Source organism: Macrosteles quadrilineatus, unplaced genomic scaffold (assembly GCF_028750875.1).
Source record: "Macrosteles quadrilineatus isolate MER2022 unplaced genomic scaffold, UCM_ALF_1.0 Scaffold_8__2_contigs__length_117827958, whole genome shotgun sequence".
NCBI classification, from domain to species: Eukaryota; Metazoa; Arthropoda; class Insecta; order Hemiptera; family Cicadellidae; genus Macrosteles; species Macrosteles quadrilineatus.
The window spans coordinates 56,375,471-56,447,559 of NW_026542601.1; the positions used below are offsets into that span (position 1 = coordinate 56,375,471).

The window sequence follows — 72,089 nt, forward strand, 5'->3', positions numbered from 1 at the left end:
GGCAACAATACAGCTTTTAACATTTTGGTGTCAAACTAAGAAATGAATGAGATGGCACAAAAACTTTATGACACATCACTCAAAGGTAGCGAGCGGCATGTCATGTCCCAAAGAATTGAGACGGCGCCTCGCGCCCAAAACCGTCAGGTGACGGACTACTTAAACATCTGCCTATTTAGTCCCCTAGTGCAAATCTGTGGTTTTGACTCATTACAGCTATTTCTCAAGTTCCTCACATAAAAATAAGTAGCATACTTTATTGGTATTTGGTACTTTATTAATAATCGGTCAAAATGGCCGATTTTTGTCAAATTTTACACCAAATTTATTGAAATTTCAAGGTGAATATTAATAAAACAATTATTACCAAATATTTGTATTCATTTAACAGATTGATTTGTGGTATTGGGTTCCCCACTGAGTGCAGCCGAGCGGCACTAATGAGGGTCGGACCTTCTTGGGGGTGAACAATAGACGGCTTATCAGACCCTCCCCTCCCCCGTGGTCTGGAGAAAGCTTGTAAACAAACTATTGCACTTGACATTGGGCTGCTTCAACTATAATTTTCTCAAATGAATTGTGATGTTTCAAAATCAAAAACAATAATTTGGACCATACTGCTTAACAATAATGGACTGCAATTATTGTTGAACATACAATCCATTTTTAACAAACTAAGATTATACGATTCAAATACAATTATAAAAATTATCTTGGTATTTTACTTGGGGTAATGAAGTTATGTAGGCTAGTGTAATTCTCGGTTCATCAAGGTTCTACTGAATTATGTTTGGCAGTGAATAAGTGTAGAATGCAATTTATAAATTCAGGGATACACACCTTTTACAAAGTTATAAAGTCTAATTTAATTGCCCAACATCAAATCGTGAGCTAGAACCCATCTTAGTGCATTAGTGATGTTTTCTAAACTTGGCAAACCCGCAAAATGCCACTTAAGGCCAATAATCCGTTCCAAAAACGTAAGGACATACAATGTGAAAATAAACTTGAGATCGAACTCCTTGGCTTGTGAGAACCAGGAAACAAGATAAAACATAACCTCAAGTAAACAAGCCCAAACGTTTGACATCAGTCCTGCTGAGCTAAGGTGTTGTGTGAAGATTTCGGCTGCTAGTGTACTTTTTAATATAATATAATACATATAATTTATATAATTCAAGCAACCAACTTTTAAAAATAAATGTTGTGAATTGTGAAGAGAGAGAAAACTGTGGAATTCTATAGTTCAAAATCGTCATTTAAGTTTATTTACACAGCTTTACATTGTTTTATAGGTTAAAAATACATATGCAACTTATTATTAACCGCGCCGAACTATCCGAATCCGAAAATATCCGAATCCGAACCTCCCAATATCCGATCCGATCCGAACCGAGCCTCAACTATCCGATCCGAAATGAAATTTCACTATCCGCACGTTTATCCAATTTTAGCAGTTTATATTATTGCAACATATTAGGATATTGTGAGAAATACTATTCAATAGTGTACAGCAGGCTCTGTTTTATAAACTAGATTTATTTATGTTAATTTTTGCCATTTAATATTATATAGTTCATTTAATGAAAGGCTTATTTCAAAATGTGTATCCGGTGTTGAAATAATAAATTATTAATGGTGAGGCGTTCCCGACCCGTGTCATGTTGAAAACATCATGGAAGTTGATACTTTTGTCCAATCGTTTAATGTTTCATTAATCAAAAGTTGCATAGTAGAGCTGACTATGGTTACATGAACACGGTATCAGCAGTGCCAGAGGCCAGATCTATGTCACTCGACGTCGAGCCCGGTGTGGGTGAGATATTGATGTGATGGTTTTAGTTTTATTTACATCACTTCCGCTGTCATCGGGCCCGGGCGACTGCCTAGCTGAGTGCCGAGGCCGAGCCGACTAGTCTCGTCTCTCATTGTAGTGTGCTAGTGCTAGTAGCTTTCACATTCTCCGCGCGGGGGCAGCACCAGACAGAACACATGTTTCCGTTATATGACGATAGGTTGCGTTGCTACCGCACCACTATCTGGTTATCAACTAAATGCATTACATGTTCAATCTAGTAGAGGTGTATAGTCAATGCCGATAGCAGCTTATAACTATGCTCTAATGTTTCAGCCTCATTACAGTCATCAGAGCAGTTCATTCAGTAAGTATCAGGCTCTGATGATCACTGACTGCAACGAAACCAAATTTCCCTCAGTGCCGCAGCCGGACCGAGAAGACCTAATTTATTGTTAGAGTGAAGCCTTACTTCTTGAATTAGAAGATACATTAGTATTCAAAACTAACAGGGGCGGCTCCAGGAATAATTTTTTTTGTAGGCCTGACAAGGATTAAATAAGAGTTTGATCGGGGGATGAGAGGTTTGAAGGGATGAACAACAAAAAGGGGTGTTTAGGGGTTTGTGGGCAAAAAGGGGGAATTTTAAAATTTTAATGCAAAATAATTGGTTTAAATGCTTTCCCTTTATTTATATAACCTAACTAGCTGGCCCGACAGACGTCGGCCCTCTGAAGCCACCCCTGAAAACTAAGCTGAATACAAACAATGTAACGTCATGTGCTCCAACAATCACATCACTAACACGCTTTAGGTTTAGCTCAGATCAAAGAAACGTGTGTTATGTGTACAGGATGATTGCCGAGGCAGTATCAGTGGCCAAAAGCATTGCAGAGAAGAGCCCTGTGGCTGTGCAAGGGACTAAACGGAGCCTCTTGTACTCTCGGGAGCATACTGTACAGGAGGGGCTGGATCATGTGGTACGTAAAGGCAATGCTAGTTGGTGGTGCTCCTTGCGGACTTATTAACACTGATGCTTAGTCATTTTCCAATCACTAATCTTAGTGGTTATTATCATAAGCAGGAATTTACACCATTTTCAATTGTCGGTAATCCAGATTCCGGAGGCTATAATACCATCATCAAGTTAGTAGTTTGGATTGAAGTTGTGTTAGTTGGTGTCCTAACCAAATGTATTCTTGTTTCAGGCTGATTGGAACCAGATTATGCTGCAAAGTGAGGATTTTATGAATGCGAGTGTTGCTCTGGCCACTAAAAGTCCTCCTCCCATCTTCTCCAAACTTTAATATCTTGCTTGATACCAAGTGGCTTAATGTATTCATATTAGGAGTATAAGATGCTAATTACAGGGCTTTTCAAACACCAATCATAAATTTGTATAGAATTTTGTTTTTATGAAGACTGAATAGCTATTGTATTGTCTGTTACTACTTTTTGTATAATATTTATCTTCTGAGCTCAATAAGATACAGTCCTGAGCTCAATAAGCTACAGTCCAGTAATCATTTTGATTTCTCTTTGGAAATCCATCTGCTTTTGCATTCATATTCAACTCGAAGCATGTCTTGTAATGTGTCATATTTTGTCAAGAGATATTGCTTTCATTATTGATTTTATACCTTTAGAAGTGGAGTGTACTATAAAAGGATGGAAATGTATTAAAATATACTATAACGTGCGTATACAGTAGATATTTTACTATTATATTATCAACATATTTTGATTGTAGATTTATATTTTTATATGAATGTTGAATTAAAAGAGTAATTATTGTAAATCTGCTTTATTTTTACCCTATTTGGATGTAGTGTTCTGAAGGTCTACAAAACCAAATTGGTGATTTCTTTTAAATAGCACTAATAAAAGGATGAAATACCACAATCCATGTAGCCTTGAGACCCGAAGAAAACCCCCCACTTCCTTAGTTGAAAATGCTCAGTGACAGTGAAATATTCCCATTTTTTGTTTCTAGTGCCATAATTCAGATTGCTATATTCACAAAAAATCCTAAAAACATAGGCCATTGTGCTCTATGTTACATCACACATTAACTACTGGTCGGATTGGGCTCAAATTTGGCATGATGTTAGTTTAAATTGCCCATTCTTATCTCAAAACCCTTTTGGGCTCCGCCCCAGTGGCTCTGGGGGTTGCCCATCTTTACCCTATGGGTATTCATATCTAAAAAGAATCAATGAATCTAGATCTAGATACTGACAACACAGAACAAAAGCAAGAAAGCAGTTTTAATGAAACTCCTGGAATGGTAGCACAATACCAACATTACATTGTTACATATGATTTCACAACAACAAAAACAAAACAAACAATTTTTACGTGTTTGTGAAGTGGCAGAGCGACTATAATAGTCACAGTCGTAAAACAAGTTTTATTCACTAAAATAATTAATCTTCTTGCAAAATTAATGTCGATCATTATATTAATAGAATAATGTAGTTGCTGTGACTGGGATACACATGATAAACTGTTGGGATGATTTACGTTTCGTTTGGAAATATCTGAAGACCCAGACCCACCTTTTAAGGGTTTCAAGCTAGGGGTCAGAATTATATACTCTCGAGATGACAAGATAAACCTTTATACTTTTAATACTTTTCAATGAAATTATAGCCTAGCGTTTTGAGCTTTGACCCATTTAAATTATAATTAACTGCTAAATTGTATTGCTAATAATTCACTTATGGATTCTGATAAGTTTACCAGGTACCAAATAGTAAAACATTATACGATAGGCCGAGGTAGCAAGATTCGAGTTTGGTTTATAAAACACAGTAGCCTAAATACTGAATCTCTTCTAATAAATCAGACAATGACATAGGTAATACTAAATTAATTAATTTGATCTTAAATGAACATTCTTTCGTAAGTAATACAACTTTGTCCCTAATTGACAACATGCCAGTTTGTTTGTTTTGATTTAACCTCAAAGATTGAAATGTGAACTTTTAACACATGATCACACTGACTACAGCCAAAAAGGTTCATCCTCAAAGATATTCCAACATACCTCAACCGCTTATAGCTAAAAAATCCAACTGTAGGCCTACATATTTTTGGTCGAGTTTCGACCACTGGACGACCTCTAGTTTTATATAAAACACTATAAAATATTATTTTTTTTATATTTACCTCTATAACTATATATATTCATGTAGGAAAATAAATTTACTCTCATTTTATATAGTTGGTCTGTTGGTTTTATGTGTTTGAAAAATAATATACATGTAGAAATAACAAAATGTTTTCTAGAAAAATACAAACATTTATAAAAGTCATAAATATTTATTGTAATGATAATTTTCCATGAACAACTCTTACTTCATTTGATCTCCCATGCCTTTACAAAAATGTCTACTTTTACTACATGTCTTGATAACACATTTATTTTGTTTGCAAAATTGTGAAACTTACCATTTTATTGGTTTTGGGTTATAACTTTGGAAAAAAAAATGGTAATTGCATTTTTTTACATTTCCATGTAGGGAAATAAATTGCAAACATTTTGTATATCTTGAATTTTACATGAAAAATTTTTGGTTTATGCATCAAAGTTTACTTTCAAAAATTAAAAAAAAAACAATTTTTTATACCTAATGTCAATATTTACTGTTCTAAATATTTATTCTTTTGCCATTTTAAAATTCTTCATTTCATTGCGATCAATTATAGTGTACGGTTTAATAGGTTTGCTCTGTTGGTTTAGTTTATATGACTTTTCAAAATATGACTGCAAAATTGCCAAAAATGCATTGCCACTACAGAGTTTGTCCATTGCCAGTTGGAGGGTTAAGATGGGAGTTACAAGCAGAGAATAAATAATTGTAAAGTAGTTTAAAGAGTGGTTAATTTACCAAACAACCGTCAAGATTCAATTAATATTTTACTCCAATACAAAAAGATGAAGAAAACTATAAAAAACAAGAAAGATAGTTTTTATTGTATATACAAATTTTACAAATAAATTTACTACTAAACTAGATTAAACCTTTTCAAGAAAAAGGTTAGGGTAGAAGTGAAGGCCTTCTATGGTATCGTCTCTGCAGGCTTTGCCAGCTTTCTCAGTAGCCAGAAGTCTTTCTTTGGCCAAAACAACAGAGATTCCGAGTTCTTGAGCAAGTTGTTCAGCACTGATGGAGCCCAAGTCTCGGATCTGAGCAAAACATTAATTAAAAAAAATAAAACTTGCAATAAAATACACAGTAAGAAATACTACAGAGGTAAAATAATTTATATGGGGAATTGTGATTTTAAATACTCAATGAAAAAGTAGTCTTATGGAAAAGTTAAACCAAAAGAGAAACAGTCTATACTCTATAGTTAGGTAGGTATTATAAAATCATACCACATTCAAGACTTTAAACTTTCCACTCAATCTCTGGAAAATGATCAATAGATATTTGAGATGATATGGAGACAAAGCCAGAAAGACTGCATACTTTTGAAACTGTTGAAGCAATATTATGAGTACATCCAGACAATAGTAATATTGTAGACTTCCAGTGCTATTGTCGATAATGCCGCCTTAAGTTTACTAATCTAGAATAGTAGATATGTTCTACAAGACAAGATTCTATTTTGGTTGAGATTTTTTTTCGAGACAAGATTTAAACATTTTTAAAAAAAGGTTAAATTATTTTTTTTATTTTAAATTTAAAAATTAAAAAAAACTTTTCAAAGGCGTTTTCATTTAATTATTAATTTTTTACATGGAAGTGTTGCTTCAATTGTTTTATAAATTTTTTTTACATAGCAAATGATGAGAAGTTTTGTTAGTTTAGGCAGTGTGAGACATGTTTTACTAACTACAGTTGAACCTCGTTTGTACGAACCTCGATAAAACGAATTCCTCGATAAGACGAATTTTTTTAAATCCCCTTGACACTTTCATATAGGTCAATGCTAAAAACACCTCTATACAACGTAGTAATTAAGTTAAAAACCTCCATAAGACGAATTTGTTTGTGACATGGGCTAGGATTGATTAACCTCTATACAACGAATATTCTTAGCACAAAACCTCTACAAGACGAACGTGACCTCTATAAGACGAATTTATCATAATCTTAACCTCCATAGTACGTAGTTTTCAAAACAAACAGAAGCTTGTCTCAACATGAAACCCCCACCCATCCCTCCTCCTTCCTCAGTAATTGTTTGGAGAAACCTTGGAGCGAGGAGAAACCTCTATAAGAAGAATAACAGCACTATTAAACCTCGATAAAACGACCCTCTTTATTAAGAATACCTCTATAGTACGAATTTTTCCCGTACCCCTTGAAATTTGTCTTATAGAGGTTCAACTGTCCTGTAAACATAGACAAAATAAGTCACTCCAAAATCATTCTAAAAATAACACAAGACTTAAAAATTGTTACTGGATACTTAACTAGTAATACTGTTGTTTTAGACTTATCAATTTGATATTTTTCAAAGTTGAACTATATACAAAGTTGATATCTCCATGTTTCCTATGCCGAAGAGTTATTTTGAATAAGTCAGGACTTATTAATATCTTATACTGATGTTTTTATTAATGTTTTTAATAAAATATTTTAAATATTTTTGTCTATTATTATTATTTTTGTATTAACCAGCCTGTCATAAATCATTACCATAGATATTTAAAAATTTAAAAAAATCAGGTTAAAATGTGGAACGAGCATTTCCCATTATGTATGATAAGGGAAATCCCGTCTAGATCTTGTCTAGAAATTTTATGAGAAATAAAAAATCCCGCCTCGTCTCGTCTCGAACTAAAAATCTCATCCATCCCTACACTGTACCTGGTTGGAAACGTCTGCATACAACAAGTTAATGAAGCTATCTAACAAAAGGTCAGCAATAGATCGTATTCCCTTAAAAAAAACATTAACAATGTAAATGGCGTTAGTTTTTATTTACAATTTACATGCAAAATACAAAAGTAAAAACCAGTGTACAAGATTCAGTTTATAATACAAAACAAAATGCACTTATGGATTCATACAAATCATAAAGGACTCACTGACTGCTCGGTGGCCGCTACGACAGCCTCACTGTTTTGAGAGGACAGCTGCAACACCATGACTCCGCTGTCAAACTTGTGTAGCCGCAGTGGCAGTCCGAGCCCAGCCATGGTGTGACACGCGGTCAGTAGATCTTCTGGTGACAATAGCTCCAGACCTCGCGCTCTGTTGACCCGACAATACACGTCTGCCAGTGACATCATGCCTCCCACCTCCTGTACAGTGGTGTGGATTTATGTAGAATTTTTTTTAAATTTGAGCACTAAAAATTGGAAATAACAATCCATTTTATAACCCTTGGAACCATTTTAAAATATCAATTTACAACATCCCAAAAGTGCATACCTTATTTAACATTAAATGGCTTCTGGGTACTCCAAATACAAAAAAATACATTGGTCAATGACTATGGTGAAATGCACTACCCTATGGGAAAATTTGCTGTAAATATTTTGAAGTTGTCCAAGGTGTGTAAACTTACCTCAACAGGTTGTTTTAGAAAGTCTGCAAGCTGCTTGGCTAAACTCTTGTGGAACTGTGTCTCACTGCGGAAACTGTCCCTTGTAACTGGATCATCAATTCCAAGACTCAACAAATATGACTTGAATCTGACAGTCTCATCCTCGGTGATCCCACCCTGCTTCTCCTGGCAAAAATCTAATATTTTTAAAAGTACCCCTACACCCTTTTATCACTGCCAAAATTTAAAATACAATACAATACTTACTAAAAATAGTGGAGGATGCATGTTTGTTACATTTTTATGTAGATTCATAAAACAGTACCTCAACTAATATACGTTTTAATTAAATATTTGGAAATAAATTGATTGACCCACAAGGAGTTTGAGAATAAGTTAAAAAAAGAAACTATATTCAGGTGACAATGTTTAAAAATCAGAGAGAGGTAGAACACAACCTATAGTATTTGTCTTTACCAGGGCCTATAATACGACAGAACCCAGTCAACCAACCTTCTTCATAAAGCCTTTATGTCCAAAAATAATTTTAGAATTTTTATAAGAACAATTTCTTATATAAATAATAATGCTGAACTGTTTAGCAGCATTTTTTGGGTTTGTTTTAAGCAATTTCAATTTAAAAAAAACTTCTAAATTTGTATCAACCTGATTCTTTATACCTCCCTTATTTTTGTTAGGCCTACTTCTTTATCCCCAGATAAAATCCTTAGTTTCAAAGTTCTTCAATAATTAATATGGGTTTCTTTACACTTAACACAAAGAAAGACTGTCTCTAAGAGCATGAAAAAGAAAAGTATTAAAGGGGGAAATGAGATTATGGGTACCATAACCTTCTCTTTAAGAAATCAAGCATTTACCTTTCTAAATTATTACATGCAACTGCTTAAACGTAGACACTCCTTGAAAACAAATAGCAGGCCAACAAATAGCAAATAAGTGTTATCTTACCCTGATTTTATCAGAAATGTTTTTGGCTACATTCACCATGTCCTTTGCCATTGTCATCAGTTTGCTGAGGTCTTGAAATGCTGCAGAAATATTTTGGTCTGTTTGTTTGTGTTTTTCTTGTATACTCCTCTCGATACCCACAATTCCAGTTCGTGGTTTTATAACCTATAAACATACAAAATGAATACCTGGATGAATTAGGCCTACTGAAGTTTTCAACAATTCAGCTAAAGAGAATTACCTCCAAGCTTACAAGGGTTGTCTGTAAATTGATGTCTAAACTTTGCTTTTAGTTTAAATCTACCAACCGCTCTGTGTTTTGTACGTTTCCCACCACTATTCTAGTATAAGTACTTCACTATCAACAGATTGTTATATTAACAAAACCACGCTCTGCTACCATGTTGAAATTAAAGAAAATAACTACTGTTGATACAGGAAAGAATAATTGTATTTAGGCATTTTGCTATGTTCACATCTTACAAACTCATTTTATTTGTTTATATGACGAAGCTGCATTAATAATAATAGCACAGCTGAAAAAAAAACATAGAGGAAAATTATTGAAATGACAGATAATTACATATCTTAACAAGTCTTGTTGTAGTAGTTGTAATCAATAAGGGAAAATTGGGGTTTACCCTTGTCCAAGGTAGCCTTGGAGTAGTCTTTTGTCAGTTTGTCAATATCTCGCAAAGTTACAAATAAAAAAATGTTATCACTGCTTCATCCAGATTTGAAGGACCCTTGTTGCTGGCTCTGTCCTATACATGCGCACAACTTTCTGTGAACTACTTACAAGCACATTTCTTATATTAAAACACTTTTGTGCGGTGCCCGATTGCTCATCTTCTAAAACAGCGGTTTTTTCCACCTTCACATCCTAAAACATAGACTAGCATTGAGTATACACATACTAAAGTATACACTCAATGGGTGCTACTGTTACCTGAACAACGCTGTTGCAGAGTAGCATCAGCGGCTTGAACTACCTCGAGCATGTCGGTAAGTCAATTTCGTTGTTTTTTAATACTGTTTTTATTGTAGGTTATGAAATATAGTCTTTGTTGATGAAATAATTTGTTTGTTTGTTCGTAGTTCTATTGCTTTACAACGCATTTTGAATACTAAATGATTTAAAGGTTCACAGAGGCACTACCACGATCCAAGCATCAGCAACCCAAACTACGTCACCAAATCAGTAACAACTATTAGCATTATCTGTCTCCTCTTGTATTCTCAATGGCTACAACCCAATGGCCAAGACCCGTTTGCTACACATAGTTCAGGCTAGGCCCAGAGGGTTGCAGCATTTTCACTTAGATAAAATCCATTGATGATTGGTGGGATTTGTAAACGAGACCTTGGAGACCCAAGTCCCGTCCTTCACCACTAAGCCAGCTGGCTCTTTAAATACCAGTGAGACTAGCAAAAATACCACAAATTTTAGAACATCAAAAGAAAATTGTCAACCGGCACAATTATTAGCAACTTGTATGTAATTGTACTTTTTTAATTTATTGATTGCAACCAATGTCTACCAACCCCTGACTCTGCCAATCCCCAACCCTCACACTAACAGCTGAAGTTTTAAGAAGGAAAACACAAAACCCGCAAAGGACCTTAATGATATCAAATATATTTCTAATAATTTATAAGGTAAAGTGTTAAGGTTGTGTGCCACTGTTTTTAATAATAATATTATGATTATTAAAATTTTATACACATGGTTGTTTAATGGTTTCATTATAAATTGATGAAACTACAAAAAACTAAAAACTAAGTACTACTTGTTTCAAAAACACACAAATTGATATATTTATCATTTGTTTTTAGAGAACAATTTTGTCAAACCTCACAAACCACTAAAAGTTTTTACGTTTAAAATCACATCCCTAACTTACTACCCAAGTAGTATCCAAACTACTCTTGATATCCAGGAAAATTAAATTGAACTAGAGGACCAATGCTGCTCCGCAGCGTTAAAATAAATATAATATCCGAGAAAAAAATCAAATTTATGATTTTTGATTGAGTAATACAGTATCTTAAGCTTAACTGATTTAAACGATCAATAGCTCAAATTAAAGCCTATAATTGAATGGTTATTTCGAGATAAAAAAAAAAAAAATACGTAGCTTAAATGAAAGCCGGTATTTCACTGAAGGTTCTTAGACCAAAATATGTAGGATTATATAATTATAACTGGTGAAATACATTTTAATATAAAGTAAGAATTCAAAAATAAATCATATTATGTTTTTTGGTCGAGTAATACCTGATTTACTGTTTCACTTTGATGTCCCCAGAGGCCAAAAACACCATTCGTTCAAATTTATATACATATTTGTCCAATAAATTGGGAATTGGAAAAACAGTTAATGTGTTCATCAGATGTAATCAAGCAATGTGTTCCCCAATTTATTGAGTTGCACATTGTATATGGTTGTTAGGTTGTTATAATTATAATTGTATATTAAATTAAATTGTATGCTTATTTTACCAAGTTATTGTTATGTGTAGTGAAGTGTGAAGAACTTTTATTTTGATGAAGCAGCCAGTAAGGACCCTATCACGCACAGGTTATTGTGACCCATGTGATATTTTTATTTTTTAATGTATTGCTGCAAAATAATGTGTATAAATAAAGAATTTCTCTCTCTCTCTCTCTCTCTCTCTCTCTCTCTCTCTCTCTCTCTCTCCAATACTTATAATCAGCCCCACGCCCCCACATTATTTATTTTAAAAACTCTTTGATTTAATATGTTCATATTAATTTTACTAGCTGATGTTTAATTATTCATTGATACTGTTTATATCTCAGTGTTAAAAAATGTTTCTTTCTTAAAAAAATACAGTTTAACTTATTTTTCAATGTATTATTTCTTTTATTCTCATCTAAAATACAGTCCTTATTAATTATCACACATATTTTTTGGTCCTTCGAGCCGGATTATTTACTTGAACCTTTTATTTCAATTAACTAAATTTTCTAAATTCTTTGATGTTTTAAACTTGTCTACCTATGTCTAGGAAGAAAGAAGATCAGATTACTCAAGAGATAACTGTTTTAGAGTTTCAAATTAAGAGACACTTTTGCCAAGAAGATAAAAACTCTCCATTCAATCAGTGTTGACTTACTTAATGATCCAACACAGTGTACACTTGTACAAAGTTTTCAGCTTTGTCAATCGGGGAGCGTAGAGATGCTGCTCAATCAAAACGAGCCTGTTTCAATTGTCTCAGCATTGGGCATATTTTGGACAATTGTACTTCAACGTCTACTTACCGAAGCTGTGGTAAACAACACCATACACTTCTCCACGACGAGTCTCGTTCACATCAAAGAAAGTCAGATCAGGTATGTCATGAGTCACATTTTTACAAAAGCCAAACAAACACTTCCGAAGGTGACAAGCCAGTAACATCAGGATTTGGATCTCAAATACTTCAGTGTTACTTGGTACAGCAGCTATTCAAGTGAGTGATTCATTTGGTAAATATAGGACATTTCAAGCTCTTATTGATCCAGGATCTCAAGCTTAATTTATTAGTGAACGATGTGTTCAACAGCTTGGTCTTCAAAGACAAAAGTTTAATGCTCCAGTACAAGGACTATCTCAAACATCAGTTAAGGAAAAGGGGTGTGTCAATTTCACTATCAAACCTCGCTTCCAACATGGGCCCATCCTAAACACTAACGCTATTGTTCTCTCTCAAATTACATCTTCTTTACCTTCTACTTCTCTTGACCCTGAAATAAGAAAATACTTCCAACGCTTTGAACTCTCAGATCCACATTTTGATGTTCCTGGAGATATTGATGTTTTGCTCGGAGCTGATTTGTACCCAGACATTTTTGATGGTGGGCGGAGATCTACCCCTCGCGGTATGCTTACTCTCTACCACAGCATTTTTGGTTGGGTTCTAATTGGACCTACTAAAGTTCACCACCCAAGAAAATCCTTTCTTACTAAAGGACCATCAAACTATTATGAAAGAAAAGACAACTCCAGAGACAAGAAGATGCCAACCTACTCTGCTGGATCTAAAGGAATCAGCAATTTTTCAAGATCCTACAGAATCCAAACTAGACCAGAATTTCACGTTGCCAAGGATATGTCAAATAAGAAAAACCACTAAAGTTGTTTTTGGTAGGCGGTTATGTTCAGTACTTATAATCAGCCCCACATTATTTATTTTAAAACTATTTGATTTAATATGTTAATATTCATTTTACCAGCTGATGTTTAATTATTGATTGATACTGTTTGTATCTCAGTGTTAAAAAATGTTTCTTTCTTAAAATACAGTTTTCTTTTATTCTCATCTAAAATACAGTCCACTTATTAATTATCACACATAATTATATATATATATATATGTATATGTGTCCGTCCAGACGATAACTTGGGTAATTTTTGTCCGATTTTGATAAAATTTGGTTTGAAGGTGTAAGGTGCGATAAACTTGAATGAGTTCGCGAACCAGCATGATCGGACCATGGGAACGGGTTTTATGGGGTAAAAAGACTTTTTCTCATTTTTTACCCTTAAAACACAACATTTATAAATTTTTCTCCAGACCTTTTTAAAGAGCTTAAAAAAAATAATTTAGTATTTCAAGTGTTTTTGTACAGTGATTGGTTACAGAGAAAATTCAAAAAAATTTTAATTTAAAATTACCATGTTACAGTGGAACCTCGATAAGAAGACCCTCGATAACAAGTCACTCTCGATAACAAGTGTCATTTTGAAATCCCCTTGAATTTATTTTACCCCAAATCACATGTTATTGCAAACCTTAATAAGGAGTCAACCTTGATAACGAGTCTCATTTAATAATCCCCTTGAGAGTCTTGTTATCAAGGTTCTACTGTATTATTACCTATGGAGAATATTGTATAATGTAGTTGGCTTGTTTATGGATATATTTTGATCAAACTTGGCGGATTTATTTATTTCATACTAAGCTATTGATATTTTAATAAAAAACACACTTTATTAGTTTCCCTGTAGCAGCTAACCTAGGTACTTGTTAAACATAAATGTTAATTTAACCCTTCCCGGATGGGTGACGGATGTATCCGCCTAAGTCTTTGGCGATAAAGGACGGATAAAGGTGGCGGATATATCCGCTTATGGTTTTGATGATCCGGACAGGAAGCGGATATATCCGCCTTCTCTTCAGACAGACTGGCAGGTGCTTGAGCAGTAACCAGATGTTTCGCGGTACCAAGGCGCCACTCTCCTGCTCTCTCCATGGCTCTCTCCTGCACTCCCCCCTCTCCCCCGCGCACCCACCGCTTCTCCTACGCTCCCCCCTCGACGTTTTGTGCTCAACACTATGTTGTCATTATTTATTGTTAACATATTGTTCTTTATTTATTGCCTAACGTTGTCATGGACATATCTTCAAAGACGGGTGGCGGATATACCCGCTGCTTTTCTACTCTTCTGCGGACAGGTAGCGGATATATCCGCATGGTTAAAAATGAGTAAAAAATCATTTTGACAGTATGAAGTGTTCCATTGTGTTTATTTTATGTATACTTGTATAACAAAACACTTACTTACTTACTTACTCCCAGGGCCATTTATATCGGAGGTGATATTTGGCCGCACCAACAAATCTTCGCCAAGTTAACCGGTCTTTCGCATCATCCTCCGTTGCCCCAATTCTCTCCAAATCTTCTTGCACTTGCTTCCACCACCTCTGCTTAGGTCTTCCCCGGGGTCGTCTTCCTGTAGTGTTTCCCTTTAAAACTCTTCCCAGTCTACAATCTTCATCTCTTCTTAATATATGACCAGCCCATCTGATTCTTCGGCACTTGATTTCTCCAATTACATCTGTGCTATTATACAGTTGCCTTAATTCCCTATTGTGTCTTATTCTCCATTCTCCTAGCTTGAATATTGGTCCAAAAATCTTCCTTAAAATTTTATTTTCGAATACTATTAGTTTCTTTTCATCTCTTTTATTTAATTTCCAGGTTTCTGATCCATATAGGAGAACTGGGCAAATTATTGTTTTGTACAGTCTGATTTTTGTTTTCCGGGACAAAGATTTTGATGAAAGTAATTTATTGCAAGCATGAAAACATTTATTTGCTGAATTTATTCGGCTTTGGATTTCTAGTTCATCAGTATAACAAAACACAAATAAGGAAAATTAATTTTTAATTTTTCCTATAATTTTTTCCTGTTCTATCCCACGATTTCGCCCGTCTGGGAAGGGTTAATAGATTAATTGAAAATCAATCCAGGCAAATGGAAATTCGCTTAGTCGGCAGGTTTGCTGCAGCGGGGGTATTTTTGCATTTATGACAACAGCTAGTATTATTATTATTATTATTATTATTTCTTTGTCATGAGAGCCGAAGCCCCCTGACTGCGTACCCGGTACCTATCCTTGAGGACATACCCGGGCCCCATGATGTAGGCCGAAGCTTACGCATCAACCTTTAGCACATCATGGGCGGATGACTTAAGGTCATCAGGCTCGCCGGCTGCTGAAGCAGACCCTTCGGAAAGAGGGTTGCCCCTCAATCCTAACCAGGGATTCCGGCTGCTTGTTTAAGCGTCACTCCACCTGGGTTCCCCCAGGTACAAGCCCTAGAGGACCATAATGGAGCGCCCCGACGCATTTAGTGCAAGCAACACTCGGGACCTATCTAATCCCTGACAGGCAGAACCCGCCATCATAGCCAGAAGGAAGGGGACCGTCAGCACCTCCCATTTACACCACTACCCGATCGAGACCTTACCCAGTTGCTGGGAAACCAGAGATAACCAGAGCGATAGATCCCCAGATACCCCTGGCGGGCTCGGACCCAGCACCCGATCTACTTCGTTTGCCCGTCAGACCCAACATCACTGCCAGGCCATCAGGGTTTCCCAAAAGGAGGCAGGTATAGAAGTGGGACCCACCCGGATGAACCTATCCACCAGAGGTGGCGACACCCTTGACTCAATTGAGGTTCCAGGAAGAACCCCCCACACTCAAGATAACCATACCGTCCGTGCTCAGAGACAGGGATTGGTTTGCATAAGTGCCTACAAACCGTTACCCTCACACTGCAGAAAGTTACGTTGCCCTTGAGTGTCCCCGTGAGCTACGGGTACTTGCCCGTTTTCACCTCCAGGAAAGGCTACTTCCAAAGTCGAGGATTTGCCACACTGAATGCTGGTCGAACACAACAAGCAGGCCGAAGCCCAAAGAACCACAGACACAGGTAGGTTAGAGAATATGATGCACTTCCATCTCTCCTAGAGCTAAACACCCCTCCATCCTGGATAAAGGAATGTCACTGGGACCCAATGCCCAGTCGTCCATGTCTGTGGCCTACTTGAAAATGCCGTTACCAACACCGAGCACTTACCTCCCCTTTGGGGGCACAACAGCTAGTATGAACCAACAAGCAAGAAAAAGCTGTGGTACACAATGAGAACTTGAAGTTTTTCTATGGTTTAGGTGCCAGTGGTAGAACATTATGGCTGTGGTATATGTACTATACTGTAGCGGTTATAAATTCAAAGAACCAAATTTTCTTAAACCCTGACCTCTCCCATAACTGCAATAAACATTTTATACTTTTATATGTCAACCCCGTACAAAGGACGGGTACTCAGCTAGTTTAAAATAAGTGACCAATTAAATGACTTGCCCTGTTTTGTTGACCAGCTGCATTTGTTGGGACCACTGGACTCTTCTCCCACTGTCGCATTTCAATACTTTGTTGCAAAAGCCCAATAAAGTCATTTCGGAGCCCATCTTTGAAGGAAAGTTTAACATAATCATATAAACTCTTCAAGCATGGTCCAGAAGTTTTATCTGAAAAAATACACATTGCACCAAAGCAATAAAGTGATGAAACTCGCCAGAAATTGGTAACACAAGAAAATAATCACAATTCAAAGACAGCCAAGTCTGAGTGAAAGTTAGTGTGGGATGTGCTTTAAATTGGGTACGGTAGCTATATTACTAATATCGACTATTTCATAACGCAAAGGTTGTTAATATACGGTACTTTTGAGGGGATAATTTGTTCGAGTTTTCAGTTGTCCGAGTTTGTTAATAATTACAAAATATTAGAAAAATCAGTTGTCCGAGGTTTGATAAATAACTAATTATATTTAGATAAATCAACTGTCCGAGTTTTCATTTGTCCGAGTTTATTAAATTATTTTAAACTATATTAAAATATCAGTTGTCCGAGTTTTCATTTGTCCGAGGATGGTCTAAATAATAATAATATTTGGTTAAATCAACTGTCCAAGATTTCATTTGTCCGAGTAGCGTTAACATAAAAAATGTGACACCGCGCGCCGAGACTAGCGTCTTAGGCGCGTGGTCAGAAGCCGATGTAAACCTCTTCTGCGAAGAAGTGGGGCATTGTGCGAGAGCCCCTCACGTCAACTTAAGAAAAATTATATTATATCCTTTAGCAAATTTCCCTACAGGGAAGTAGCTATTACCGTAGGTGGCACGGTAAGACCTAGACCCGGGACCGATTTACTTTTTCATTTTGATGTCCCCTGAGGCCAAAAACACCATTCATTCAAATGTTTATATATGTATATATACAGGGTGGGGCAGAGTGGACTCCCTAGTTTCAATCAGTCGCTGAAGAGCGTGCGCGCGAGTTAGCGGAGTGGGAGAGGTTTCATGTGGTGGGGTGAAAGACGCCATTGTTAGTAGTCACCATGCCGTAAACTGGCGAGCATCGTGGTTTTGTATTCAAAACGTTCTTTAAAAATAAGGATAGTGTTGTGGCGACCCAGCGAGCATTTCGTAGACGGTTTGGTTTGAATTGTCATGATAGTGTTCCCGATGCTAAAACCATAAGGAAATGGATTACAAGTGTACGGGTGACCGAATCTGCAACTGAGGTTTACAAAGTTCGACCAAGGACCTTGGAAGCCCTTAAGGAAGCAATTGTTGATGTTATCACTGGAATAATGCCAGATATGCTGCGTAGAGTTTTTGGAAACTTCATTGAACGGCTGAATATGTGCATCGCTCGTCAAGGTCTTCACCTGGACGATATCATTTTTAAAACTTAATGAAAAATAAATGGCATTGTATTTAGATTTCAGAAATAAAAAGCGTTTGTATTAATCTTGTATGGTTTTTATACAGTTAACCGATCAAATCAGGGAGTCCACTCTGCCCCACCCTGTATATATTATATATATATATATATATATATATATATATATATATATATATATACAGGGTGACACAAAGGAACCGGACGTTTTTGAAATAAGTAGTACACAGTAGTTAAAAGGAATAAACTGGTTTTAATACTGTACATAGTGAGGTAAACATTTGCCATTTGTTACAAAACCGTCATTTTTTGAAAATGACGTCATGCATACGGCGGCCATGTACTTATCTACAAAAGTGTATTCTGGTCTGAAAATCCTCTGAAACTCGGGTCAGGAGGTTGAATGCCATTGATATCTTCTGTGATTGCAAACTTCAAATCCTCTAGAGTGCGTGGTTTTGGAGCATGAACACGCTCCTTAAGAAACCTCCAAAGGATATAATCACTAGTGGACAAGCCAGATGATCTTGGCGGCCACGGCATGTCACCAAAGCCAGAAATCACCTTGTTAGGAAACATTCATTCAATACTGCTCTCTCTCTGGCGATGTTTTTGTGTGTTCTCGAAGCTCTAACAAGGCCTGGTGGTTGCTTTCTTGTTATATTCCCAGTTGTTCGGAACCCTGAAACCCATCTTAATAGTGTATTTCGGCTTGGAACCGTTCCATGGCGTTCAATATCAAAATGTCGACTAAATTCCCGCTGGATTTGACGACGGATTCACAATTTCGGATTAAAGTATTGTATGCGAAAACGCGATGGTCTAGGGTCCACTGAGCCATTTCAACAAAAATGGCAAGCCTCACTGAAAGTAATGACATAACTTCAATCTTCCTACCACGTGCAACAACAATGGAACAGCTGTTTAAAAAACGTCCGGTTCCTTTGTGTCACCCTGTATATATATACGTCCGTGAATGTAGTAATAATTTAATAATCCGTGAGTAATTTTTGTCCGATTTTGGTGAAATTTGGTTTAAGGGTGTAAGGCGGAATAAACTTGAATGAGTTCGCGAACCAGCATGATCGGACCATGGGAACGGGGTTTTACAGGGGGTTTATGGGGTAAATATTGGGTTTTCTGATTTTTTACCCTCAATACACAAAATATTCCAATTTCTCTAGACTTTTTAAAATAAACGTTATCAGCAATCTGACACATAATTTATCCCATTAGCTTGTCAACAATCTTTATCATGGGTAAGCGATGAGAGTAACTATGATATTTAATAGGTTAAAAATCTAAAGTTTCATTAACTTTTGAACAGTAATTTTAACAGGAATGAAGGGATGCACTATTTTGTTTAGAATTATAAGGACCATAAGAGAAGAATTTAGAGCAGAATGGGTTTTTTCAAAAAATCAAATTTTACGTTATTAAATTGGTGTTTTGAGGAAAGTGTACGGACCGATTTTTGAGGATCGAGACATAATTGGGAACTTAGAGAATTATTTAAGGATCCGGATATTGTCGCTGAGGTACGGAGCAGAAGACTGAGATGGGCAGGGCATATTCTAAGAAAAGATGACAACTCCCTATCAAAGAACATCTTGAGGAATAACCCAGAAGGTGGAAGACCTCTTGGAAGACCGAAAATTAGATGGTTCGACCAAGTGGAGAAAGACCTGAGGAAGCTAGGGAGAAGGAAGGAAGATGCAAGAAGGAGAGACCTATGGAGGCAGTGTGTTGGGGAGGCCAAGTACCATCAAGGGTACCAGTGGCCACAGCAGTAAGTAAGTAAATTGGTGTTTTATGGGAAAATAACATAAGTTACAATAACTTACGCAGACCTATCCAATTGTCAGGAGCGGCTCCAGGAATATTTTCTTGGGTAGGCCTGACATATATCATGAAAGAGTTTGATTGGGGGACGAGAGGTTTGAAGACTTTCCTCGCAAAAAGGAAGGAATTTAAAAATTTACATGCAAAATAATAAGTTTGAATGCTTTCCCTTTATTTTCATATAATCAAATTTCTTTACTTATTTATATATTTTTTAAATCTACCAAAACTTAGGGTAGGCCTGGGCCTACCTGGCCTGCCCTCTGGAGCCGCCCCTGCCAATTGTCCATAACCACAATTAATTCGTTGTCAGGTTTTGGTACCGGTACTTTTTTGCTAGAACCGGGAGTAGCGAGAATAATTTTTGGATACCAAAACATCACTATTTACAACTTAGATATCGTTGATTTTGCACCTTTCTTACTATCATATTAAATTTAATTAATGTCTTTACTGTATAAGATTTGCGTTTTCTGTCTATGTTCCACATCTCATACGTTTATAATATGAATATTTTAACAGATTTTAGCAAACCGTCATGAATTGTTACGTATCAACCTTTAGGCCCTAGACATTGGGGAGTGGAAGTCTAAATTTAGTACGTTACAATTACGCCAATGACCTTGAGCTCTACTAGCAAGATGCCGTGGTATGGTGGCGTGTCGGGAAGAAGGGTAAAGGGTTTAATTATTGTTCATGCTTACTCATTCGCTCTTACCCACATACAAACTTTTTTCAAGCCTAAAATGAAGAATGAAGATCCAACTTCTATATTCGTTTGGAAAACGTCAGTCTCAGAGGCAAGCAGGCCCACTTTTATAAACGGGCAGACTGGGCATATGCCCAGGGTCGCCGATGGTTGGGGGGCGCCCCCAACCACCGCCTGCACTAGGAAAAATTGGTTTTGATCAGCCAGGATTTCAAAAATAAAATGGGTGATTTTAACTTGTAGTTAAGTGATTTTCCCTTACTGTAAAAGTAAATAAATACAATAAAATTGAAAATACTTCTTCAGATTATGCCTTTGTGTAGTCAGGGAAAGGCAGGCAGCAGTATGAACAGGACACACTCACTATTCACTATCAAAGGTAGGGCGGTATTCCTGTAGACTACAGCTGGTGACGTGCCCCTACTACTCTCCCTCCCACCAATCATCGCGACACCCACCCCTGCAACTAACCGCGCGGCGCCAGCAATCAGCAATTTATATCTAGGGGCGCCAAGTAGGTTGTGTTGTTGTGCTTGTGCCTTCTGCACAGTCGTCAAATCAACACAACCTAACCTGTGACAGTCATTAGTCAGTTTTGACATTCACACTGCAGTTAGTGAACCAGTAATAAATAAATAGAAGTGTTGATACAAGTAGGCCTATAAACAGTGAAAAAAAGCATAAAAACCCTAGTGGAAGTGGAGCCGAGAACCGCAAGCGGTTGGCTCAAAGAAAACAAACTCAAGAATCAGTTTTAAAGAAAGTGAAGTGTATTAGGCCTAACCGTAGTATTTTTAACTGATACTGAATTGAAAACTCTGGATATTGAGAACTCCCTCCTGAACAAAAATTGGTCAAAACATGCTAATGTATAAATAAAAAATACATATATATGCATAGGCCTATCGTTCAATACGTGTGCACACTGTACTGTACTGAACAATAATCACTGCGTAGTGCATTAGCATGTATAGCATGCGCATAGCAACTGACAAGTTCAATACCCCCCCCCCCAACCCACCTGCTGTGGATTTTGGCGAACTGATGAGTCAACCCCCTTCCCTTTTCACCTCCCTACACCGCTGTGGTCAAAACCTTTTAGTTATATATATAAGGGGGCGCTGCTTTTGGGTTTGCCCAGGGCACCACTGACCCTTAACGCGGCCCTGGAGGCAAGTCTAGACTGTTCCTCTGCCTGCGCGGTCCATTTCACAAGTTACTGTCTTCACTACTTTTTTTAGTAAGCTTATGTGTCAATTATAAGATGCAATGTAAAATCAAGATGACGTTGTTCAAACTAAAATATAAGTTTTTGGACCTCCTTGTGTGACCAAAATAGTCGCCTACAGAGCAACAGAAGAATCTACGGTTTTTTTATCAAATTAGTTTTATCGACGTTTGCAGATAGTTTTATATAATTGTTTTTAAGGAAACCCAAAATCTATTGGAAATCATAAATTAATATGATTTGAAACGGATATATCCACTCAAAACTCAAACTCAAAAATTTTGACGAAAACAATAACTTTCTCCATGTACTATGTATAGCAGGAGAAAGTAAAAGCTTAAAAAAAATTTAAGTGTTTTTGTATATATATTGTATATGTATTGGTAACAGAAAAAAAATAGTCAATTTAAAATTCCCATGTTATTCTTATGGAGACAGAGGTGCCCATCCCCCCCAAACCCAGAGGCGCAATCCCCCCCCCCCCAAGCCAAAGGAGTAGTCCCCCTCCATTTATGCTGCCGTCTATTTAACCCCCTCCCCCCGCCAATTTATCTGACAAATTTCCCTTTACCTCATAAAACGAGCATTTCAAGTATTAAGCAAACTTGAGGTAAAGAAAAACAAACTTGCTAGTTTAATCAAAATTAAACCAGTGGCTTATAGGGACATAAGTCCCTAAAAAGCTCAAATGTAAAACAACTTATTGCAATTCCGATATTTAAACAAACTCAGAATAACATTATCTATGTGTCAGGATAGGTATCCTTATTTACACAATATCTTTTTTGTAAAAAACAGTTTGTTGTCTGTTTTTTTTTTTGCTTTATTTGTTGATGTCGTTTTCAATAAATAATTTGAATCACTCCAGAGGTTTAACATGAAAAGGCAGCAAACATATCATTGTTTGTGCATAAATACTGGTTTACGATGGTAGCTTTGGTCTTGTGGTTAATGAGGATAAATAAAAGTTTCCCTGATTGGAATTTTAGAAATTGCCTTCATCAAATAAATATGAAAAGGCAAATATGTGTTTTGAGATAAGCTTATCTCTTGGTCAAAACCGCTAAATTATCCCAGTTATTATTTCTAAGTTTATATTCCTTCGATGTGAAGGTTTAACAAAATTAGTGTAAGGTTAAGGCATTCCATTGACCAAACTTAACCCTAGATTTGTTTCTGATCAACATAAAAAAAGCTACTGTAAGTTTACGTGGTGGTATTCCACCTAAAGGTGGGATTGGCTTTACATATGCTATCAAAATAGGCCTAATCATTACCCAGTTAAAGAAACCAATCACAAAATTTCTTTTCATCAGCATCTTCGACATCCATATTTTTGGTTAGTTTTAAGAAATGGAAACTACCTCTAGGCCTTTTACTATTATATATGGATGCTCCCTTTACCACCATGCATGCTAGGCTATATTATATTTGAACCTTTTTTGCTTGGAGCAACAGGCAGTACATGGTCAAAATATCCTCCAAACAATATTGTTTTCCGCCCATGGGAACTTGTCATAGTACTTACTTGATGAAAAAATATATTGCCTGTACGAACCTATTTAATCTTTATTCCCTTTATTATATTAGAAGAAAAAAACTTGTTATTTTTTCAGCCATTCTAAGCTCAATTCCGTCTCCTATGATTCTACTACTTATCATACGCATAACTAATTTACTTAAAAATCTATATTCCAAAATTTGCAAATTGCACAGTAAAATAATTTATTTAAACATTTTAAGACGTAACTAAAAAGTCTTAATTATTATAGGTAACGTTATCCCTGGTTTTATATAGTATACAGTACATTGAAGAATTGACTGGCAAATGCGTAATCCAAATGTAATATTGCTTACTTGCTTAGTGATAAATCATGATCAGCTGTATTGAAGTAAACAAAAATCAGCAGTAAATGGCTTCTAATGCTATTCTTATGGAGAACATTTTATGTTATATCTAATTTTATGTTGAAATTTGGGGAATTTCACTATTTTTCCCGCTGTTACGGGATTGAGACCTTTAATTTGAGCCCTCTCCCGTCATTCTACAACTTCCCAGTCGCCCACAATTTTGACACAAAGAATCGGCTTACGTAATTAATATATAGACTATAGTGGCTTGTAGGGACATAAGTCCCTAAAAAGCTCAAATGTAAAACAAATTATTGTAATATTTAAACAAACTCAGAATAAAATTATTTATGTGTAAGAATTGATACAGTGCTACAATAATACATGCACTCATATTAGTACTCTGGCCCAGTTATTATTTCTAATATTATATCTCTACTCCTTTTGTAAAGGCGCAACTAAATTAGTGTAAAGGCTGCCCTAGTTTCATTTCTGATCAACATAAAATATAAACTACTCTCTGTGTAAGGTTATGTGGTGGTATTCCTGCTCAAACCATGATTGATTTTACATACTCTTTTAAATAGGCCTATTTAAACGTTCAGTGGGTTCATAGTTTAGACCATAGTAAAGTATTTCTTTGCTAATCCATCCTCATTTTTACATACCGTACATAATTTTTAATAGTATATGATTTTTCATTCAATGGAATTATTTTTTTTTTACATTTGACCGTTTATATATTAGCCCACAGTTAAAAAAGCTAATCATCGACTGATAACTAACTCTTTTGTCACTGGTTAGGGTTCCATTATCATGTTAACGAAACCAATCAAGGAAAAATGATGAATTGACATATAGGTACATATTTTTGGTTAGTCAAACCATAGGCAAAAGAAATACAACGGTCTATTGTCTGTGGTCAAAGGTAAAGAACCGTAAACTACCTAGGGTTTACTATTATAGATTCTCCCTTTACTATCCATACTATGCATGTTAGGCTATATTATTTTAACCTTTTTTCCTTGGAGCAACAGGCAGTACCTGGTTAAAATCTCCTCAAAACAATGCTATTTTTCCGCCCATTGGAATTTTTCATAGTAATTAATGAAAGAAAAATATGTATTGCCTGTACGAACCTATTTCAATTTGTATTCCCGTGTTATTCTCTAGAGTAACTGTTGAGGTTATTCCACTTCATACAAAATATAGATTAGACACTACAAATTAAATATTAACATGTCAAATTAAATGTTATGAAATTTACAACAAAAGTTTTGAATAAAATATATGTTTTGAAATAAAAACTAAACAGAAGCTTTCTAAACAACTCTTGCATCATTGATTATATTTAGTACATTTCAGAATTGATTGGCAGATGAGTAATCCAAATGTAATATTGCTTACTGGCTTGATGATAAATCAAGATCAGCTGTATTGAAGTAAACAAAAATCAGCAGTAAATGGCTTCTAATGCTATTCTTATGGAGAACATTTTACGTTATATCTAATTTTGTTACGACTTCCCAGTCGCCCACAATTTTGACGCAAAGAATCGGCTTACGTAATTAATATATAGATAGATAGATGTTTCATAAGCAACGTCATTTAACAATACATCATTGGTATCTAACTTATGGACGGATTAGAAGTTTTTCAATATAAAATTCAGAATCTGTATTGTCAGCCAACATGTGCTCAGTATTGCAATAGACAATGTCTTCAAAACGTTCAACAATATGCTCGGTGAAATACTCTACTCCAACACAGTACTACAGTACAATACAGTAGGGTGGCTGAAAAGTAGCTTGCACCCCCCTTAACTTTTCAACCATTAGAGATATTTGAAATATCTGTTTGTGGAAACCTTCTTAGCTATGAGAGGCTACAATTATTATGGTCAGTTTTGAAAATGTTGCCCTTAGGGGTATTGGGGGTAGGGGGTAGCTCAAAATTTTCAAATGACAAGTATAGTCGAGTTTGGTATCATTTTACAGGTCTTGACGAAACATACAAATTGACACAAAGAAAACCAAAATCGGCCCATTAATAACAAAATGGTGCCCCAAAACGTTTCAAATCCAAATAACCACGAGGGTGACTAAAAACTAACTTGCACCCCCTTTGAACTTTTTAACTATTTGAGATATTTGAAATCGGTTTGCGGAAACTTGTTTGGATATGAAGGGCTACAATAATTATGGTCAGTTTGGAAAATTTTGCCCTTAGGGGTAGCGGGGGTTCGTCAAGACCTGTAAAATGATACCAAACTCAACTATACTTGTCATTTGAAAATTTTGAGCTACCCCCTACCCTCAATACCCCTAAGGGCAACATTTTCAAAACCCCATAATAATTGTAGCCTCTCATAGCTAAGAAGGTTTCCACAAACAGATTTCAAATATCTCTAATGATTGAAAAGTTAAGGAGGGTGCAAGTTACTTTTCAGCCACCCTGTAACGCCACCTAGTTAATTTTTACAGGGCTTAAGAATTCAAACCGCTTTAAGTGCATTAATAATACTTTGGCAAAAAGTATCTTGTTTCAAAATAGGCAGAGTCACGAAATAGTACAGACTTGTCGCTCGCCACTCCCAGGCTGCCTTCTACAAAAATCGCCGGGCAAAATACCCACAATACCTTAATTGCCACCAGTACAAAAGGTTTTTGTGACGAAGTTATCTTATAATTCATTTTGATAGCCCCAGGATTGCCTTTTATGACTAATAATGGTAGAAACGCATCTTGTCAGACAATCCTTAATAATATATGTACCGTACGGTAGTGTCAAATTTTAATTGCTACATATGTTCTGGCGGTTCTTTAACTCCACCATCGTCAAACTTACAAAAGGATCCACTTCTGGAGGTGTCGTCAGAATATGTTACAAACATTAAACACATAACACGAAACGATAACAGATAGGCTTATCAATTCACACGTGTATATTTGCCGCGGGCAGGACTGGAAGTAAACTGAATCAGGTTATGACGGAAAGACGTGGTCTCTGGATTGTTGTCTGTGTTATCAAAAGCCGATATTGAACTAATTGTAGTGACGGAGGAGAGTGTTGAAAATATAATGGGATTCGTAATTGAGTTTTCCATTCAAAATTATTGACAACTAGCAGAGTACCCGTCCTTCGTACGGGGTTGGCATATAAGTAAAAAATGATTACTGCAATTATACTTTGCATTTTCAAAGGGGGAGGACACAGTTTGGATAAAATTTGTTCTTTAAATTCACGGCACCCTATAGTATTACACATCTACCATAGTCATAATGTTCTACCACTTCAAAAATTCACAAATTATTACAAACTATTCATGAAATTAAAAACAAACATAACTGTAAACAATCTTACTTTGACAGTTCTCATTGCGTATAACAGTTTTTTGTTGCTGTTTAGTTCAAATTAGCTGTTTTCATAAATGCAAAAAAATATAGTGCTGCACCCTGTTGGTTTATCTTATAACTGTTTAATGCTTTTGCATATCATAGAATCAACTTTTTTTAGTTGAAATAGCTGCCTAAATTCTTTAATTCCCTTAAAATATGAATACTCATAAGGTTAACATGGGGAACTACAGAGCCACTGGGGCGGAGCCCGAAAGGATTTTTGAGATAAGAATATGCCTATATGTTAATCGGGAATGTGAGCTATCATAATGCCAAATTTCAGCCCATATCCGTCAAGTAGTTAATGCGTGATTGAACTTCAAACAAACAAATATTTACAACACTCTTCTCAGCCACTACAATAGTCCAATATCAGCTGTTGAAAACGCAGACAACATTCCAGAGACCACGTCGGTCCGTCATAACCTGAACCTGCAGTAGCAGTTTACTTCCAGTTCTGCCGATGGCAATGTACACACGTGAATTGATAGGTCTATCTGTAATCGTTTCGTGTTTTGTGTTAAATGTTTGTTACGTATTCTGACGACACCTCCAGAAGTGGATCTTTTTGTAAGCCTGACGATGGTGGAGTTAAAGAACCACCAAAACATATGTAGCAAGTAAAATTCAACAATAGTATAATATACTTTTGTAAATCCCTAATACTATTGTGAATCCTTAATCCTTAAGGATTGTCTGACAAGGTGCGTTTTTACCATTCTTAGAAGCAATCTTAATTAAGAATGGCAAAATGTTGTTTGTGTTGATAGTGAGCTACTTAGAAACACTTTTTCGGGCTGCTTATACAAAGTTATACATTCATTATGACAACTAGCAAAAAAATATTTCCCCCCAAAAATTCCTGTGGCGCGTCTCCCCCATCTGGGCACCCCTGTATGGAGAATATTGTAAAATGTTGTAGTTTGCTTGTTTTAGCGAATTTCCCTATAGGGAAGTAGCTATTACCGTAGGTCTCATGGTAAGACTTAAGCCCGGGACCGATTTACTTTTTCATTTTGATGTCCCCAGAGGCCAAAAACACCATTCGTTCAAATTTTTATATATATATATATATGTGTCCATCCACACGATAACTTGAGTAATTTTTTGTCTGATTTTGATAAAATTTGGTTTGAAGGTGTAAGGTGGGATAAAATTGAATGAGTTTGCGAACCAGCATGATCGGACTATGGGAACGGGGCTTTATGGGGGATTTTATGGGGTAAAAGTAGGTTTTTCCCATTTTTGACCCTAAAAACACAAAATTTCACAATTTATTTTTAAACCATTTTGTAGAGCTTAAAAAAACAAAAAATTTAGTATATTGAAGCGTTATTATGCGCCTAAATGTTACGGAGAAAATTCAAAAAAATTGTAATTTTAAAATTCCCATGTTATTCTTATGGAGAATAAGTCAACTGTTGTAGTTTGCTTGTTTATGAACATATTTTGATCAAATTTGGAAAATACATTAATTTCTTACTAAACCACAGTACCTTTTAACATTTTACATGAAAAAAAAAACTTTTTTACCCTCCCTGTTGCAGCAAACCTAAATACTGATTAAACTAGCCTAATTCTGTTTAAATCTTACTAATACGAGCTGTTGGCCCGTCCTACCTACGGGAATCGAGTAGTCAATTAAAACTGAATATGATTCAGAACAGCTAGTTTACAACTTGGTGGCCGATTCACACACACTGGCTTTGAGTACAGTAGCTACATACCACCTTCCACTGCATAGGCCTACTATCACTTACCGTACCTTATTTTACCACCTTCGCCACTGAAACCTCTAAAATGATCCTGGCCTCCCGTTCTCTTCAATCCCCTGCCATTTCTGGATGACAGGAAGATACCAGTCTGAAGATATCTTTCATTACTTGGTCTTCCAAGTGGTCGTCTACCTCGTAGTACTCCTTGGAATACACTTTTAAAAGTTGAAGTATCTTCTCTCCGCCACGCAAAGCCTGCCCAGCCCATCCGAGACCGAGCCTTTTGGTCTACTTTTGGAATGTACCCCTTTATCAAGTTTCTGAATCATACAGTACTACTGGGATAGTTATGATATGGCATGAATCGATTTTGGTTTCTATTGACACCCTGCAGCTTACTGGTCAGTTTTCTGGAGACCTACTACACCGGTTGATATTTTCATTACGAAATAAAATGTGTAAGTTTACTGTATGCAGTCATACTTATATTCAAACATCTAGAAAAATATGTATCAACACGTAAACCACTTATATCTTAAAGGATTAAGCACTTATACTTAGACGGATTGAACTTATGACAAAACTTGATTATACGTTTAAAATGTTTAGTTCAAAATTACACAATCTCCTTATAACATAGATCTTTTACGGTAGAAAATAAACTGCATTTTAAAGTAAAATAGTGTGTAGACAAACTCTGACGATCAATATTTTTGTATACAAACAACTTGTAACATAAACATTTCAATGACAGTTAGAAACCAGCTGTTAGTTAAACCACCACTAAATTAAACGACTTTAACTCGTCCGTCGGCTGCTAGACTTTTTGAAAATTAAAACTTAATTTCTAAAAAACTGAAACCCTAAACTAAAATTATGGCTTTGACATTCCCTAGTTCTCAAAATTATCTTTCTTTCAACACAAAAATCATAAAAATCCGTCAAGTGGTTGATTCAGAATCGTGAAATAAAAAAACCCTGTTTCGTTTTAATATATAGGATTATAAGTGTGAAAGTTTGTGTGTTTGTTTGTTTGTTTGTGTGTTTAAAGTTCAATCACGCATAAACCACTGGACGGATTGGGCTGAAATTTGGCATGATGATAGCTCACATTTCCGATTAACATATAGGCATATTCTTCTCAAAAATCCTTTCAGGCTCCGCCCCAGTGGCTCTGTAATTCCCCATGTTAACCTTATGAGTTTTCATATTTTTAAAGGGAATTAAAGAATTTAGTCAGCTGTTTCAACTAAAAAAGTTGGTTCTATGATATGGAAAAGCATTAAAAAGTTATAAGATTTACCAACATAGTGCAGCACTATATTTTTTTGCATTTATGAAAACAGCTAATTTGAACTAAGCAGCAACGAAAAAACTGTGATTCACAATGAGAACTGTCAAAGTAGGATTGTTTACAGTTATGTTTATGTTTTTAATTTCACGAATAATTTGCGATATTTTGCAAATTGTTGATAATTTATTTTTCTCTATTGTTTAGGTGTAGTAATAAAATTTTAAGGAAGATTTTTGGACCAATATTCGAGCTAGGAGAATGGAGAATAAGACACAATAGGGAATTAAGGCAACTGTATAATAGCACAGATGTAATTGGAGAAATCAAGTGCCGAAGAATCAGATGGGCTGGTCATATATTAAGAAGAGATGAAGATTGTAGACTGGGAAGAGTTTTAAAGGGAAACACTACAGGAAGACGACCCCGGGGAAGACCTAAGCAGAGGTGGTGGAAGCAAGTGCAAGAAGATTTGGAGAGAATTGGGGCAACGGAGGATGATGCGAAAGACCGGTTAACTTGGCGAAGATTTGTTGGTGCGGCCAAATATCACCTCCGATATAAATGGCCCTGGGAGTAAGTAAGTAAGTAAGTTTAGGTGTAGTGGTAGAACATTATGGCTATGGTAGATGTGTAGGCCTAATACTATAGAATACTGTAAATTTAAAAAAACAAATTTTATCAAACTGTGTCCTCCTTTATTGCAAACGCAAAGCTTGAGTATAACTGCAATAAGCATTTTATACTTATATTCCAACCCTGTACGAAGGACGGGTACTCTGCTAGTAGGGAATACATGTGATATTTTTAAGGAGACATTTTAGTTTAAATCCAATCAGACAAATGGAAATTCGCTAAGTCTGCAGGTTTGCTGCGGCGGGTATTTTGATATATTTTGATCAAACTTGGCAAATATATTTATTTTGTACTAAGCTATTTACTCGTTAGACCTAATGTTATTTAAATTAGGGGTCTGCGGGTACCCGACCCGGACTCGAAAATCGGGTAATTTTGCATAACCCGAAGTGTCGGGCAGGTAGAAGAAATACCCGAATTTATTTCAAGCGGGTAATCCGGTAACCTATTATCTAACCCTTTGACGTCGAATTTTCCACATTTTTTGGCAAATTTAGCTTGCCATTCAAGCAGTCAGGAAAATGGTGCCCAGTGACCTATGCTCGCCATTCGACCAAAAAATTAACTTTTTGATTTTTAACTTAAATTAACTTTTTTCTGGTTTTTGATTTTTTTTTTGGTCCTTGTAGGTTGCCATTTTTCGAGCAGTCGGCAAAATGGCGGGCGGCGACCTATACTCGCCATTCGACCGCAAAGGGTTAAAAAAATTAATGTTTATTATACAATTTTCAGCTTTAGGCCTACCTATATGAAGATATTTTAATAATAAAATAAATAAAACCTACATTGTGTGCTCATAATTTTCCAAACCCCATATTTCAACACCATCCAATAACTGCCAACTACTGACTAAATCAGCCACATATTTATTGTTCTCCCGATCCCTGTTTTTGGCTACATCAATATTGTCGTCGTCTGCTTGCTTGCACACCGACGCATACTATAGCATAATAAATTGTTATTGTATATAAAACTCAACTGAACAGTCACTGCCAAGAATATTGGTATGGGACAAGAATATTTTTTATATTAGGCCTATTCCTGGTGTTGGAAAGTTAAGTTTACATATTTCATATTCTATATTTCTTGATTTTTTTAATGAGTCAGAATAAATTGTCAAATATGATATAAAATGAATAAATACATTATACAATGTTTATGATTTACAGTGTTAAGTCACTATTTTAACTTAGCAAGAAATGCATCATCTGTGCGTGAATATTTACGAAAATTAATAATACCTCTCTTGTCGCAGACACTACATTATCACAACTGTAAGGCTGCATGGTTGATAATGCCTTCACAGAAGAGGTTTACACCCGCTTCTGACCAGGCGCCTGAGATGCCAGTCTCGGCGCGCAGTGTCACATTTTTTATGTTGACTCTACTCGGACAGTTGAAAACTCGGACAAATGAACCTCACCCGGATCTACCCTAGGCAACGGTGGTCTATTACCAGCGGCTACCCCCTCCACTAATAATAGCTGGACTGAAGAATTTCTTCTCATTAAATACGGACACTTATCAACAATATAAACTAGCGACCTCCCAGCTAAACTCCTACGGTATGTCCTGCTTATCTCATCTAAAAAAATAAAAAATAAATATTGGCTGGACAATTAGAATTAAGTATGAGTTTATTGGATTTTGATGTTTAAAAACCACAACTGTGATATGTACTAACCTCTTGTTGGTTCTGTAAGATGTAAAAGCACCTTTTTTGACTTGGAGAACCCAAATCCACTCGATTGTTCTTCTTCCATGTACACAATAAACTTGAGTGGAAGAGAGAGACAAGTTTGTTCTTGAGAAATATCATTGTGTCCCCACACTAGACGATGGGTGGTCAGTAGTAGCTCTCCATGCTCGAAAGAGGTCTACAATACAATGCAAAGGAATTGTTAATGACAATGGTTACAAGGATAAGTCAGTCCTCAATAAAAATCTTTATACAATTTCATAGACTTGTGATTGGCTAGAATCAATCACACAACTTCAATAATGATAACATACCTCCTGTTCCAAAAGACTAGTTAATTTCCCTAGGTCCTGCTATTAAGAGATTGTCATATTTGCTCACAATTTTAGCAACTACTTAACCTTTTAGTTTTATCTCAATATTATAGGTGATTAAATAATTAGTAACTTGCGACAATTTAGCTTGGCTATTCGATCGTGTAACAAGTTAGTTGCTTTTTGATGGTTAAAAACAGAACCAATTGCCCTTAATCATTGGGCGTTTAGTAAAATCATCAATGGTCACTTGGATAGAGAACCAGCTGAATCAGCATTCATGTGGGGGGAGGAGGTGGCTGGGGGGTATGCAATAAAGAGAGGGGGCCTTCCCCAGGAAAGTTTGGAAAAATTTGAACCACAAACTCATGTTTTATCAGGCATTCCAGAGGTGTAATCATGTTAAAAAGATAAAAAATTATAAGTGCAACATTAAACAAAGCAGTTTCCTGAGCTAACACTTGAAATCAAATAGCCATCATACGACAACCATCATTTTCCAACATTTTGCAATTCGGCACTTAGGCCACTTTGAACCTGGACGCCTCAAATAACATCAATGTATTTCAGAATTACATGTCTCATTTAATATTTCTTATAAGTCTACTGTGAACTAACCTAAAAGCCGTCTGGCTTCTGCTTAGTGCTTAGTGCCTGCAGTGTCACCACTTACCACTCTCCAAATTTACTCCCGCTGCCTAAAAGTGTATTCTTTAAATAAACCTTTTAAAATTAGTCTTCTATATAGGCCTATATAAAATCCAATGTGTGTTTGTTTGTTTGTTTGTCCTTTATGGACTCCGAAACCGCTCGACAGATTGTAATGAAACTTTCAGGCATTATTAAGCATTATTCAAGGATGGTTTGTGTGAAGTTTGGCGCAGATCCGTCAAAAGGGCTACGCCCCAGTGGCTCTGGAGTTTCCCATGTTAACCTTATAAGTACTCATATTTAAATGGAATTAAAGAATCTTAACAGCTGCTTCAACTAAACAATTTGATTCTGTGGTGTTCGATAGCATTAAAAAGTTAATAGGTTTACCAACGGGTGCAGCACTATTATTTTTTTAAATTTATGACAACAGCTAATTTGCAACCAAAAGGTGAGTGAGGGTAGGCCTTATAGCGAACAAACTTCAACCTGGAGGTGAGTTAGCGTAGCGAACGATCTAACCTGATGGCAAGTAAGCGCAGCGAACAAGCTTCAACCTAAAGGTGAGTGAGCGTAGCGAACGAACTTCAAACAAGACGTGATTGAGCCATGCGAACGAGCTCATCGTGAAAATGAACGAGCATTTGACAAAAACTACTGCAGATAGTCGTAGTACTCACTAGTGCGGACGTTAATCTACACTAGGGAGCATCGCATCCACGGTGCATGCCTATAAATATCCACAATTCCTGACCTTCTAGTAGCTGGATTACAGGACGACGCCACCATTGTATAGACCCATATTAGGACTAATAGGTAATAGAAACATCTACACTACATTTGGGCTAGAAAAGGACATGTAGGCCTAATGAAATGTTTAAGTAACATTTATTTTGAATGACAATTTCATCCGCTAATATAAAATCAGAAGTTTAAGACAACACTGTCTATCACTGTCCGAGAGCTTATTCTTATTGGGTTCCGTTCTCTGCGGAACTGTAGGCTTGAGACCCCTATTGGTCCTCAAAAAATTGGTAGGTACCGTAACTTCTAACTAATATACCATCATACTCAGAGGCCTAGTCCTTTTCAAATAATGCATTTGTGTTGCTGTCCAAGTGCCTTTGACTTCGGTCTGAGCAGGACAGGTTTAATACACAGCATAGCCTGTTAAAAGAAAGGGATTTGGATTTTTCCCCCTGAAATCGTTTGGGGTCCTTAATGGTAAAATGTCAATAATGATGAAAATACAAAAAGGCTGTTTAAAGGTCTACATTAAGTAGGCAAGCCATACTAGCTTTCTAACAATTTTTTACCAAGCACCTACCTTCAAATCACCATCATACAGCTTAACATTTCTTTCTATACACATATCCCTCTCTCCAGCCGCTAATCTTGAGTCACAATATTCAAACCTATCCATGTTTGACTAGAAATACGGAATACCTAAAATTACGAACTAACCTAAAATGACAGTGTTACTTGTTATTGGTTATTTTACACAAACCATGAACTTAAGCCTCAGAAAACTGATTACATTTGTGCTGGTTCTTTAATATTAATTGGTTAGGTTTACTTAATTTCCTACTCGAAAACTAAAATATTTTCTACCGATTTTCTGAATTTCATCTTACACCAAGGTTCGTTTGTAAAGAGAGTAACGGTAAACAACTAAACTAGGCCTACACTAACTATTAACGAAACGACTGACACGACACTGCAGGCAGACAGAGACAATGACAACTTCAACTTGTTGACAACGACAAACAGAAGCAAGAGAGACAGACAAGTGAGGAGACAGCTGTTTAACTTTTCTGGTTTTCTTGCCAAAATTGGCTGACTTCAGTAGTATGCTATGAAACTGTGAAGTTTACTGTTAACTCACTCAACACTCAATTCTTTTTTTCTTTTGTACTCTTCCCATTTTAAAAATATTACCAGTTGGGAATATCTGAAAATTATAACTGGTTCTAAGGCAAAACCATAGATAAAACATACTCCCTTAGTAGATTTCTCATCCTAATGAACAGCTGAAGACAATTTTATTGTTAGTTCTGTACGGTTTATGTAGAGGTCGTGTTTTGTTTACAATTTGTTTCCCGTTAATACAGTCATTTAAAACCTCGTTTAACCAAATAATACAATCTAATCATAAACAATAAATTGTCCCCTAGTTATTTAACCAAACAGTAAAGCACAAATCAAGAAATTAACACTAAAATAATAGAAATAAAATTTCGTCGACACTATTGCCCAGTGTGGCGTACATGAACTAGACATGAAAAACGAGCTTCAAAATTTACAATGGGATGAGAAGTCTACTTGAGTTGGTTAGTCTATGGCAAAACACAGTCATTTGCTTAGTTTACATGTTAAATTAAACAATATCTACAACCGTTCAGGTTGTCCTGGTAAACTTGCTGGAACATAGCATCAAACCAGCCTCATTTTAAATTCTATTCAAACATTCAACCCCCCATAACTTTTTTACCCCATGATTTTTCAGCATATCTCCGCATTTAGTCATATATATACTGTATATGTGAATTTGAACGGATGGTGTTTTTTGCTTCTAGGGACCACAAAAACGAAAAATTATATCGGTCCCGGGTCCACCATGAGTACTACGGTAATAGCTTATTCCCTATTTGGGAAATTCGCTAAACATATGTTGGGGAGACCCAAAATTCAAAATTCTCGGCCTTCAAACAATTCTAAACACAGCTGTGAACTATGTCACAAGCCCCGATGTGGTATTTGCAAAATTATGAGTAGTACAGCTGAATTTGATACCATAGCAAATAAGTTACAAACAAGGTTTATCCGATTGTTGGTAGATCAACTTGTGAAACTCACAATGTGATTTATCAACTATCGTGTAAACATTGTCCAAAATAATACATTGGCCGGACTTCAAACTCTTTAAGAGTTCGAATGACAGGCCATCGTTTTGATGTGAAGACAAAAGAAACCCAATCTATAATCATAACCCTAAATGCAACCAACTGGATTCTGAATTGGCTCACCAGTTGGTACTGAAAACAAAGCTCCCCTTTAAATTAATTTAAATTTAAATAATAATTTAAATAATAAATTTAAATTTAAGATATTAAAAAAAGTGATTCAACTCAGCTGAATTTTAATATTCTTTTAGGCTGATTTTATTTTTCTTTGATCTGTACTCAATCATATGTTCTCAAAATTAAACTATTTGTAAACAGTTCGTATTTATTTGTTTTGTTCATTTTTACATTTTTCTTTAATTCTTCTCTTTGCTTGAAAACGTTTGTATTAAACGAAAATTTGCACTGTTTCATGTTTCATTTTTCATAATTCTATCAAGAAACTCGCAAGAACAATATATATATATATATATACTCGTTCGAATAAACGAAGGTTTACACGTTTGTACCAAATTTCATCAAAATCGGATCATTTTTGCTGGAGTTCAAAAACACAGAGTATATGTGTGTGTGTCCGTTAGCGTGATAACTCGAGCAAAAATTATCCGATTTTGATGAAATTTGGTAAAAACGTAAAAACCTACGTTTATTCGAACGAGTTCGCATAATCGGACTACGGGAACGGGGATTTATGGGGGATTGTATGGGGTAAAAATGGGTTTTTCCCATTTTTAACCCTAAAAACAAAAAAATTGTAATTTCTTTTTAAAACTTTTTGTAGAACATAAAAAAAAGAAATAATTCAGTATATTGAAGCTCTCTTGTATGCCTAACGGTCACGGAGAAAATTCAAAAATAGTGTCATTAAAAATTCCCATGTTATTCTTAGGGATAAAATGAAAACTGTTGTAGTTTACTTGTTTATGGATATATATTGATAACATTTGGCAAATTTATTTATTTCATCCTATACTATTGACGTATGGTCAAAAACACTTTTTACCTTCCCCGTAGCAGCAAACCTAAGCACTCGTTAAATCTAATGTTGTTTAAATTGGGAATAAATATGTATTATTTATGTAAATATTTTAGAAAAAATGTTATCAGACAAGTTGAGGGGAGAGTCCACGGATGAGCAGCCAGAGACAGTGAGTGTTGAGACCCCGGGCGGGGATTGTGTCGAAGCGCCGAGTCGAGCGGGAGTATCGGGACTCGAGGAGAAGACGCCGGAGATGTACCAGGAGCGTGATTCTTCAAGGCAGGGCGTTAAGGGTAGAACCAGTCGTCTACGAAGAGTGTGATTGTACGCGTAGGGTTTAGGGCAGTGTTGTGTAACGTAGGGAAGTGTAACGAAAATTTGCACTGTTTCATGTTTCATTTTTCATAATTCTATCAAGAAACTCGCAAGAACAATATATATATATATATATACTCGTTCGAATAAACGTAGGTTTACACGTTTGTACCAAATTTCATCAAAATCGGATCATTTTTGCTGGAGTTCAAAAACACAGAGTATATGTGTGTGTGTCCGTTAGCGTGATAACTCGAGCAAAAATTATCCGATTTTGATGAAATTTGGTAAAAACGTAAAAACCTACGTTTATTCGAACGAGTTCGCATAATCGGACTACGGGAACGGGGATTTATGGGGGATTGTATGGGGTAAAAATGGGTTTTTCCCATTTTTAACCCTAAAAACAAAAAAATTGTAATTTCTTTTTAAAACTTTTTGTAGAACATAAAAAAAGAAATAATTCAGTATATTGAAGCTCTCTTGTATGCCTAACGGTCACGGAGAAAATTCAAAAATAGTGTCATTAAAAATTCCCATGTTATTCTTAGGGATAAAATGAAAACTGTTGTAGTTTACTTGTTTATGGATATATATTGATAACATTTGGCAAATTTATTTATTTCATCCTATACTATTGACGTATGGTCAAAAACACTTTTTACCTTCCCCGTAGCAGCAAACCTAAGCACTCGTTAAATCTAATGTTGTTTAAATTGGGAATAAATATGTATTATTTATGTAAATATTTTAGAAAAAATGTTATCAGACAAGTTGAGGGGAGAGTCCACGGATGAGCAGCCAGAGACAGTGAGTGTTGAGACCCCGGGCGGGGATTGTGTCGAAGCGCCGAGTCGAGCGGGAGTATCGGGACTCGAGGAGAAGACGCCGGAGATGTACCAGGAGCGTGATTCTTCAAGGCAGGGCGTTAAGGGTAGAACCGTCCAGTCGTCTACGAAGAGTGTGATTGTACGCGTAGGGTTTAGGGCAGTGTTGTGTAACGTAGGGAAGTTACGAAGTTTGCCACCTAGTTCAGGAGAGGGTGAATGTTGAATAATTACTCTATTTTAAGGTAAGTCTCTTTTGTGTCTATTGAGTCTACACTCCCATCCCCCCTGTCACCCGAGGGTGACGTGACAGATTTTGGTGGAGGCACGCCGGGTAGCCCTGAGGTGAAGAGATCCTGCGACGAGCTTCGTTCTCTGGTAAAGTAAGATAATTTACGACTATGGTAGGCTGGGGCTGGTGAAATTCCAGGGTCTGCGATAAGGGAAACCACTAGGCCAAAAAGCTGGGTCCAACCGGTATAGGACTGGCTCATACACGGGCACTTTGAACAAGTCAAAACCAAGTCACCAAAACAAACGTGCAATAATCACCACCAGGCCTACGCCAATTCTCCACTCTCCTAGGGGGTCGTTGCTGACTACGCCACTCGGGCTTCGTCCTAACTATCCAATACTTAAGCCCAGAGTGCCTAAAACAAAGTGAGTTACACGACGACTTACCAATAGAAACCACAACGCGAGTTATCACCAGGCGGGGTCCACCCGGCCACTATAATCCAATACACAACTCTAATGCCCAAGCTAACAACACAGAAAACATATTAATATGTTTTACGCCACACTACATTATTTTGACGAACTTCCCACGCAAGGATTTAGTCCAGAAAACAGCTGTTTGCCGCCAGCTTATTCAAATGGGGTTTCATTGCGTACTACTGTGCTGCAATGAGTTTTGCCGGACACCAATCAGCTGATTATACTGTATTTAGGTGGCAGTGAGTGGTTATAAACAAAAACATAACCTCTCTTAGAGGTTATGACTAGTGATTTTTAGTCCTTTAGTTGGTGGAAATATATAAGGATTTGTACGGATTTAGTAGTATGGCGTAAACTATCGTACGTAACTCGTCCAAAATGTGTGTACCTAGTGATGTGGGCCGGGTAAATACCCAGTGGGTAGGTAAATATAAATTGGGTTTTTACCCGGGTATTTACCCCAGGCCCGGGTAAATACCCAAAAACTGGGTATTTATAATTTTTATTAAAGTTAGAGAAGATTTAGATGTTTTTTTGCAATTATTACCTTGCAAGGATAGTAAAATGATGATAAAATGTGTTAAACAAAATTTCATATGGTCACTACTGGCATTTTACTTCTGGTTATAATCGGCATAAATACCCTGGTCGCATGGTTGTTGCAATGGTCCTGACTACTTATGATTTTTTAATTTCTATGATAGATGAATTTATTTGATTGAAAGTGAAAAAAAATAATTTGCAAAGTACCTAATAATTATTATTTAGAAAGACAGGAAAATTTAACCTAGAAGTAACCTATGTGTAAACAACTTAAGAAAAAAAAATTCAATCTGTAGGCTGGCAGGATTTAATATTTTTGTTCTAAATCTTTTGTTGGTATCAATGGTATCAAAAAAAAAAGAAAACTAATTTCATAAACTTGTGATACAAAACATTGGAATCTATAGCACAATAAATCTTTCAAAATTATATTAGGTTCACCCAAAAAACAGGAGATACGTTTTTTTAGTAGGTTTATCCAAATATATTATTGTTTCCAACCAAGCGGTAACACAGAAAAGTTTAATTAAGCCTACTTAAAAGTATTCTATCATTCTGCCTAGATGTCAAATAGGCCTTAGGTCTGTCTAGCCTTCCAAACCATTTATACAATACAAATTTTGCATCATCAAGTACCCAACAATTCCTGGATATTTATAAATTAAAATAATTTTGTTTAGGCTATGTTATTTAATTGGTTATAAATTTATGAAATTATAAAAAATGAAATAGCCACAGCCTTTTTTAATATATATACTATTTTTTAGTGAGTTAAATTTAACTGATGTTACTCGATTTAAGACACAAAACCCCATGCTTATTTAGAAACTTTATGTATTATTAAAAAAAAGTGCTAAATCATTAAGCGAGCAAAGCTTCAAGTTACTGTAAAAGGTGTTATTGACTATCCTAATTTATCATGTAATAACAATAACATATTTAGGGGTAAATATAAATGAATTTCAATTGATTTTATAAATACCCAAAATACCCGGGTATTTATGGATTTTGGGTATTTACCCGGGTAAATACCCAGGGTATTTACCCCGAGTTTTAAATACCTGGGTATTTTACATCACTATGTGTACCGGACTCGTATGGTAATCCCGTACTCGACTTCGTCTCGCACGGGAACGACCACACTCGTCCGGTAAACACTTATTTTCAGGACTAGTAACGTAATATACTATTCTGTGCTAACAATCAGACAGTTCACTCAATAATAATACCATAGACTAACCAAGTATGTTTTATCTATGATAATACCATATAATAATACAAGTATACTATAGGCAGAGTTACTAAACGTCTAGTAGCTGGTCTCAATAAATACCAAGCCAAACAAGCAAAACTAAATGCCAATTGCACTACTATTAAATTATTGAGCTACTTAGTTGCAGAGAAATTAATTACTTTCCAAACACTAGATAAATATATTATCTGATAGCCGGTACTACGCTATCCAAGCTACCAAGATAACGTGTTGGATTAATAAAAAAGCTGTTCAGGTTAAATTAAAATCATAAAATGATTTACCAATAAAACCCTACTACCACTACTACTGCTGCTACTATCAATGTTATATTAGTTAACTGGGCTTCTATTTAATGTGCTATTAAAGTTAGCTACTAGCCTACTGGCCGCGTGCTTCCAACTAAGCACGCCAAATCGTGTAGCCTAGGTTTGTCGAGCCTCAAAATTACCGGTAATATAATTGACTCTTGTCACAACGCAAAATAATATCTACTAGAGTCGATAAAATATATTATTTGCGCTTTAGAGCTTGCCCAGAACCGTCAGGAATATACGCACAGTATTATTCCTGACACCTGTAAATCCTAGTTCCTACTGTATCAGGATTATACCAGCACGGTTACAACTTGACCAATAAAATAAGACATGAATATTATCAAAATATTAAATAATATCAACTCTTAAACCAAAATGTAAGGAACGTCGTCCACTCACCACTAGCGGGTCTCTATCCAACTCAACACCAACACTCGGCACTATCACACCAACAACGTCTACACAAGACACCAACACTCCCTTCCTCACTGTTTGGGATCCACGACTCGAATGTCCGTCCTAGACTATCCTGAAAATCTAGGATACCCGAGGTTATCGGAACTGATAAGCCGGGTCAAAGGGCGCTAGCTCGCTTCTCCGCTGCCGCTTGTTCATGCCAACAATAGGTGCGCGGCCAAATAACAAAGACCTACCCCACTAGGAAAAAAGGCTCGTTAAAGTCAATCCAGCGATCGCCAATGAAATCTACGCGTGAACGTTCAACAAAGTTAGACGTTCCACGGTCAACAATGAGAGATCATATTCGAAAAGATTTGTTGAAAAGGACGAATCAATGGACATGGCACCGAATCAAATTGTGTGTTGACAATGGTGGGATGCACTCACATGTTTTGGATCCCTAATAATGTAAACATTGTAAAATGGGAAAAAGTTGAAATATTAATATATTTCGTAATACTGTACTTGACATTTGATTTATTTATTTACTCTACCAGTGGGTAGGGACTTTTCGCCCACCCTGTATATTCTTAGAAATGATGTGCGCAGATTTGGAAAACTTTGAAAACTTACAGTAGCTATATTCACGTGGGAATTCAGTTTAGTTTGTAGTCTACTTTTGCGTGATGAACAGACATTATATAATTTGATGATAGAAGATGTGTTTTTGTGCTTAGTAACCGTTTCAGCAAGTGTCTTTAATGTTTAAGAGCCTGCAGACATTTTCCAGCAGACACGTAGGTTTACGACAGATCTTGTCGGGTCGTAAAGAAGGGAATGATCGCATCGGCTTCAGTAAATGATGGACGAGCGTCGTAAATATAAAACAACTGCATTTATAGCATTTCATCTCTTATAATGTAACAGTTACTGCGATATTGTCTTCTATTAAACACCTGAAGTGAATAGTTAACTATTGTTGTAGCATGTATATAGTTGTAGTTGTGGAATGAAGGTAGGAAACGGTTTGAACTTCGCGTGGGTTTTCACAATAGTTTAATGTAAATCATTTTGTAGTCATAACAAATTTAAATACCCCCGCCGCAGCAAACCTGCAGACTAAGCGAATTTCCATTTGACTGATTGGATTTACACTGAAATGTCTACTTAAAAATATAACATTTATTCCCTATTTAAATAGAATTATTTTAACAAGTACTTAGGTTTGCTGCATCAGCGAGGGTAAAACTGTTTTTTTTTTGTAAAATTTTAATAGTTAGTAAGAAATAAAAACATTTTCCAAATTTGATCAAAATAAGTTCGTAAACAAGCGAACTACAACAGTTTACTTATTCTCCATAAGAATAACATGGGAATTTTAAATTTAAAATTCTTTGGAATTTTCTCCGTAACCATTAGGCGCATATTAACGCTTCAATATACTAAATTATTTGTTTTTTTAAGCTCTACAAAATGGTTTGGAAAGAAATTGCCAAATTTTATGTTTTTTGGGTCAAAAATGGGAAAAACCTATTTTTACCCCATAAAACCCCCCGTAAACCCCCGTTCCCATGGTCCGATCATGCTGGATCGCGAACTCATTCGAATAAACGTAGGTTTACACGTTTGTACCAAATTTCATCAAAATCGGATCATTTTTGCTCGAGTTATCGTGCTGACGGACACATATATATATATATATAAATATATATATATATATATATATATATATATAGAGATATATATGAATTTGAATGGATGGTGTTATTGGCCTTTAGGGACCTCAAAACGAAAAAAAAATCGGTCCCGCATCCAGGTCTTACCATGAGTACTACGGTAATAGCTTATTCCCTATATGGGAAATTCGCTAAAAAACATAGAAAATTACTGTTTGAGGACTGTTTTACGCTTATAGGAACGTTTTGGTATAAATTTGCGGCCAAACGCTCAACCTACTTGCCTAAATATACTGTAAAGGAAATAACATACTATTATTTCCCTGTAATGAAAACACGACACACTGAAACTATATTATTGGTGTATTTTAAAATACAAACGCCATTTTAAAATACACAAATATTGCATGGACTTGCTCCAGAAGGCAATACTCAAACGCAGCTTAAAGTAATACGTTTTTAGTTTAAAGATTTTAAAGTAAAAAATATCTGCTGTAATATTAATTGATACAAAAAAGTTGAAGAAATTGAGTCATTTACTAAAATTTACAGTAAGAGGCACAGTAATTACGTATTAACACACTTTGTTTTAATTCTTGATAGAACGTTTTGAAGGTGCTGAAATTTAAATGGTGCACGAATAACTTTACTCTGAGAATACATTTTTGAACCATCGTTATTCTTTAAAATAAGTTTACTGTAGCACAACATATTACATCACAACAAATATTATATTTATAGCACAACATTGTAACATTTTACAGACAAAAAAAAACTGTCGTGTTTATAGCCTTAAAAGAGAATAAAACATTATGGATAACCTTGTATACGTCCTCAATCCAAGTCGTCTTTTACAATTGTAAAAGACGACTTGGATTGAGGACGTATACAAGGTATTTAACCTATTATTATTATTATTAATCAATCCAGGAGGCAAACATGGATAAATTATGGATAACATTATAAAAACATGGAGCTGACTGATAAAAACATTTCTTTTTAGTTAACAACGCTTCAAATGGTTTCTTCGATTTCTGCTTTGCGAATGACATCTCCATGTTATTGAAAGTTCTTGACAAGCACCACAAATACACATTTATTTAAATCCAATATACACCTATATATAATATGTATATAATTAAAACTATAGTATAAATGTTATAATACTTTTTTATTTTAGATTTTGTCTCTAATGTTGTAAGGACAACAATAAAGAGAGATCGAAAACTAGGTAGAGGTTCATCATAAATCTAGACTCTGAAAAATCCGTACTGTTAAAAAATTATATTGAGTTTTTTATCGGCTGATTAAAAACTAAATTGTAAAACGTTGACTTGCCCGTTTGCATAAAGTATTTCCTAATTGTTTAACACGTTGCATAAATGCATGCTGATAGAATTCTTTGACGTAAGATTGATATTATTATATTTTTACAGGGGTAGTAGAGCATATAGCATGGGTGGGTTAGAAGAGGTTTGATATCGTGCAGAGCGTTTATTGCAGTTATACAGGTCTGTATCATAAATTAATGAATAAGAGTACCTATTGGACTGTAAATCAGCACGATGCGACACCCCATGCTGATCTACACCGCTCTACGTCGAACAAGTGAGTCTGCAAAATCCGTACTTAATCTTTTACTAAGTACTTACTTGTCAGCTGTGCAGTACAGAGCTATTTACGAGAGTTTAATGTAAGTTGATATTGTGTATCTATTATTTAAGTTGCAATGGATGAGCTTATGTAACATGTTGGCTAACGGTTATACTGTAGTTTAATATTCATAATACTGAATAAGCTTGACAATAGAATTTATTGTTTCCACAATTAGCTTGGTCATACTCGTAACCATTCAGTAAAAAAACGAAATAGTTCACTTCGATATTTCAATGTGGTTTCAATAAAACATATTTTTCATACATCAAATCCCATATAGGATATGTTTTCAATCAATGTAGTAGGCTATTAACTTGTTGAGAAAGAATTACGTTCACACTTTGAGTTTTGCAGTTGTTTGTACATGGATAGCGGTCTTATGGTAATTAATATCGGACAGAGTTTATATTTGAGTTTGTAATATCCCGTCTATATACGTGATGATCAAATAACTATACATTTGTCGATTGAGAATCAAGACTGGAACTTTTTTTAACATAAACAACAGTAGGACACTATCGTAATTTAACACATTACTGGTGACAGTAACCAACCTAACTGAGCAATTATCCCTTTGAGGGCAATCTGTTAATCTCTACTCAAATCGGTTCATACGAAGTCAAAAGACGTTTTGAAAGCCTAAAATAAGTTGTTTATGAATCCACCTGACTAATTTTACTGAAAACAATACCGTACACAAAACTTAACATTCTCGTTTCATTTTGTAACTAGCCTAAGCAAATTTTCTAAATACTTAAACATATTTAGACGGAAATTGAAAATTTGTTGGTTTGCGTTTAGCTACAAACCTTTGAATCTACACATTTTAGAATCATACAATTTTGTTACACCTTTTCCAAGAGTTAGAATTACAGTAAACATTTTACTTGCACTAATTTAGGATTTATAGCGTAACATCACGTGGGTTTGTAACAAAGAATCACTCTCTTTATGTTGTTCTGCATTTTTAAGCCTTCATTGTTCAAATAGTTTAATGATGAAAAATAAACTTTATGTCGAATCCTCAAGAAACATTAAATGCGCTTTTGTAAGTCCAAAAAATATTGACTTAATGAGTCGAGCAACCATAATAGTGAATACTACGTCATTAGGGTTAAAGGAGGTTCAACATCTTTAGAAAATCCGCTTTTATCTAGAAACTTCAACTAAGGCAAGATAAAATTATACAAGGTGGGCCCGTGTCCTTTAATTTCAATGAGATCAGTTTTTGCTTCATAAATTATATGCATACAGTTTTTTTACATATTAATATCACTTGAGTGTTGTTTTTGTTTGAGATTGGTTTATAAAATCTTAAAACTATCGGTAGTAATAATTTGAACAATTGAAATTCAGTCAAGTAATCAAAACGTAATTAAATGTAATTATTCCATTACAATGTGGATATAAAACGTAAAATAAGGGCAAATATGTACTATTTACATCATAGTAACAAACGGAGCTTAAGATACAATTTTCAAGTACTTTACCTGTTTTGCAATTACACAGGATTTCATTGTATCATAAAATGCAGATTAAACTTTACACAATGATAAAATCCATCAAGCAAAGCCAGGCAAGTAAAAACTGCAGCTGTGAATCCAAACTATGCTCACAAAACAAACACACATCAATCAAACGAAACTGTCACATGAAGTATCAGCTCAAATATTCTTTTCCTGCTTTATTGTTTGTATTTGAAAGAAAAAACAACAAAAAAACGAAGTGGAATGTATTTAAATTGCAGTGTTTGAAACGGTGGATACTTTTATGTGTTTGTCTCGGTCTGAAATATTAGTCGCATGATCACCGTCAACCTATTGCAATATATTGTTCAGTAGTTGAATACCACAGGGTACAGAAAACTAGAAGACTAAGAAAACTAAATGTATTTGTCAATGAAGTTTGCTTTAGCACATTATTATAGATGGATACTTTCCCCGTAAAACATTATCAATTGAATGAGGAGTGCTAAGGTTTGTTGCTACTGTTGGCACTGTTGCTTTACTACTGAGGAAAGAAAAATGCAGTTTGAAAAAGTGTTTAAAACCTACAATGAAATCACACAATCCTCTAACTAAGAAGATATATTAATGAAATCCAGAAAATCTAGATTATATTGCATTTGATCCCTCAACTAGAACATAGGAGACGTAAACCTACTGCGGTCAGCACTTAAAATACGTATGTTCGGTTATAATTTATTCGTGTTTATAAGGTTGGATTATTGAACTTTGAACTGTAACGCTTGATTAATACTTACACTGATCTCTACTCATGCAACATGGTCTAACTATTATTACTTACACTGATCTCTACTCATGCAACATGGTCAAACGATTATTACTTACACTGATCTCTACTCATGCAACATGGTCTAACTTATTACTTAGGCCTACACTGATCTCTACCCTTGCAACATGGCCTAACTATTATTACACACCCTAACTTACACTGATCTCTACTCATGCAATATGGTCTAACTATTATTACTTACACTGATCTCTACTCATGCAACATGGTCTAACGATTATTACTTACACTGATCTTTACTCATGCAACATGGTCTAACGATTAATACTTACACGGATCTCAACTCATGCAACATGGTCTAACGATTATTAAACACCCTAACTTACACTGATCTCTACTCATGCAATATGGTCTAACTATTATTACTTACACTGATCTCTACTCATGCAACATGGTCAAACGATTATTACTTACACTGATCTCTACTCATGCAACATGGTCAAACGATTATTACTTACACTGATCTCTACTCATGCAACATGGTCAAACGATTATTACTTACACTGATCTCTACTCATGCAACATGGTCTAACGATTATTACTTACACTGATCTCAACTCATGCAACATGGTCTAACGATTATAACTTACACTGATCTCTAATCATACAACATGGTCTAACTATTTTTACTTACACTGATCTCTACCCTTGCAACATGGCCTAACTATTATTACTTACACTGATCTCTACTCATGCAATATGGTCTAACGATTATTACTTATCCTAATCTCTACTCATGCAACATGGTCTAACTTATTACTTAGGCCTACACTGATCTCTACCCTTGCAACATGGCCTAACTATTATTACACACCCTAACTTACACTGATCTCTACCCTTGCAACATGGCCTAACTATTATTACACACCCTAACTTACACTGATCTCTACTCATGCAATATAGTCTAACTATTATTACTTACACTGATCTTTACTCATGCAACATGGTCTAACGATTATTACTTACACAGATCTCTACTCATGCAGCATGGTCAAACGATTATTACTTACACTGATCTCTACTCATGCAACATGGTCTAACGATTATTACTTACACTGATCTCTAATCATACAACATGGTCTAACTATTATTACTTATACAGATTATCTCTACTGGATCTCTACTCATGCAACATGGTCAAACGATTATTACTTACACTGATCTCTACTCATGCAACATGGTCTAACGATTATTACCTACACTGATCTCTACTCATGCAACATGGTCTAACGATTATTACTTACACTGATCTCTACTCATGCAACATGGTCTAACGATTATTACTTACACTGATCTCTAATCATACAACATGGTCTAACTATTTTTACTTACACTGATCTCTACTCATGCAACATGGTCTAACTATTTTTACTTACACTGATCTATACTCATGCAACATGGTCTAACGATTATTACTTACACTGATCTCTACTCATGTAACATGGTCTAACGGTTATTACTTACAGTGATCATTACTCATGCAACATGGTCAAACGATTTTTTTGTATTTTATTTCGGAACGAAAATACCCCAACTTTTGGTTGTAATTTAAAACGCTGTTTGAAACATACACATACACAGTAGTTTATTGAAAACAAAACGAAAAGAAATATAAATTTAAATATCGTAAGGAGTTGACTTTCTTGTGGTCATATTTTACCAATTAATATTGTTAACGTCTACATGATCGTCTTTATAGTTTATAATATAAAAAATACAATTTTATTGTTGCATACAATGTTTTGTAAAACTTTACTAAAACCTTCATAATTTATAAATTTGTTTTGAATTATTCTTGATATTTACGAAATATGATTTGGTCATAAATTGTTATGTCAGATTCGTGGCGTTCTTTATAATGTTGAATCAAAAAGTTAAAAGTTTAAATTAGTGATTTTTAACCGTCAGTAAGGTAACTACAGATTATTGAAAAAAAAACACATCCAGAGGTCCATAAAAAAGTTAAATATTTCCATTTACATTTAATGTTTTAGCGAATTTTCTATACACGGAGTGAACTATTACAGTAGGTCTCACGGTAAAATCTGGACACGGGACCATTTTACTTTTTCGTTTTGATGTCTCCAGAAGCCAAAACATCATCTGTTTCAATTCATTCATATATATAGCACGATAAGTCGAGCAAAACTCGTCGGATTTTGATGACATTTAATAAAAATATGTAAACCTACGTTTATTCTAACGAGTTCGTAAACCAGCATGATCATTCTATGGGAATGAGGGTTTATCAGGGCTTTTATGGGGTAAAAATTGTTTTGTTATTTTAAGTTTTCTCATTTTTGACCCTCGAATATATAATTTCCCAATTTTTCTCAGAACCATTTTATAAGGCTTGAAAAACAAATACTTCGTACCTTGACATGTTTTTGTACTGTGATGGTTACAGAGACAATCGAAATAATTGTACATTAAACGTTCCCGCCTTATACTTAAGAAGAATAAGTGAACTGTTGTCCTTGTTTATGGGTATATTTTACAAACTTATTTATGTTGTATTACCATTTTAATCTGACTTTTAAGGAAAATACTTAAGATCAAATCTAATCAGGTGAATGGAAATTTAATTAGCTTGTAGGTTTGCTGCGGCAGGGATATTTTGTTAAATTGGATTCTATTGAGATAAATGAATACGAATAAGAGTTTTGGATTTTTAATTAAAGTCCCCCACACACTGTAGAGAAGGAGCCAAGAGGTATTGATTGAATGTAATTACCTGGATGTGACACCTTTCCTCCCCCTCCCCTCCCACCTCCTTACCAACCAACCAACTTCTCTAATAATTGCTCTTGGTTTTATTTTTATGTTTCCTTTTTGAGTTTTTTTTATGGAGTAGTTTTTAAGACACGTACGGACATTTAAATAAAATTGCATCAGATAATTATTTGTTTAGTTGAAATAATACTATATCATGAATCGTGGGATACATAAAGTAGAGAAAATACACATTGTAAGTACATATAATTAAAAACGGAGCGCAAAGATACTACACAAAATATTGTATTTTACGTTATATACTCAAAGAACTGGTCCGACTGATGGGCTAAAATCTATTCTAAATTGTATAACATTAAATAGTATGCAATAAAATTATAAATATTTGCCATACATTCAATTTACATTGGCATTGAACTGTGCCAGGATCCGTTAAGACATCATTAACAAATTGGTATACAAAGTGATATTAATACAATTCGTACCCTATTCAAATTAAAACCGTTCCCTTGATGAATTTAAATTTGATTTTCTTTGCCTTAATCCCTCTAAATTAAAACATACGACTAAGGGATTCTAATTTAAAAATATAATGTAATAATCCATTAAAGGCAGGGATTCAATGCAATAAAGGTAAAACTTAATAGATTCATTTCAATACGCTCTGAATTGAAAGAAGCAATCTAAAATGCCTTAGCGAATCATCACTGACTTTTATTAATAACAATCCAATTTGCTTTCATTGAAAATATTTTAAAAAATCTTAAAAAATTATTATTGAATCATAGTTTGCCGTCATTGTGTGAAATGCAATAACTTTATTTCAGTTAGTACAACATAAATGAGTGTAATAGCCCATCTTTCCAGGAGCTTCCGCAAGTCAACAAATGCAAATAAAACAAAAAAATAAACAGTCAAATACAGTTTACAACATTTTTTTAAATATAAATAACTAATGTAAAGCGTAATGTACTATTACATTTACTATTTAAAGCGTAAGTTGATAATGTGTTAAAGTTGTAACACATACCACCACTCTAACCAGCGTAAATAAATCCTTATACAATTTTTTTATTTGCTTAAATTAATTCTATTGAATTTTATTATTATAATTTCACTCCTTATATGTATTTTCAATATTAATTGAAAAACTGTAATCCGCTGTATACAACTTTCTAAATTAAAATATATTAATTTATACCGATCGTTTTTTCTTTCAAACAATTGTTTTCTAAATTTAAACCTTACATTATGCAAAACGTAGACAATGTTTGTTGTGAAATGCTTCTAAATAAAGATTTTAGGAGGACAGCGTTTATACAAAAGCACAGACAAAGATAGACTCATCTTTTATTTTTGTTTCGTCGTAAATTCAACATCGTCCCTTGAACGTTCCTTGAACATTCACTACAATTGCCTTCGCTTTTAATAATCACATTACCGTTATCTTGCAATTTTACCTCCCGTAAAAATTCAATTAACATCTTTTTACATCCTTTCCTCATTACTTTATATTTTGTTTTTCAGAGGGTTTTACTGAAAGTCGTACTGTATATCTTTTTTACAAAGTAAATATGCCTATTCTATTTAGTTGACGGCAACACACCCTTGTGCTTAACTAAGCTTTGTGGACCTCTTAAGTTTGAGCGCCTATGTTTAAATGTACAGTAACCATAACCATTTCTATTCATCTGTAACATATTCCCTATTATCGTGTTACACGCATACTATAACACATAATTCTACATTGTATTCTGCTAATTAAGACCTTTAATTTGATGTGCATATTGACCTATACATACGTTTATGATTTTCCTCCTACTTCTAGTGGCCCCCCTCCCTACGGTACCCCCCTGAGGAGGTACCTTAACTGAATGATGTGTTAAAAACATAAACGTATGGATAGGTCAATATGACATCAAATTAATGGTCTTAATTATTAGAATACAATGCCTCAAATTTAAGCTCAACAGAACAACTGAGTAAAAAATGGCAGTCGCTCAAAAATTCACAATGGCTGATTCAAGATATCTTTGAACAGCTACCATTTTCGACTAGGTTATCCGTTTGAGTTAAAATTTGTGGCATTGTATTCTACTAATTAAGACCTTTAAAATGAGGGGTCCTCACAACATGGGTCTTTACATTTGAAAATTTTTATTTGCCTCCTATCTACTCTTAAAGGGGGAGGGGGCTGAACTTTGATTTCTTGCAAAAAAAGTTAGAAAAGTCATCAAATAATGATATGTTGAAGCTGCAAATTTGTTTCTTACGCTCCTAAATATATTTTTAGATGTTCTACGCCTTTTTGAACACCCTCACCCTGTATATATATACACCCTCACCCTGTATATATATATATATATATATATATATTTATATATATATATATATATATATATATATATATATATATATATATATATACAGGGTGATTTGTACTCAGTGTGACAAAATTTTTTTGATGTAAGTACAAAGTAAATGAAGTGTGATGATGCATATCAAATGTTCCAAGTCTCAAAATTAGCATCCCGAAAAATTATTTTATGTTTTTCAAAAATAACCATGTTTTTAAACTTAATACAGCGATTTCTCAATTACCTGTATATGGATTTGAGTAGATAATGTCTTTTTCGTGTTCTACATAAAATTTTGAACAAGAATAATACAAAATGACAGAGGATCAGTTGTAAAAACTCCATTGTAAATAGATTTAAAGATAAAAATTAAAATGTTTGATAAAAAGTTAAAAAACAATGGTCTATTGCATTTTTCACACCCTGTATACAAGAAAGTGTCGGAATATGTTAAAAACTGCGCCATTTTATAAGCTTTCCAACCATAACCTACGTTATTGAGGTTTAGATATTTTTTTGTTTGTAAGAGTGGTTTGAATACCAGAAAACAGGGAACTTTTTACTGTTTTTACTGTTCATGCTGAATCAAAAATACAACTTTTGCTTAATACATGCCGACTTTCTATGTTTTAAATGTTAAATACACCATGCTTTGCAGTCTTCAAACTATTAAAGCGTACATAAGCAGACATAAACCTCAATAGTGTAGCATATCGTTGGAAAGCTTATAAAATGGCGCAGTTTTTAACATATTCCGACACTTTCTTGTATACAGGGTGTGAAAAATGCAATTGACCATTCTTTTTAAAATTTTTATCAAACATCTTAATTTTTATCTTTGAATCTATTTACAATGGAGTTTATACGACTGATCCTCCGTAATTTTCTATTATTCTTGTTCAAAATTTAATGTAGAACACGAAAATGACATTATCTACTCAAATCCATATACAGGTAATTGATAAATCGCTGTATTAAGTTTAAAAACATGGTTATTTTTGAAAAACATAAAACAATTTTTTGGGACGCTAATTTTGAGACTTGGAACATTTGATATGCATCATCACACTTCATTTACTTTGTACTTACACCAAAAAAATTTTGTCACACTGAGTACAAATCACCCTGTATATGTATGTGTGTGTGTGTGAATTTGAACGGATGGTGTTTTTGGCCTCTAGGGACCTCAAAACGAAAAAGTAAATTAGTCCCGGGTCCAGGTCTTACCATGAGTACTACGGTAATAGCTTATTCCCTATATTTCACATTATATGGGAAACTTGCTAAAATCAGAAAACATGAATAACATCCGGACTAAAACAATATCGGTTGTGGTTCAACAATTTATTGGTCCACTATAGAATCACTTCGAACCAAAGTGAAGTTGATTCTCTAAAGTTAGTGTTTTGAAGTTTTGTTACCCAAGTATTCATAATTATAGCTGAAAAAAGTAATAAATTACATGCAACAAGTAGGTACTAATTTGATTGTTTAATAAATCATCTACAATTACATTGCTTAAGAAATCAATCTGGTTATGAGGAATGAATGTAAATAAATATTCATGGAACACAAACTGTAAAAATATTTAGTTTTGTATATGCAACGAAAATTAAAAGTCAAATATAAATAGGCACACGTTTGCAATACGAAAAACACGTTTTAGACTCAAAAGAAAACGTATTTGAGTTGACGATCGTATAATGTTTTCATAAAATGTTTTTTAGGCGAGAAAGAATGTTGCTTCTACTCTTTGGACGTTTTTATCCTCGTTATGAATAAATCAAACAACCAACAAGAAGGAAAAAGTGAAAAAGTAGTAGGCATGAAAACATAGAAAAATGAACTGATATCTATTTGTATTTTTACATAAGTGTATCATATTTAAATTTTAATTTTTTCCAAAATTAATTGACAAATTTAATACAGTTCTATCTAACTTTCACACAAAAGTCAACAATCGTTTATGCGGGTGGCATATATTTAGTGTTCATTGGTGATGATATTTGACTCGAATTCGTAAATAAAGGTGTAACTAAACAGAGTCTCTCTCTGAACCAAACAGTACGATTTTTATACATAATTAACAACAGTTTTTCACTCAAAATAGAACGTATTAAAATATATATTGGTATTAGATCAGAAAAGATTTGCCTAAAACATGTCATACAAATATTTAAATAGTCGTTTTACTTAGAATTCAGACAGTGAAAATGATTAAATATATACTTATATAGCTTCGTTTTAGCCATACACCGGGTCCTTTACCTTTAATAGTCCTAAAAAGTACAATGAAATACAGCTTTGAACTTTCATTATAGAATCAAGTAGTAGGAATGACTACAACACTAATATTACACAATGAGGTACAAAAGCTAGAGACGGATATGTAAACTGCATTAATTATTGATTATTTAGGTACAAAAGCTAGAGAAAGATGCATAAACGGCATTATTTACATCAAGCTTCATAGCCAACCCAGAATGTTAAATGGCACATTTAAAGGAAAAGCAACGCGTACAGCTGTGTATGAAAGCCTACTACAGATGTTCAATATGAGCTCCATTCGTCTTTCTAATTAGAAGCAGTTTTCCTCGAACGTTGATAAGTAGTGTCTGTACAACTTGCACATAATGTCGAAAAGGTCTTACAATGTAAAATAGATTCATAATATGTAAGATTGTGTTATTGTATTGTTATTGTTGTACACAATATACAACCATATTAACGTTTTATTAACTAACAACGTTCGGCGTAACGTGATATTGAAGTCGTTACTTCCAACGTAACGCTTGGCCGTTTCATGTCACGCCAATAAAGTTTATGACTGCAGCTGTATCAGTGCATAACATAAAGTGGTGCTATCTCAATGATGAACCTACCTACTCTAAACGGGTGTTTTTTTATTTATTTTAGAAACGTTAAGAAAAATCGAATTAGTATATAAATATTCCATCCTTGTAAACAAAAATGCGTCTAATAATTTGTACTTTTTCATATTTTGGTTTTTGTGATTTCATTTGTTTTGTCTAGTGTACTGTTTTGAATACACAATTTGTTCAACAAATGTTCAACAATCACTAAGATCTTTTACCCATACAGTAGTCCTGTACCTACGTCCGAATGTTAGAATCCCACTTTAAACTGCCACATTGTCAAACCTATAAAATCTTTTAAAAAGAAAAATATCCCACAATCGTGGATTGCCATTTATGAAAATCCATGTAAACTATACTACTTGAGTGTTACAGTATTATTTTTCACAACTGTTAGTATTTTTATAATCTATGATATAAAATAGATTTAAAATATAATTTTAAATGAAACATATTAGGCCATTAGTTAGGATTTGTAAATGTGAACTAAGTTGTACCCTTTGACAAATATAAAAACTAATAAAAATTACATAAGGTGCCAGTGTAGCTACATGTTAAACATTTCCCTGTGGAAATCAATGTGTTCCGGTTGAAAACATTGAACAAAACCGACATACAGTATTGCTTTTTAGACATTGCTAGGATGGGTATTAGATTCTTGATACAATTTTGATTTTGAAAATTAACATAATGTATCACTACTATTCCTTTTGTAGCCTTATTATTTGAAAGTTGCGATAGGTCAAATTGCAGCCCATAAATATATTACAATCCATGGACTGACGACAAATATACATTTGAGATAGTAATTTATTTTGATACACAGTTCTTGAAAATATATTGAAATAGCTATTCCAGCTTCTTTGCATTACCAGATATTAAAATGTTAATTTGCATAGCCTTGGAGGTTCATCGTACAGTTATCCAATATGCACATACTCGAACTTTATTAAAGTATATTTTTTTGTTTAAGTCGACCATATTTATTTCTTACTGCATAAAAAAGACAAATACTGTATATACTTTGAAAATTCGTAATATAATCTAAGAGAATCTCTTGCCCCTTAATATGTATAATCTATTTATTATGTCTCACTTTTACATTCCAGGACGCTATAAGCTCTGTTTTGGAACAATTTCACATACTTCAGGCTAAGCCCAATGACTTTGTATTCATTGCTATGACTTAAGTCACGGCATTATCAATTATATAAAATCCCATGGTTATTGGCGAGATTTGGACCCGGGACCTCAGGGAACCGAAGTCCCGTGCACTACCACTAATCCAACTCGCTCCCTAATTTGTGTTACCTTAATTGCCATAGCCGGTTACTAAAAACTGAACATATTTCCTAGTGTAGTTTGGTACCTGTTGATGAGTGGAGCGAGCTGGTCTAGTGGTAGAGCGCGGGGATTTGGTCCCACAGATCCCAGGTTCAAATCCCTGCAATCACCAACGGTTTTAGTTGTGTGATATTGACCAGACCCTCTAGACCTAGCCCAAGGAAATATGTAAAAGCATCGGAGCTAGAGCGTAGTTTCCTAGGATGTAAATGTAGGACATAAAAGTTAATAAAAAGTACCTGTAGACGGTTGTTGGTACCAATGGGACATCAAGAATTAAGAGAATACTATGAACATACTTAGAAAAATATTTTATTTTAACGGCTAATAATGGATGTATACGTCCATAACAATAATAAACAAACTTGAAGCCCTGGAAGTAGAGCTCTAACTGAATTATTCAAAGCATTTCCTCGTATGCATCTGTGGCCTGTAAGTAAGCTTTGCATAACGATATTATTGATACTTTGTTAGAAATAATGTTTTAAAACCAATTATTTTTAATTAATGTGATTGCACTAATTAATAATGTACTTTTGTAATTTTCTGTGATATAATTACACTCTTACTTTGTTTAACTTATCGCTGCTAAAATTTTGTAAACACATCATGTACTTTCACGGATCTTAGAAATCCTATCCATGACTTCCCGTCCGTCTTACATTTCCTGTCCCACGGTTGTATAAAATTCAGCTACCAATGCATCCATCGTGAAGAGAGACAGAAGACAATCTGCAAGCTGTGAACATTTTGACATCGCCACATCAAGTTCACGTGGACCAATCAGAGAAGATTATCCAACGATCACACCCTCTGATGGGGGTTAAGGGGGTGCGGTAAGTCCTCACACAGCCAAGGCTGCATTGATATCTGAAACTGAGGAACTACTTCACCCCAAGGGGCATCAGAAATGGTGCTCAAGACCATCCGAGAAGGGCATTACAAAATGATGTACAGGCCTGTGTAGTCCAATGACTGCACCGTACACGTCGTGGCCCCTGTCACGCTGATCTCGGCGGATCTAGGCTGGAGTCCCAAATGACTCTCTGGTGGGGGACAGCAGCACCACCAGAACTGGATGTTTCGTACTTTTCAGAGACGAGGCTTGCTTCTCTTAGAGCAGGACAATCACCCAGACGTTCTGTCATAGCAATAGCTATGTCTGAGCACTGCGGGCCCTGGGCTAAGGTGGAATGCGATTTGCCACCACTCTAGGATTTGTGTCATTTGCCACCACTTTATACCTGGCTGGGTGAGTCATCAGCCCCAACCCTAGTCCGTCGGTCATGGGTCGCCGGAATGGTCGCCCCCGGAAACATCACCCCCCAGGCTAAACGTGACGTCACGAAACCAAACAACCAGCTGGTATAAAATCTATGTCCGCGACCGGAATCGTTCCCCCCCAAGGGCTTGACAAGTAATTTATCAAAATCTAGTTGATATGAACTAATTATGTTATTAATTTTAATTCAAACTAGTAGAAACGGAAAGGTCTTCCCCGGCAAGGCATCCCCTATGTACACCCCGGAATCGTCCCCCCCTGAAACGCTACCCCTAGTAGGGCTGGGCTGCTCGGCAGCCTACCTGCTGCCCGTCCTCCTAAGTCCATTGTTCTGAGTGTCGGCCGCTCGTTCATTATTATTGTCGCTTGGACAACAGCTTTTCCACAGAAGAAAATTGCAGACGCTGTGGTGGAATATCAATCAGTAGATTTAGATGTGTATGAACTTCTAAGACAACTAAATAATGCGAGCAAAGATTGACTTTAAAAAATGATTCTTTTATACTTAATTCATAACCAACAATAATGCGTAAAGTATACATTTTTTCTGTTGCATTAAATGGTAGTTATACTTATCAACATCAGTAAACTTACCTTACACCGTATGGTAATTGTTAAGCAACACATTTGTTAAAAATAGAATAATTTCTAAATGTATTACAAATGAATCGCATTGCTTTAGGTTTGGCCCCGATTTAATTAATAATTTGAAAATTAGAAACAGATTATTAAATAAGAATAAACATAATAATATCTTTTAGGGGATTAATCCCTTAAACTTATCGAAATAATTAATTGTTAGTAATTACAAATATGTAAATGATACTACATATTCTAAAGGTTATGCCAAAAAGTACCTTTATTCAGAAACAGCCTAGGCTAGTTTCATATCACTGGAATAGAGTCAAAATATAATGAAAGTATAATCAAAATATCAGAATCACTTTAAATCGAGAAGAGGACTTGCAATCAGTGTTGATATACCAATAAATTAGTTTTGTTATAAGATGTATATGTTTAGAAAACCTTTTTGCTACTGAAGTTTGCAAAATTATGTTTCATAATTACTAAGGGGAAAATATACGTGAGTTCAAATTTTTAATATGTAATCAAAATTTGAAATGTTGAGCTGTAAACTTGTATTTCATCGCTTAAACGATAGTAACATTCGTATATACTCAATTAATGTATCACAAAGTGCCAATTATAATTAAAAATACCCCGACACAGCAAACCTGCAGACTAAGCGAATTTCCACTTGCCTGATTGGATTTACGCTAAAATGTCTCTGTAAAAATATCACATTTATTCCCTATTTAAATAACATTAGTTCAATATATATCAATATCAATATCAATTGATATGGGGACGCCACCTAGGTGCGTATTTTAACCCAAATATGAGTGTAGAATGGTGTGAGATGATCTGTGTAGCTTTGTTACTGACTAAGATCAGCTGTTTCATTAGCCAGGACCATTTATTTAAAGCCCAATGATCAGGAACAGCTGGGTCCAGTTTTGAACCATCAAAGTTTAACGAGTACTTAGGTTTGCTGCAACAGGGAGGGTAAAAAGGTGTTTTTTTTTTTGTAAAATGATAATAGTTTAGTATGAAATGAATGCATTTTTCAAATTTGATTAAAATATGTATATAAACAAGCAAACTACAACAGTTTACTTATTCTAAGTATAACATAGAAATTTTAAATTTACAGATTTTTGGAATTTTCTCCGTAACCATTAGGCGCATAATTAACGCTTCAAAATACTAAATTATTTGTTTTTTAAACTCTACAAAATGGTTTATAAAGAAATTGCTAAATTTTAAGTTTTTAGTGTCAAAAATGGGAAAACCCAATTTTTACCCCATAAAACCCCCCATAAACCCCCGTTCCCTTGGTTCGATCAAGCTGGTTCGCGAACTCGTTCGAATAAACGTAGGTTTACACGCTTGTACCAAATTTCATCAAATTTATGAATTAGAACGGATGGTGTTTTTTTGACATCTAGGGACCTCAAAACGAAAAAGTAAATCGGTCCCGGGTCCAGGTCTTACCATGAGTACTACGGTAATAGCTTATTCCCTATAGGGGAAATTCGCTAACACAAATTTAGGATTTTGTAACAAAGTTTGGAAGACAGGTACTTAAATTGAGAAATAAATACACACAATGAGTACTAAATCGTCTATTAGGCCTATACATTTTAATTATGGAAAGAAAATACAAAAATATAACTGAATAACAATTTAATATTCTACAAAGTGTCAAGGAATTTATACAGTACCGTATTTTTTTTTCGCAAAATATCACAAATTTATTTATGAAATTAAAAACATAAACATAACTGTAAACAATCCTAATTTGACAGTCTCATTGCGTATCACAGTTTTTGTTGATGCTTAGTTCAAAATAGCTGTTTTCATAAATGAAAAAAAATAATAGTGCTCACACTGTTGGTAAATTTTATAGCTTTTAATGCTTTTGCATATCATAGAACTAACTTTTTAGTTGAAACAGCTGTCTAAATTCCTTAATTCCCTTTAAATATAAAATACTCATAAGGAACATGAGGAACCATGAATAAAATGGGGAACAACAGAGCCACTGGGGCGGAGCCCGGAAGGATTTTTGAGATAAGAATAGAATTCCTATATGTTGATATGGAATGTGAGTTATCATCATGCCAAATTTCAGCCCAATCCGACCAATAGTTAATGCGTGATTGAGCAACACACACACAAACTCACAAACTTTCAGATGTATAATATTAGTAAGAAAGCTTGATTACAATTTTGCTAAACCAGCTAATATAAAATAATAAACCAGATCAATACTAACAGTTTTAAGTAGTTCGTAGGATTATCATATTGCTTTAAGTGGAGGTAGTACTCAAATAAAAAGAAAGGTTTTACCAAAAAGTGCAGAAGGGCACGTTGTCCATATGAGCCGTGTCCATATTTTTTTAATTAATATTAGTGTACAGCAACTGGGTAACACATTTTACAATACTATATTTATGGAGAAATATGTGAATGATTTAAAAAGTCATTAAACTGGTAAACTGCAATTTACTGCAGCCTTTTCAGAGAGGTTACTTCGATGTATTCATTCCGCTTAGTAAAAACATAATAAGGGTATGTATACAAATAAGAACTTCAACTTTTAGAGAGCCTTTGAATGTTATTAGACTAACGAAGAGGGTTCTGCATGTTTATTATCGCTACTTAGCAACAAAAACCATTTAATTTATCTCTAAAAAATAAATTCTTAAGTGGACTGAGCAGCAGCCTAAAAATACTATGTAACTTACTTATACAGTTACAAAATGCCCAAACTCGCATTTATAATTCGGCTTATTACCCCAACAGATTAATTATCTGCAGAGGAGGTTAATTGAGCTCTTATCGTGTCTAATAACATCCAAACACAGAAACCTTGCCTAGAATGGTACCGGCACCTATCTTTAACAAATTATTTGCAGTGGCCTATATTACGGATCGTGGCCTACTAGGTTGGTAACATTATTGAAAATAACAAGACATTTTGGCTGTAAAAATGGCACAAAGAGTAAATACTATTTAAGCAGCTACTGTCATGACAGAATGGTCATATTCCTTTTAAACTAGATCACATCATCCTTTATAAGATACGTTGATTAACAATGCATTTAAACGTCAATATTTACATAACAGCCAATTTACAGTATTCTTTGCTTTTTGGAAATGCCACTTTGCTATGTCATTTGCATTATTTGTTGCTAATGAAGCCGCACGCCCATATAAACGAAGAGGCCCCTAACCGTCAATTTCGACGGGTTTCTCCTAGTATAGTTTAAAAAGCCAATGGCCCGAATTAAACCCAGACTTCCAGGGGTTTTACTCTCTAAACCTGTACCAGCTGTTCCCTTGTAGATGCTTAAGAAGGCTACTATATGGTGGTTTCAGAGATAATAGTAACTAGTGTACATGTTGCTCGAATTCGAGCAATCGCAAAGTATTATATGAGTTATTTCAAAACAAATGACAGTCATATTTACAATGTTTACAATTTAAAAGAGTCAACTCAAAGATTACCGGTATTTTTATTTATAAATTATTTTCAACTTTTTAGTCTATAATGTGTAAACGTGATCTATTTTATATGGCCTGTTAACACATAACCAAGACCTTATTATCTGTAATCAGATGTTTTATCTTTACTTTGAAATGTTTGTTTTTAACACGTTTTTATTAGCTCGCTTTCTTGACCGGTACGAATTTTGCAATCAATGTTATACTAACTTCCCGATGAGCTAGAGACCTGACACCTGAAACATAGCTCACAAATGGAAGACAATGCAATATTATATCATTAAATTTTCATATTTCCCTTGGGCTACGCCCCATGGGCTTGTTTTTATTAGCTCGCTTTCCTACAAATTTTTATATCAATTTCAAACGAAGTTCCTGATGAGCTAGAGACTTGAAACTTGATTAGTGCATACTCAAGACTGGTCAATTAATAATTGCAGTTTACATGATATTTTTCTAAATAGTGAAATGTAATTATTATGAATCTTATCATTGACTATATAAACACAAGTCTTATCCTCCGATAAAGTGCTGCATTTTTCTACGCAAGGAAATTGTGATCGGAAGTTGATATTTACTTAGTAAAATGAAAAAGAGTCAATTATAAAATCAACTCTCAGTGTAATATAAACATTCAACATCCGATAGTTCAACTACTAATAATTTAGTTAGTGTAAAATTGTTTGACTAAGAAATATCTTTGTAAGCCTATCAATAAATATTTTATCAGCAACCTGAAAAGACATTCTAATACTCAAAAGTTAAGGTATTCATAAAGAGTTCAATATCTCAGCCTGTCGACATTAATCTCTTTCTATTATCTTATTACTATAATAACACAAGTAAAAAGACATACAAATACACCAATAAAATGATATGAACTTACAGCCACAAAAGTACCTATGAATAAAACCACCTGTAAATTACACATTTCCTAGTCAATTAAATGCTAATTACGAACCAGTCTTTAAGCGATGTAAAAGTTTGAGAAAATATGTTCATAAAACAAAAAATGTTTTATTTAGTTTAAAGGTTGAAATGCCCCAGGGTTTCAGTTAAATACTCCATTCTTATTCAAATACTCTTCCTAAGTTTGATTTTCTATTGGCTTCCTTCAAACTTATTCCCAGCACGTAAGGCCAAGAAGGTTTCCCAAATTGCAGCTTCGGAGTTTCTTGTGCTTTCAAGTTACCTTAATAATAGCGTAGAACGTCAACGTATATTTTGTTTTCAGTTTTTATTAAAGCTAAAATTACTAGCTTCGAAAGTAACTGCTTAGTACTGAATTGACAATGGACGTTAATTCTAAAAATCCTTATGGTCTACATGGTAGATTTCAAAATAATAATTTGCAATGAGAAAGTAAAAAATCAACAATCGAAAAGCTCTTTTAGTTTAATTTCCTCCTAGCATGTAAAAGTGTTAATATAATATACAGTTTAAGTTTGCTTTTTAATTCATAATCTATTTTTGCAGTGATACCAATCGTATTTAATTGAAATGTAAGGGACTTAGGCCTACTGCCCGATTTGTTTAGAATGCTTTCCCTGATGAAAACAGGATTTACATAAACATTACCCATGTCAGATATTTGTGATGTAGAATGTAAACGTGAGCTTAACCACCTAGTAGGGATCGCAAAGGACAGTTTTTATGAGTACTCTTATATCAAGAATGTAACTTGTACTTATATATTCTCGTGAATGTATGAAAAATCCTATAAATTATAAATTCAAAATGAAGAGTTTTAAAACAAGAACATTCTATGAGTTTTATTTCAAATAACAAATTAAAACTGATTGTTAATACTTTTCAATTAAATACAATGAAATAGCGACCATACAAAGTAGGTATTTTAAGCCAAGTATGAATAGAGATGAGTGTAGGATGAGTGGCGCGATCTTGTAGTCTTGTTAGTGACTAAGGCCGACATATTCTTTAGTCACAGATGTTAATTGATAGCCCATTCAGCTAATGGCAACTAATTAAAGGTTTTCAATCAACGTTTTTTTGTTCCTTAACTCAAAGCGTGTTAGCTAAGCAATTTGGCATATTTTCATAAATGCAACAAACAATTTAAACAGACAAGCTTCAAAACCCGCAACTATGCTTGAATGAACTAATCAAAACTAAGAGAGGCAAGCAAACTAAAGGCAACAACATTAGAAAATTTGGTTTAATAGAGTTCGGTGTAGTATTCGAAGCATTGCTTATGGGAAAATTCTCTGAAAACAAGAACTTGATGCCAAAAACCGTGTATATTATCTTTGTGGTACAAATTTGCATTAATTTACTTATTAAGCACGGTTTAATCCCACTTTCCAGGTGTTATCAAATCGTTGAGGCGTTGAAATTAAATCAAATTAATCCTTATAACGCATTAGATCACACACTGTGTAAAAAGTAATACTTTGTAAAAAAAAGTGCTCAAACTGCTAGATTAATATTGTTTATATATTTAAATTATAATCATATTTTTGCATGAATATTGACATTTGCCTGCTATAACTTGCATACAAAAATAAAATACAGTTGAAAAAAATAACTAGAATTCGTTGTTTTCCTTAATTTATTATACATCTACAACTTATTTGATCGCTAAATGAAACCGGAAAGTGTCATTGTAATGAAGAACTATTTATTAACTGTTAATATTCCTTGATAATGGCAATTTATTTATATAATACATGAAAAGAGGTTTTGACGAAATAACAACACCACGTCTTATTTTCATCTAAGCAAATCTACAAGTTAAGTTATCCACTATTATCATTGGAGTAGGCAAAACAATAATAAGTTACCTATTTGAATGTGAAGAAGTTAAATAATGGAAACTCCATGGTTAATTGTGTAGTAAAATGTATGCTCATTAACTTAAAATACTATAACACTACTACTTTTAGGTACTCTTTATTACGTTGGTGATGGTACAATTAATTACGATTAGGGACTTTTTATTATTATTTTTTACTACTTTACTGTGCTGTGTGTGTTATTTTAAGTACGTTTGTCCAGCTTCGACTGTGCTTGTACATCCTCACCTGAGGTTGGGATCAAATTTCAGATCCTGAAACGTCATGAACATTTTATTTGTATCTACTTGGGATGAGGAACCTCCGAAATAATTTGCTGTTTAACGTGATTAAATACTTTAAAACCTTGATTATTGGTTAATATTGAACTCTTGGGTTACATTTGAAACCGCTCTAATACAAGACCACATCTGAGAAAAGCTTACTCAAGAAGATGTTGAGAATTATTAAGCCCTTAACAAGAGTAAGCGAGGCGTAAAATTTGCAGCATGATGTAGCTGCAAATTCCTGTCTTAAATGCAGCCCTTAATAATCTCAGCCTGAAATCCGATCTTAAGACTTAAGTGAAAACTCTCAATTAATACGGATGATTATATGCTTGGTCGATCTATGCAAACCATAAAACCTGACGTTGATTTAGAAAATCAAATCAAGATTTTTCAATTGCTATTCATTATTAAACGCACCATTTGGTTTAGCATAGGTAAGCTTAAATGATTGTTCGCAGTTTTAACGGGAGTTTAGGGCAAAGTATTACAGTGAACAAGAATGTTCTCCTAATAATCATTGTATCTGTTTTATTACTAGGAACCTGTATCCCTTTTAATTAACAAAAACAACATGCACCACGATATACCACATCTATGTTTCTTACTAACAAAAATCTATTCACCATTGACTTATCTGGAAAATAAGATTGTATATACTAATGGACAAGCACAGAGAAGATTGAGGTCTCATGGGTAAAAATACCCAGACCGCCTTTTCGGCAAGGGAAAAAAACCTGTATTCATTGCTAGGAGTTTGGTAAATCTGGTGTAGCTGTCATAGGTGTTCAAGGAAACTTCCTCACCCAACGTCGTATGTAGTCTCGACTCAATGGAGTTTCTTTTGCAATTTCCCGAGCAGCCAAAATGGTTTTAGTTTGAACAAACTATAGCTATAGATTATAAATAGTTTTTCTTTCTTTTCCGAAACTTAACCATAAACCTATAAACATGCACTTTCTATTGTTGGCATTATCAGCTGTTTTAATGAATACAAACTAATAATAATAATACACCTATTTAGTTTAAAATAGACAGTCACTTTTGAAACACCTTGTATAAAAGACTAGCTGGCCCGCCAGACGTCGTCCTGTCCTAATGTGGTTTGATGCCAATGCTCGTTCATTTTCAAGATGAGCTCGTTCGCATGGCTCAATCACGTCCTGGTTGAATTTCGTTTGCAACGTTTACTCACCTTTAGGATGAAGCTCGTTCGCTGCGCTCACTTACCTTCAGGTTAGCTCGTTCGCTACGCTAACTCACCTCCAGGTTAAAGCTCGCTACGATCACTCTTCTTTTGGTTGCAAATTAGCTGTCACCATAAATTTAAAAAAATAATAGTGATGCACCCTGTTGGTAAACCTATTAATTTTTTAGTGCTATTGAACATCACAAAATCAAATTGTTTTCTTGAACCAGCTGTAGATTAAATATTCTTTAATTCCATTTAAATATGAGTACTCATAAGAACTTGTTCCAAAAAACCGTGTATATTAACATGGGAAACTCCAGAACCACTGGGGCGGAGCCCTTTTGACGGATCTGCACTAAACTTTACACAAACCATCCTTGAATAATGTCCTTAATAATGCCTGGAAGTTTCATTACAATCTGTCGAGCGGTTTCGGAGTCCATAAAGGACAAACAAACAAACATACATTGGATTTTATATACAAGAAGAAAATATAAAATAGATATATACAGGGTGAGTCTTCTAAGTTGTCCTAATCAGCTTAATATACAATGAATGGCTGAATGGCTTGTTATACAGAGATGAAACAAAACTTTTCCCACCATTTTTTAAATACAAGGTGTTGAAGAAACTGGGGGTCATGGGTTCGAATGTCAGCGTTTTAAAATGTAAACATATGTCATGTTATGCATCATTTTAAAGCTTTAGACTAGAAAAAGAATTTAGTAAAAACAGAACTCATTTATCTTTGTCCGTTTCAAAATGGCGGCCATTTTTATAGAAAATATTGATACTTACAGAATATCCTGTATCTTGAAAACCACTAAACCTATTTTCGTTCTGTTTGAAAATTATTAATCCTCGTGGGTTCAGCTTTAATTTGATATACGACAAGTCAACATTTTAAAAACTAAATATTTTTTCTATGATTTTAATTTTTTTTAAGTTGGTAGCCTTGTAAATGAAAATTTTTAAATGGCAACATATGTAAAGTTGTGTATAATTTTGAAGCTCTTGTAAAAACAAACAACTTTTAAATTTAAACCTACCGTATATCTTTGGTTGTTTTATAGTAATTAAACAAAAACTCCATTTGCCCTTATAAAACCCATGTTAAACGTGTAGTAGGACTACTGAAGATTAGTGGATGCAGATACACTATTCCCATGGTACTGCGCGTTTAACATGAGTTTTATATGGGCAATAATTGGAGTTTTTGGTTAATTTTCGGTTTTCGGTTTTATTAGTTGTTTAACTCATACGATCCAATACTAGATTAAGCGAGGTTTATTATAACTGGTTTAGTGGTTTATTTTAAATTACTAGTTAAAATATTATTCACCATCTCATCAAATGGGCAAACTACTAGAGAATAACGCTAAAAAAATGCCCCTTTCTATAACTCGCATGGTAAATGTAGCATTTAAATGTTTAAAATTGTTACTACTCAATAAATTGTAAAAAAATGTCCGTAAATGCTTGTAGTGGGTTAGTTGACTCGTGTTACTAAATAGAGCCAACACAAAATAAATCCCGGGCACTAATGAAACTAATGAAATACAGGCCAATTATTCAAATATTGTTGAACATTTTTGAAAACTAGTAATTGCTAAAATTATTTTTGTCTTGGATAAAATCATTGAATGTTTACAAACTTTTTTCACAATTTGTTCCGTATACATAATATTTATAAAACATTGAACTAATATAAAATTTAGTTTTTTGTTTTTTTAATTAATAAATATTTTTAAAATAATCTAGTAAAAAAATATAAAGCAATTTTTGTAAAAAAATAATAATAAAATTGCTGAATAACAACAATATTTAAATAGGTATAGTTTAAAATAATTAATTAGTAGGTTATTATAATTTGTAGAACTCTAAGTAAGTAAAAAATATCATAGTAATCAAACGGCTGATTTTAATGTAAAATTACTTAGCTTTGTATGAATATTGGATTCTTAAAACATACGTCCTACCGATGTCAAAATGTAAGGAAAACCGCTAGCAAAGAGTTTGAAACGACATATTCAGCTCGCAGTTTTACAGAACAGATTAGATTGAATTCGCGTTCACGAGAAGTAATCTAAGTGGAAAATTCCCCGTGTTAGTATCGCTTATTGAAATTCAATCATAATAAACTACGGTAGAGTCCATCCTAATATACAGAATTGTATTTCAAAACGAGTAAAATGAATTAAAAATATAAATGATTAATGAATGATATTACAAGTGCTTACGTCAAAGTGTATAAATGTTGTAGGTGAATTTTATTTGGACTTAAAAAAAATATAACTTTTACTATGTAACTTTACTATTCCAATGTTTAAGGTTTTATTATTATATGATTATTAAATTATGATTATTAAATTGATTATTAAAATTAAAATATATCTTAATTTTTAATGTTAGAGCTCAATTCAGCAGATGTATTTCATTAAACTCAAATTTGGTTACCAGACATTAGTGGAGATCAATGTTACTTACTATAGCCAATATATAGGGTAAGTAACAGATTTACTACAAAAATATAACCGCATTCCCTTGTTTAAATTTATATTTTCGTCATACTGCAGCAAAACTGCCATTTTTAATACACTCGTTGCAGTTTTAAAGTAGCTCTTAGGGTGTAAAAAGCATTTTTAGTACCTAGGGAGTAAAATCAGCATTTGTTAACTTAGATTTAACTAAGATTTTAAGTGATGGAATTTATTTAAATTATTTATAGTTTGATTTAATCAGTTTAAGCTTATTGTTGCATTCTTCTAAATAGTTCGTCACATCGATAGTAAATGAAATTAAAATGAAATGAAAGTAAATGAAATGAAAATGAATGAAATTAAAAATGATTTATTTAGTCAGGCAAAGTTAGGGCGACATGGCCCTCTCTTACACTTAACCTGTTTATACAAATCTATACATATACTGTACAATACAATAGTACGCTAACATAATCGAAATAAACGTAATGATTGAATCACTTACTGAACAGCTGCTTGTCTGCATTAGCACAATATTGAAACCAAGCTGAAATTGGTTCAAAAGGTTATCTTTACATGAAACGTATTATCGTTTTATAAGATAAAAGTGTCTTTTCAAGTCAGAGTCACTTCACGCCCTAGTGATGAAATATACTATTTCAAATAAATGTTGATAGTTGTCGTATATCATTTTATGGAAGGGGTTCTGCAACAAAGAAAAGGCTCTCATTTCCTGAGACATCTATATTTTCTCTATAAGTTGATTCAGAGCTTACCTACCATGTAACATTGAATCAACTTGATGAAAATGGTTATCAGCATTGAGACAGGAACTCCACGATAATAGCACGGGCATTTAACTCTTTTTCTCTGTGATGTAAGTAGAGATACAGACCACTAGAATAGCAGTACTTCTGATTTAATTATCAATAATATGACCGATAGCATTGTTGTCATTTAACATTTCAACTCCTCCTTAAGTAAAAAATATTATTTATTCCACGTAAAATAAAACTATTTGATTCACCAATCACTTCTAAACTAAAATTGAAAAGAATCTGGCTTACAGCAAATTGCTCCTAACATATAAACTCACTTAATACATTTCACGCGTTGTGTTACAACAAATATCCTGGGAAACATAAAATTTAAAGCTCTCATTGTAGGCCGATGTATTTTAAAACATTTAAGTTCCTGAACACTTGTGGCGTTTACATACAAGTATTAAGGATGGTACTGTAGAATTATTAAGAGATACGTCATTGTTCCTGAACACTTGTGACGTTTACATACAAGTAATAAGAATGGTACTGTAGAATTATTAAGAGATACGTCATTGTTCCTGAACACTTGTGACGTTTACATACAAGTAATAAGAATGGTACTGTAGAATTATTAAGAGATACGTCACTGTAAGCCATTTAACTTAACCGCCCGTTTTAGTATGAAAGTGTCAGTGTAACGGGTTTAACTAAGCCCATTTCCAAACTGAAACTGCTGCAGTTAAAGTAGATTACCTTCATTTCTGTGGTTTTACAGTTATTAGCTTTTTAACTCCGGGAGGACTATAAATCATTGTTAGCGGTTGAAGTTTTGTCGGATTATAAATCGGAATCTTACTTGACAATGCATTTAAAGCACGGTGATCAATAGATTTACTAGGTTTTGCTTTCTCGGATGACTGCCATGTAGGTAAAGTAAGTATTGAGTGACAGAAAAGAAAATCTAAATAGTATAATCCATATGAATGAGCAAGTAATATAAATCAGCAATTATTATTTAGCAGCATTACACGACATTTTGCAATAATGAATGGGTACAATATTGTTAGTAGGCACGTTTCCTCAGCAAACACGTACGTATTAATCAGCCACGCCCTGCGACTGTAACGCAGTGACATTCACCCTTTCATAGTTACACACCTTACTTAGTTGTACACCTTACCTCAGGCGTTATCTGACCATCAATATGTTATATTATTTATCTTCAGCCGCTTATTAAACTACCCTTTTCAATTCAGTTCTTAGAATTGAAAAGATTCACATAAAAATATTGTTTGCTTACTTAACATCATTGTTTTGTTACTTTACCTAACCCGCCATGTTAAACTTCCCTATCCCAAGCGTGATGTATACAACTTCCTTACTTCTCGAGTCATGTAAAGTTTCAAAAACTCACTCGGTGAGGTAATGAAACCCATTTAAATAACATTGAGAGCTCAACTTAAAAAATTATACCTCTATGGAGCCAACTATGTTTAACGCTAGAAATCAGCCGTGCGCTTGAATTTTATCGTTATGCTTTAAAGAGTTATCCTAACCTAGCTATTGTTTGTAAAAGAACGTTACTGTTAGAATATGAGTGAAATGGATAATGAAAAATATTGTACGTAACCCCCTGTATATTGTCGGGTCAGGTAAAATCTTGTACGTTACACGTTACGCAAGAACGCGTTTACATCACTTAGGTGAATTATGCAACTCGCTTCCGCTCGTTGCACAACATTCACCTGCTTGATGTAAAAACGCTCTTACTATACTTGTAATGTAAATAGCTATTACAGTACAATTTTGGACCGATGAGGTTCGAGGATTGAGAGAAAATAAGTAAATTGTAATGCATCAACCCTCAACTTATCAGCTGTTAAGGCCAATCTATATATATAAAATCAAATGTATGTTTGTTTGTATGTATGTATAATTGTTTGTCCTTTATGGACTCCGAAACCGCTCAACAGATTGTAATGAAACTTTCAGGAATTATTAAGCATTATTCAAGGATGGTTTGTGTGAAGTTTGGTGCAGATCCGTCAAAAGGGCTCCGCCCTAGTGGCTCTGTAGTTTCCCATGTTAACCTTATGAGTACTCATATTTAAATGGAATTAAAGAATCTTATCAGCTGGTTCAACAAAACAATTTGATTCTGTGATGTTCAATAGCATTAACAAGTTAATAGGCTTATCAACAGGATGCAGCACTATTATTTTTAAACATTTATGACAATTGCTAATTTGCAACCAAAAGGTGAGTGAGCGTAGCGAACGAACTTCAACCTGGAGGCGAGTTAGCGTAGCGAACGAGCTAACCTGAAGGCAAGTGAGCGCAGCGAACGAGCTCCAACC

The 72,089-nt window shown here is 34.5% G+C and overlaps 2 protein-coding genes across 3 annotated transcripts in view; one reads left to right on the forward strand and one right to left on the reverse strand.

Annotated features, from left to right (window-relative positions):
- LOC129001733 (delta(3,5)-Delta(2,4)-dienoyl-CoA isomerase, mitochondrial) overlaps positions 1-3,585 on the forward strand; it is a 40,621-nt gene extending 37,036 nt beyond the window's left edge. For both annotated transcript variants that reach the window (XM_054429142.1, XM_054429143.1), the window contains 2 exons: positions 2,649-2,775; positions 3,004-3,585. In XM_054429142.1, coding sequence (XP_054285117.1) covers positions 2,649-2,775; positions 3,004-3,102 — 226 coding nt within the window. In that variant the 3' untranslated portion in view covers positions 3,103-3,585. The remainder of the gene's footprint in view (positions 1-2,648; positions 2,776-3,003) is intronic.
- A 2,136-nt stretch (positions 3,586-5,721) lies between these two features.
- On the reverse strand, positions 5,722-35,355 carry LOC129001192 (vacuolar protein-sorting-associated protein 36-like). Its single transcript, XM_054428405.1, has 7 exons — positions 34,985-35,355; positions 32,678-32,870; positions 16,938-17,104; positions 9,272-9,436; positions 8,324-8,488; positions 7,842-8,057; positions 5,722-5,987 (listed from the first exon to the last, which is right to left on the reverse strand). Exons 1-7 carry the CDS (start codon positions 35,078-35,080, stop codon positions 5,817-5,819), a joined length of 1,173 nt encoding a protein of 390 aa, XP_054284380.1. The 5' UTR covers positions 35,081-35,355; the 3' UTR covers positions 5,722-5,816.
- Between the last annotated feature and the right edge of the window lie 36,734 nt (positions 35,356-72,089).

Bases quoted from the DNA above. Each gene is read 5' to 3' on its own strand.
- LOC129001192 (XM_054428405.1), bottom strand. From the start codon at position 35,080: ATGGATAGGTTTGAATATTGTGACTCAAGATTAGCGGCTGGAGAGAGG. The intron at 17,105-32,677 runs GTTAGTACATAT...GTATTTTTTCAG, and splicing joins TCTTACAGAACCAACAAGAG to ATAAAACTTCTGGACCATGC. The intron at 9,437-16,937 runs GCAAGTCATTTA...GTATGTTTATAG, and splicing joins CAGCTGGTCAACAAAACAGG to GTTATAAAACCACGAACTGG.